This window comes from Dipodomys merriami, unplaced genomic scaffold (assembly GCF_024711535.1).
Source record: "Dipodomys merriami isolate MVZ:Mamm:240054 unplaced genomic scaffold, mDipMer1.0.p SCAF_220, whole genome shotgun sequence".
Lineage (NCBI taxonomy): Eukaryota > Metazoa > Chordata > Mammalia > Rodentia > Heteromyidae > Dipodomys > Dipodomys merriami.
In genome coordinates, this window is record NW_027203605.1 from 1,469,961 (window position 1) to 1,542,049 (window position 72,089).

General features: G+C 40.4%; 1 long non-coding RNA gene across 1 annotated transcript; it reads right to left on the reverse strand.

Annotated features, from left to right (window-relative positions):
• Positions 1 to 22,056: 22,056 nt before the first annotated feature.
• LOC138834989 (uncharacterized) lies at positions 22,057 to 54,557 on the reverse strand. The gene is made up of 3 exons (XR_011374323.1): positions 53,957 to 54,557; positions 47,276 to 47,395; positions 22,057 to 22,337 (listed from the first exon to the last, which is right to left on the reverse strand). It is a non-coding gene; the product is annotated as an uncharacterized lncRNA (long non-coding RNA).
• Between the last annotated feature and the right edge of the window lie 17,532 nt (positions 54,558 to 72,089).

Sequence of the window (72,089 nt, forward strand, 5' to 3'; positions counted from 1 at the left end):
AAGTATATTTTAGATATGAGACCCTTGTCCGTTGTATGGCTAGTAAAGATCTCCCAATCGGTGGGCTTTCTATTGATCTTGCCAGCTATGTCATTTGCCCTGCAGAAGCTCTGCAATCTTATGCCATCCCATTTGTCCAAACTTTCTTTGATTTGTTGTGCTTCTGGGTCTCTATTCAGAAAATTTCGACCTGAGCCAAGGAGACCTAGGGTTTCTCCTATTCCATCCTGTAATATTTTCAGAGTGTCTGCTTTGAGTTCAAGGTCTTTGATCCATTTGGAGTTGATTCTGGTGCAGGGTGATATATAAGGATCTAGCTTTAGTTTTCTACATGTAGTTAACCAATTTTGCCAGCACCATTTACTGAAGAGGCTGTCTTTCTTCCATTCTATTGTTTTAGCTTCCTTATCGAAGATTAGATGGCTATAGGTCTGTAGGTTCATTTCTGGGTTTTCAATTCTATTCCATTGGTCCTGAGGTCTGTTCTTATGCCAATACCAAGCTGTTTTGATTACTATGGCTTTATAGTACAGTTTGAAATTTGGTATTGATATTCCTCCAGCAGTGTTCTTTCCGTTGAGGAGCGTTTTTGCTATTCGGGGTCTTTTATTGTTCCATATGAATTTTTGGATTGCCTCCTCTATTTCCTTGAAGAATGAGGGTGGAATTTTGATAGGTATCGCGTTGAATTTGTAGATAGCCTTGGGAAGTATTGCCATTTTCACGATGTTAATCTTGCCAATCCAGGAACATGGGAGGTTTTGCCATTTTTTAAGTTCTGTGTTGATTTCCTTTTTCAAGATTTTAAAGTTTTCATCATAGAGGTCCTTCACTTCTTTGGTTAAATTAATTCCTAGGTATTTTTTTTTTGTGGGGCTATTACAAATGGAGTTGCTTTTCTAATTTCAGCCACACTTTTCTCATTGTTGGCATATAGAAAAGCCATTGATTTTTGGGGGTTAATTTTATAACCTGCTACTTTGCCAAAGTTTTGAATCAGCTTGAGTAATTTGGGAGTGGAGTCTATGGGATTCTTTAAATACAAGATCATGTCATCTGCAAAGAGGGAGAGTTTTATTTCTTCTTTCCCTATTTGGATCCCCTTTATGTCTGCATCTTGTCTTATTGCTGTAGCTAGGCATTCTAATACTAGATTGAAGAGAAGTGGAGAGAGTGGGCATCCTTGTCTTGTTCCTGAGTTAAGAGGAAATGGCTTTAGTTTTTCACCATTGAGTATAATGCTGGCTGTAGGTTTGTCATATACAGCCTTTATTGTATTGAGGAATGTTCCATGGATTCCTAATTTTTCCAGAACCTTCATCATAAAGGGGTGTTGTATCTTGTCGAATGCTTTTTCTGCTCCTGTTGATGTGATGAATAATATTAATTGATTTGCTGCCTGTCATCTGAATTTCAATTGTCCTATGATGACAAACCAACAATACTGAAGAGAATTGCCACTCTTCCATCCATTCTCCTCTGCTTCCTGCAGAAGAACTCCCGTTCCAGCATGATCACACACAATGGATCTATGGTTGCCTTTAGTTCCTCTTTCTTCCTGAGGAACAATGAGAGATGCTGGTAAGAGGAAAAAGCCCTTCCCTTTAGGTAGCTGGACAATAAGATCACAAATTCTATCTCAAATGAGAGTCAGGATTGGAGGAGGGTTGCTATCAGGATAGGTACCACTATTTACAGAACATAATGCCATGTGCAGGCCTAAAAATAACATTCACAGATTACAAAGAAGTTTTTTTTTTTTTTCCAGAAAAAGTGTTCAGAGCCCTTTCATAACAAAACAACAGTACCAGTTCTTCAATTCAATTTCACGCTGGGGAATTCCACTTTGAATCCTTATCTACAAACTTGGACACTTCATCTAACAATCATTCATCATTTTGGATGACATTGACAATATCCATTGTTCATATAGGCATTTTAGTACTTTAAATTTTGGAGAAAAAAGGTCTAGGATGGGTCAAAAATTAAGGTTTTCCTTTTTGGTCAAAATTTACCTTTTTAGACTACAACCCACATAGTATTTAAAGAAAGGATGGATATGGGAGGAAATCGTGCAGTTCTTAGTTGTTTTCAAGTATACTTATTGAATCTTTCAGCTACTGAACCTGCTTAATTTGTGAGGTATACACACACACAAAAACACACACACATACACACATATATATGCATAGTATGCATGTATTTCACAAATATATTACATATTAAATATATCATATAATATTTTATATGTAAAATATACACAATTTTGGAGATGGTATTTCATGGAATTCTCCGCCTTTGCTTTAAGACAATATTCTCCTCATCTCAGCTTCCTAAGAAGCTAGGATTATAGACCGGGGCTAGGTAAAAAGATTTCCTTTAAAATGCTGCAGAGAACCTGTCTTTAACTACCAAGAAACAGCAAGATACCAAGAAAATAGAATGACCAAGTGAAATAGAACACTTCATTCACTGGAAAACTTTCAAAATTTATTTTAGACAAAAATTAGAGTCAGTGTTAAGATCTATCCTTGAAAAACATTAATAAAAAATTAAAGACATATATAGATCCCAGTTGGAAGTGTGGAAGTAAGAGGAAGGCCCATCAGTTCAAGGCCTAGTACTGGTCCATAACCATACATTAAATGAAAATTAAATTTGTAAGCTAGAACTTGTTTTTTATCTTTTGTGTTCAGAGGAATGTCAGCATTATGTGTAAACAGAGTGCTATACAAGGAATCCTTCTGGGTCATACAGTAGTTATTACATGGCTCTGTGTAGACATTCAGCTTTCTAATGATTTTCTTACATAAATCAATCAATATTAATTAAGTGCCATGAAGAATGCTAAACCTCAATTTTGTACCCATCTCCATCCTTGTTCTCCCTATTGCCCAGCAGTTTCTGTCACAGTCAGCATAACTGTAGCTGGCACATGGAACAGACATGGACTCGATGGATCCTAACTGTGATATGATCCCAAATATAGCAAATACCAGAATCAATGAAATCCAAGCAGCTGTTCAAGGTGCCTAGTTGTATGAATGTCATCAGCTTCCAATGGTCTCACCTGTCTCTGCCAGAAGCCTGTTAATGGCCTGTTATCATCAAAGCTCACACTGAAGTTTAACTTCTCAATGTAGCAGTGTCACGAGGTGAAACCTTTAATAGAGGATTCTGTCATAAATGTATTAATGCCATCTCATTAACTCTCAAGGGACTAACATGATCACTGTTAGCAGTTGTAAAAAGCACTGTAAGCCCCTTACTCACTCTCATTCTAGAACATGCCATGATTCCGAGATCCTACATGATGTGATGCACCTAGGGGCCTTGTCCCATGCACTACCATGCTATTTAGAGTTTCCAGCCAACACTATTATGAATGATATAGACCTCTTATTCCTTATGAAGTAAGGAATAAGAAGTATTCCTTATGAATTAAGCTTCGGGTTTTTGTTAAATCATGACAAATGGGCTGAGATGCTATAGTTTAATGTCTTTTCCATAGAACTGAGTATAAAACTGAAGGCCTTTCACTTACTAGGCCGATATTTTACCACTTGAGCCCTCCAGGGTTCCAACCCTTTTTTCTTTTACCGTTTGCTTTCCATATAGGGTCTTGTGCTAACTTCACTCAAGCCAGCCGCAGAATCCAATCCTCCTATACCTCTGCCTCTCAGTAGCTGGGATTATGGGCCTGTAATAGCACACTTTGCCACTTAAGAAGGCACTATGCGTTAGAAACACATGCATGAAAGAAACGAAAACATTAAAATACATATTTAAGGGTTCATTTTCCTAACATCACCACTGAGTTGCATGTGTGTGTATGTATTCATGGAAATTGGTCATGGTGATTTATTTAGTACTGAGGGTGAATATTCCTGGATGATCTGTATTCTTAATTCCTTTCACACCAAAGAAATTGCTTCTCTGGATGCTAGTGAATCACAGCTGTCATCCTAGCTCAGAATGCTGAGATTTGAGGATCATATTTTGAAGCCAGGTGAACCAGGAAAAGTCCATGACACGCTTATCTTCATTTAAACACCAAAAAATCACAAGTGGAGCTGTGGTTTAAGTAATAGAGTACTAGCCTTGAGGAAGAAAAATAGAAATAACAACTGTGCTCTGATCAAGTTTCAGGACCAGCACCCACACAAAATCTCCAGATAGCACTTGGGCTATTACAATGAGCTTTTGTGCTATTGCAAGACACAATGAGATGTACAAGTCATTATGTTGAAAAATGAACTTCACAACTTAGGTGAGGGGAGGAGGGGGAGCAGAGGATTCGGTGGGGGGACAGGGGAAGGATGGGAAGGGATGGGAAGAGGAAACAAAGGAGGAGGCTACAATGCTTGATAAGAAATGTACTCAATATCTTGCCCATTTAATTGTAACCCCTATGTACAGTATTTTCACAATTGAAAAAAGAGAAAAAAGACACAATTATACATAATGAATTATCTCTACAGGACAGTTGCACTATAAAATTCTAGTATTACTTCATAACATATGTTCTTTCTGGATCATCTTTTTGCTCCATTGTTTCTCTGAGAATGATGTCTTGATTTGGAAATAGAGGTGAAAAATTCAGTGATGAATTTGGCCTCTGGATCCTACCCTCATCCATTATTGACATGTTCTCTCTTTTTATTTTTTGGCAGTCCTGGGGCATAAACTAAGGGTCTGGGGCATAAACTAAGAAGGCTGAGCTTCTTTTTTGCTCAAGGCTAGCACCATCCCACTTGAGCCACAACACCACTTCCAGCTTTTTCTCTTTATGTGGTACTGAGTAATTGAACACTGGGCTTCATGCACGCTAGGCAAGCACTCTACCACCAATCTACATTCCCAAATGTTCTCTTTAAAAAATGTCTTACCTGTTTACCTCTATCCCATCTCTGCAGCCAGTGCCAGTGCTCTTGAACCTATTTGTTTAACTCTTAACTGCCTTTCATTCACTGTAACAGGCAAATTATTTTCTATTCCATTGAAAGAATTATCTTTCACTTTCTTAAACTGCACACTTGATCAGCTAAAATCAAACAACAACTCAATATTACCAGTGTTTGAAATTGAAGACACATAGAATAATCAACAGCTAATAATAAATAGCTAATAATCTACCGAAGTCAATGCACAACAACCCAGATGCTTGCCAAGTCTTTTATTTTTCGCTAACCCTACAATATGCTCTGGTAGATAACAAATTTAAAGTCTACAGATATAATTAGTTCCCACAAGAGTTGGTTATGAGTTACTTCCAAGGAGTGAGTGCAAATTAAGGACTTTCTAGAAGTCAGTAACAGAGTGAATGAAACACTAAGGAGGATATATTTGTCAAGAAATCATGGGAGTATTTAGGAGCTGACAACAGTGGCTGTATGATAGGTGACCAGACAGCAGAAACCACAATCTTACAGCTAGAGGACCTAAATCCTCCCAGGCATCCTTTAAGTTTGGAATAGGTCCACACATTTCATAAGAGACTATAGCCTGGTGGCCCCCTGCTAAAAACTGAGCAACTGCTACAGAAAAACCACACGCAAAGTACTAGCACAAACTTGTAGCCTACAAAAGTTGGTATTCAGTGAGTAAACATTAGATTTCTGGTATCTTGCCACACAACATGACAAAAACATCTCTCAGAATGCTGGTGGCTGACATGTGTAATCCCAGCTACATAGGAATCTGAGATCTGAGGATCAAGATTCAAAGGGATCTCAAGCAGCAATGTCTATGATACTCATATTGACAATAAATAGAAAAAAATACTGGAAATGAGTATGGCACAATACCCTAAGTTGAAGCCCAAGTACCATCATACACACATACACACAAACACACATTGAAAAATGAAAACATTTGTTAAAAACAACCTGGTATTTTCTTTGCTGTGTGTAAAACTTTAACGTCTTAAACTTTTCCTTGTGCTTGAAGAAATTTATTAAAATTCTATAACTACACAAGTACACAAATGTGTTGACCATACACTTTTTATATACTATATTGCAATTTTTACTGCAGAGGACCTTTCCTACTAATTTAATCTAATTATTGGAGAAACAATCTCATATCTTGATATTTCTCACAATACCTTAGTTGGAATTAAACATAATGTTCTTAATTAATCAAAAGGAAAAACGTACACTACATCTAAAAGGACATTCAAGTGAAATCAATTGATTGCAGCACTTAAAAATATTTTATGCTGGGGCTGGGAAGGTGGCTCAGTGGTAGAGCACTTGCCTTGCATGCCTGAGGCCCTGGGTTCGATTCCTCAGCACCACATAAGCAAAAAGAAGAAAAAAGCCAGAAGTGGCGCTGTGGCTCAAGTGGTAGAGTGCTAGCCTTGAGCTGAAGAGCTGAGGGACAGTGCCCAGGCCCAGAAGTTCAGGCTCTACGACCGGACCCCCCAAAAAAATATTTTATGCCAAATGACTACAAGATTCTGATTAAAACTGAAAATTTTGAAGTGTTCTCAATTTCTGCTTCATTTAGACAAAGTACTTAAAGATGTCTTTGATTTTCCATAAAGATATCGTATCCAAAAATTTTCTATATTGTAGAAATTAGTTAACTATAGGCTACCTATAAATTCACATAGATGTTTCTCAATTCACTAGAGCAAAAGAACTATAAATTCTGACCTACATCTATAAATATCCCATGAAATTATCTAGAACATTCCACTTTTCTCAGAACAATGAAAGCTGCCAACAAAGTCGCTAATAGTGAGAGAAGAAAAAAGAGCATGTTTGTGATGGCTGAAATTTTACAAAAGACTTATTCGCATATGGGTACACACACAAAGCCATACAATGTTCAAGTTTACCTGGTAAGAAAAAGAACTCACCCCACAGAGAGAGAAAGACAATTGGCAGGAGGAAGATAGACTGAAGAATTACCTGAATGCATATCTTCTCACGTTTCCATCCATTTGCTTTGTGGAGTTTTCCTGGTGTCCCATTTCTCACTAAGTCAGACCTCAGTCATCCCAGCGGAATCAGTGGCACCCAGGTCTCAGGTAACACCATTACTCTGCTCTCCCTGTGCAAAAACCACCAACTAAATGAAAAAGAAAGCAAAGTGGATTTCAGGGTCACATAAAAAAGAACCACACACACACACACACACACACACACACACACACACACACACACACACACACACACACACACAGAACCACCTGCTTGGGGAGAAAGAAAACGTGTGTGTGTGTGTGTGTGGTTTGTGTGTTGGTAGTGGTACTTAAACCCAGGACTTGGGAACTATCCTTTAGGTACTACCCTTTAGCTTTTTTGCTCAAGGCCAGTGCTCTACCACTTGAACCACACTTCACTTTTAGCGTTTTAGTCATGAAGACAAGAGTATCGTAATGTTTCCTACCCAGGCTGGCTTTGAACCTTGATTCTTATATCTCAGCCTCCTAATAGCCAGAATTACATTAATGAATGGCATCTGTGACAGACCAATGTATTGACTTCAAACCCCAATACCAGCCCAAAAACCAAAAGCAAAACCAAACTTTATAGCATATAAATATACTGATATCATATTAAACAAATAGAATGAAATGTGGAGATCTTGGTAAATGATATCAGAGGATGATTATCATTATTAGTTTTTCTGGCTTAAAAAAACCTAAAATTACTTTTGTAAAAGTAAAATAACTACAGAAACCCCTGGTACCAAGGTATATGTTTCAAATAAAACACCTGTGGAGAACAAACTGAAAATGCAGAGGAAAACTAAGAATTTTAGAATTAAGTGATTGCTACACAGAAAGTATACATGATCATCTGTACCTTCAAACTCTTTCAAATAGGCTACATTACTGACACAAAAACTGTTCTTCTTCTCATTACTTCTCATTTAAAAAACAAGTCTACTTTATTCTCTTTAGGAATGCTTTGAATATTTGATTCACTTTTCCCAAAATGTCACTAAAGAAACTCAGTCTTTCAACAACTCCAAATTTTTTATCTTAGCATTTAAATAATTATGTCATGTATCTTCTTTGGGTTGGGAGTATCAGAACAACTTTTAACTTGTTCTTTTAACTTGTTTGGAAGGTGTATTTTCACAAAAGAGGACAGGGAAACACTTAGTAGATCACCTGATTTAAATGTAAGTGGCTAAAGCTACCAGGACAACTATGTTTATTGCAGCATTATTTACCATAGCTAAGATATGGAACCAACCCAGTTGCTCCTCAGTAGATGAATCTATCAAAACAATGTGATAGACATACATATATATATCTATATATAATGGAATTCTATGCCTCCATCAGAAATACTGATATTGTCCCATTTGTTAGAAAATAGAAAGACTTGGAAAAATTATATTAAGTGAAGTAAGCCAGGAGCTAAGTAACATAGGTCTCATGTTTTTCCTTATTTGCAATAGCTAGTATATATCTTGGACAAGCAGAAGTAGTCAAAAGCTATGTACATATGACCATATAAGATGATGTTAAGCAAAATTAACCCCAAGATAGGACACACGTGGTTTTTTTCTTTCTTGCTATAGTTTTAAAGGTATTTATAATATACTATGTGTACTATGTGATTTTTTATTTCTTTGGTATGTTCTTCCCCATGGTATAACCTCTGTTTTCACTCTGCTGATTCTGGTGCCCTGCATCTTATATATACATTTTTCTAATTTGGGGAGGGGAATGAAAAAAAACTTAAAATGCTTAAATATGGATACCGATTAACCCATTGTAACAATAAGATGTACAAGACACTAAATCGAAAACCAACTTTACAACTTTGCGCATGGGGGAGGGAATGGAAGAATTAGGAAGGTGGGTAGGGAAAGGATGGTAGGGGATAAACAATGCAGGGGATAAAAATGCTCCGTAGGAAATGTAGTCATTACCTTACTCATGTATCTGTAATCCCTCTGTACAGTATCTTTACAATAAAAATATATTTTACTAAAAGAAAAACAATAAATTTAAGTGCTAACTTACTCAAGCGGCTAAGATCTGAGGACAATGGTTTAAAACCAGCTCAGGCAGGAAAGATAGAGACTCTTATCTCTAACTGAAAACCAAAAAGCTGGAAGATGTGACTCAAGTGGGAAGGTGCTAACCTTGAATAAGCAAAAATCGGGGGTGGGGACAGAGGACACCACACAGGGCCTAACTTCAAACCCAGTGACCACCACACATATACACAAAATTCTAACTAACAGCAATTCATATATACATCATCTGAACTGCCTAATTGGAAATATGCATAAGAATCTAAAAATATTTCATTTTAAGAAATACATTTTAATACGTTTTTACTGTAAAAATACTGTATATAGGTGTTACAGTTACATGAGCAAGGAAATGAGTACATTTCCTATCAAGCGTTGTTGCTTCCTTCTTTGTTTTTCCCCTACCATCTCTTCCCTTCCACCTCCACAACTACACTCCTCCTCCCTCCCCCACCTAAATTGTAAAGTTCGTTTTTCTACATAGTGTCTTGTACATCTCATTGTTACAATGGATCAACCGGAATCACTATTTAAGCATTTTGTTTTTTTCCTCCCCTCCCAGGGCACTGGCATGAAATACAGTGAAAATAGGGGTAATACTGTAGGGAAGGAGCATACAAAGAAACAAAAAAATCACATGGTACATTATAAATATGTTAGAAAAAATCGCAAGGGAATAAAACAACCTTTGTCGCTATCTTGGGGTCTTAACACGTCTTATCTGGTCATAAGAAATACATTAAAAAAAAGAAATACATCAACACAAATTTTTATATTTGCAAAATCCACTATTATTTGGGAACATGACATAATGTTTGAAAACTAAGCAAATAAAGGTTGATCCAAATATACATATACCTCTTTCAATTGCACACTTGTAATTTTCCCTTGGATTTTAAGAACAAGATAGTGTTGTTTACATCCTAATGAAAACCAGATGACCCAACTAGTCACAAACACATCAAGATAACAAACAAGGAATGTGTAAGAACTATTTTTTTGGAATCCTTGCTGAATGGTCTAATTTTCGATTTCAGTGTAATTTCCCTTTCAGTACAATATGTAATTGGGAATTACAGAATTCCAACCTGTAAGTTTAATGTTCGGGATTTTGTGTTTCTCTCTCTCTCTCTCTCTCTCTCTCTCTCTCTCTCTCTCTCTCTCTCTCTCTCTCTCTCTCTCTCTCTCTCTCTCTCTCTCTCTCTCTCTCTCTCTCTCTCTCTCTCTCTCTCTCTCTCTATTTAGGATTGTGCCCATAAATACTAAAGCATTATTTCTATAGTTTTGTAGTGTCATATATATATTTTTCTGAATAGAAAAATTAATAAACTATGTTCAATAAGAGATCCAAATGAGTTTTGTTATATATTTGATCACCAAGGAATTCAATTATGCAAAAATATTTGGTACATTACATATATTTATACCCATGTAACTGCTGCTGTTTACAAGTATTCTGTAGTTTTTCCCAACATTTTCAATCATGGTTAGAAATTGTACATAGTTGCCAAGCACCAGTGGGTCACGCCTATAATCCTAGCTACTCATGAGGCTGAGAGAAAAGATTGCGGTTCAAAACCAGCCCATGCAGTAAAGTCCATGAGACTCTTATCTGCAATTAACCACCTGAAAACCAGAAGTGGCATTGTGGCTCAAGTTGTAGAGCACCAGCCTTAAGCTGAATCACTGAGGGACAGTGCCTTCATCCAGAGTTCAAGCCCCAAGACCATAAAAACAAAAACAAACACAAAATTTCTTTAATATGGTCAAAACAGAGATAATAATTCTGGGAATATATTGGCTGGCATAGTTAATTCTTCCTTAAGCAAAAGTACTTTGTGTTTGGATTTAGAAACCATATTATTAGATCATTTTTCCATAATATCATTTTGGTGCAAGTTAAAGTGTTTGGGCTAAAAAAAGGAAGCTTTGTGATTGTTATGAAAATTTGTCATAAAGCATCACTGCAACTGAAGAGTGATCTCTTTTTTGGTGAAGTTCTTCACATGACTCAATGATTAAGTCGTCTAAGATGACATACATTCACTCACAACCTTTCAACAAATCAAAGCAGTCAGACTGAGCATGGTGGTTATTACTAGTTTGGAATGTAGTATGCAAGATGGAATAGGAGGAACCTGAGGGGAGGCTTCAGACCACAGCAACTCACTTGGGTTGAACTCATGTCCCTGATGAATTGATGTTGAAGCCCTCACCACTAAATTTCCAAGGTTATGCTGTAGGAAAATCCCTTCCCTGCAACAGCTGTATAGTGAGGGAAAGCCTGTCTTATCAAGTTCTACCAATATATTTTTTTTCTAGACCATGACTATATATAGCTAGATTAATCAAAACCTAAAAATCTGAAACATTCCAGTATGCTGGAATAAACTTTTCTTTCCATCCTACATTCAGATGTAGGGAGAATTTAAAAAGACGTTCTGGGGCTGGGTTATACTTAAGTGAGAGTATTTGCCTAGCAAATTAAACATCCTAGGTTCAATCATCAATAACACAAAAGAAGAGACAATATCAGATAGGTGGCAAAGCCCAAAAAGTGGAAAGTAATTCAAGTAAAACTCCTGAAATACGGACAGATTCTCCTGGTATGTGTCAGGGAAGTTAGAAGAAAGGCCAACCCCTTCACCTGCCATAGCTACCAAGTGTGTTAGAACTGGACCAATAAAACCTCAGGCAATCAACACTGAAGAAACAAAACCATAAAGGTTGTGGTTTGCTGCAGGGTATTGAGGGAGGCAGGAGGGAGAATTGGGAGAAGGAAGACTGGTAATGCCAGCAGCAACATAGGTAAAATCGTCAGAGGCATGATCTTGTGTAGAACTTGGAGAGATGTATATGGGACACAGGAGCAATTCCATTGACATACAGCTGCTGTATGTTAAAATGAACCATTGTCAAACTCTACTATAAAGCCATAGTAATCAAAACAGCTTGGTATTGGCATAAGAACAGACCTCAGGACCAATGGAATAGAATTGAAAACCCAGAAATGAACCTGCAGACCTATAGCCATCTAATCTTCGATAAGGAAGCTAAAACAATAGAATGGAAGAAAGACAGCCTCTTCAGTAAATGGTGCTGGCAAAATTGGTTAACTACATGTAGAAAACTAAAGCTAGATCCTTATATATCACCCTGCACCAGAATCAACTCCAAATGGATCATAGAACTTGAACTCAAAGCAGACACTCTGGAAACATTACAGGATGGAATAGGAGAAACCCTAGGTCTCCTTGGCTCAGGTCGAAATTTTCTGAATAGAGACCCAGAAGCACAACAAATCAAAGAAAGGTTGGACAAATGGGATTGCATAAGGTTGCAGAGCTTCTGCAGGGCAAATGACATAGCTAGCAAGATCAATAGAAAGCCCACCGATTGGGAGAAGATCTTTACTAGCCATACAACGGACAAGCGTCTCATATCTAAAATATACTTGGAACTCAAAAAATTAAACCACCCAACAACAAATCCTCAAAGAAACATCTGCCCAATAAATAAGTGGGCGAAAGACTTAAAGAGAAGCTTCTCTGAAGAAGAAAGAAGGATGGCCAATAGACACATGAAGAAATGTTCAACATCCCTAGCCATAAAAGAAATGCAAATCAAAACAACATTGAGATATAACCTCACTCCAGTTAGAACAGCAGAAATCAAGAACTCTAACAACAACAGATGCTGGAGGGGATGTGGACAGAAAGGAACCTTACTTCATTGTTGGTGGGAATGTAAACTTGTTCAACCACTTTGGAAAGCAGTATGGAGGTTCCTCAAAAGTCTTCACATAGATCTCCCCTATGACCCAGCAATCCCACTTTTGGGCATTTACCCAAATGTATACAAACAAGACCACACTAAAGCTACCAGCACACCTATGTTTATTGCAGCATTATTTACCATAGCTAAGATATGGAACCAACCCAGATGCCCCTCAGTAGATGAATGGATCAAGAAAATGTGGTATATATACACAATGGAATTCTATGCCTCCATCAGAAAGAATGACATTTCCCCATTTGTTAGGAAATGGAAAGGTTTGGAAAAAATTATATTAAGTGAAGTAAGCCAGGCCCAAACAAGCATAGGTCTCATGGTTTCCCTTATTTGCAATATCTAGTATAGGTATGAGTCAAGCGGAAAAGGTCAGATAATGTGATGTTAGGAAAATGAACCCTTAAATATGTATTTTAATGTTTTCATTTCTTTAATGCATGTGTTTCTAACGCATTTATAAGGTTGCTTTGTATGTCCCTTCCCCACAGTGTAACCCCCGCTAACACTATATTTGATGTCAGTATAACATGTGGAGGAGATGGGGACAAACAAGTCATTTAAGGATTCAGGTGGACCTGTTGCAACAATGAGAAGTACAAAATGTCATGTCAAAACCAACTTTACAATGTCGGTGTGGGGGGTGGAGGGGGGTATAATTGGGTGGGGGGGAGGGGGGAGGCTGGGAAGGGAGGTGAAGGGTAAACAAAGGAGGAGGCTGCAATGCTTGGTAAGAAATGTATGCATTATCCTGCCCATGTAATTGTAGCCCCTCTGTACAGTATGTTCTCAAATAAAATAAAATTAATTAAAAAAATGAACCTTTGCAAGCTAACATCTCAATTGATAGACATATACCTTCAGTAAGAATATATGTATGGATATATCCAAAAATAGGAAGAAAGTAATACCACAGAGCATAAACAGTTCAACTTGAGCAAAGTATTGGTCCCAGCTAATACACCAGAATGCTGCTTCCTTACCTCCCTTCCATGTATTCTCTGGACATGGTTATAATGTGTATGGCTTGGAAGTGAACTAAAGATAACTGGTGCTGGGTATAAGAACCTTATTTTTTATTATGGAAGCTTGCCATTTTTATAACATGGTAATTGGATTTAACACAATCAAAGTACCATAGTAATTGATCTCCCCTTCCTAGATGAATGAGCAAATATTAATGGTTAAATATTAATAACAGCATCCTTGTACATATTGAAATGACACTGCCTGGCTGCTTTGGCATCTCCCTCTATGGAGCTCTCACCATTCAAACGTAACAGATTTGGTAAAATATTGTTAGGTTGAGATTTACTTGCCTTCATTCAGTCATCCAGTGATTGTGGGATATGTTTTTTTGTTTTGTTGTTTTGATTTTTTTCCCTTCCTGCTCCCGTGCCTCCATTTTCAAATGATTTTTAGCTGAAGATCAATAAGAGGATGAGTACTTAGAACTGTCCCACTGATGGAAGGAAATATTCATGTGAATGTACACACAAAAGCACAAAACCCTTAATCCTCCTTTTGGTTCCTTCAGAGAGAAGGCTGTTGGGAACATACTTGCCTTGAAAGGGGCCATCTGGCCATGGTACCTGGACTGACAGGGACCAAGAAGATGGAGGACTAGGAGGTGAAGAACAATAAGCCTTTGGGCAGGGAATTTTTGTAGCACCTAGAAGCTGTGTTCAAGCCCCAGCACTAGAAGAAGAAAGAGGTAAAGAAAAGGAAGAGGAAAAAACAAGGACCTAGTGTTTGAGTGCATTTACATATTACCTATGCCTCATGGGTAAAGGGGATATGAGTCTGTAACGCCAGATGTGGCCCATTCTAACTTCTTGTCTTCACAATAAACCTCTTCTCAGGTGCCAGAGAATTATGCCCCTTCCAGGTGAATAGTTAGAGTTCCTTTCTTCTAGTCTAAATTGTGGGGCATGGGAACTCTAACCTGCTAGGCTTAACCCCGACAGAGCACAGATGAGCATAGTACATGGAGAGAGACATACTTGACAGCCCTGTTTCCAGTTAAGTGTGCCCAACCCCTTTCCTTGATCCCCTCTGCTAGGCTCCTTGTCCCATACTTCCCCCTCATCAGCCCACCTCCCGCCCCCACCTGCTGGCCCATGGTCACCCCGTGTTTCCTAAGCCCACCACCATGCTATGTGCCCTACTACCACTTTTGGATTGGACTGCTTCTTGAGGCCAGATACCCCCTCATAGCTGCATCCATTCTCCTGACCCAATCATCTCACAGCCAAACTTTTACCTCCACCCCACCTTTCTGGCCCCACCCCTTCCGGCCCCACCCCTTCTGGCCCCACTGCTTTCTCTTCACTGCCTGGCCCAGTCCTTCCCGTGGAAACACTTGCATGGGATGGGAAATGTGTACTTGCCCAGCACTCACTACACAATGCTAGTTGCCAGAATATTCTGAACATGAGCTATAGCTGCCACAGAGAAGGAAGGCCCAGGTCAGAGTCAGTCCCTCCTACCTGCCTGGCTAAGGCCTGGACAGCCCCAGGGCTCTCTGTTTTACCTGAGTTCACTGGCAGTTGCAGGGATGGAGATGCAGACATTGCCTCAATCTCCTCAACCAGTGCTGCATCTTCCTGAGGGATCTTCAGCTTCACTATCTGGATCTCCATCCTTCTACTGAGTGTTGGCCCAGCCACAGATAATATCCCATGAGGACTGTGATTTGATGTTACAGAGCCCCCTCTCCTAACCCACTCTCTTTTTCATTTTCTTCTCTGCTCCCTTGTGGGAGCCTCCCATCTAAGCTCAGTTTCAACTGAAGTTTGCCCATACACTCATCCTGGGCCCCAATATCCCCTGCCAGGTTCCCCCTTCCACCACCACCAGGCCCACCCACATCCTATGCTCTTCATCACACTGCCCACCCATACCCCATTTTCTGGCCCTCCATTGTCCCACAAACTTTCGTTGGGTTAGGGATGTGTGGACCCAGTTGCCAAAGACAACCCTAGAAAACCCAGTTCCATGGTAATAGCGCCTCACTCCCACCAATCTCCTCTTCCCCACACCTGTTGTTCTGAACCTCACCCTAATCCCGGCCCTGCCCCTCTCAGTGTAAGAAGTTTCATGGGTGAGGGGATGTAGCTCCTCCATTGATGGAAGATAGGAGCTTAGAGTTCACCCCATCCCCTCATGGTCATGGTCTCAGTAGTCACCGTTTCTATGAAGCAACTGATGGAGGGATTGGAGCTGAGGAAGCTGCCACCTTTCCCACCTCTGCATCTGTTCAGGGACGTGGTCCTCCAGGGCCTCTTAGGCTTCACCAGCCAGCCAACTTCCAATTAAAAGGTCAGTGTGGAGTCAACTGCTGGAGCCATCACCAAAGACCCAGATTCAATGTAAGTGAGTGTTCTCCTCTCACCCCCCTCCATTGCCCTTTACTCCATTCTCTCCTGTGCCCCCCAGCAGGAGCCATCCCTGGGACAGGGTTCTTAAATGTTAAGTGGGCTGAACCCTTCTTCTTCTCTTCCTTTCTATTGCTAGGTTCCCAACCCATGTCCCTCTTCCTCACTACCCCCTACCACCCCCTTCCTCACCCCATGCTTCCCCTTCCCCCAACCAATTGTTTCCCCTGCCCACCCCAAACCATGCTTCCTCACCCTAGGGGCTCCCCTATCCTTTACTTTCCCCACACCATCCCCCATCCCTTGCTTCCCCTGCCACCCATTCCCACCTGCCCCCCATCCCTGCCCCTCCTGAGTGAAGGGATGTGTGTGGCATGCACATAGGTAGGCGATGCAATTGGACTGAACCAAGGTAAAACAGTCATTGGAGAAGGAAATCAGGGAATCAGAGTCTTCCCTGTCCACCATTCCACCTTGTAGCATGCTTAGTTCCTCAGTTCCACCACATCTGCTGGTACTGGAGTTAATGTTGCTGCCTTTTCAACAACACCATGGGGTACCACCAGTTTACTGATCAGTGTGGGCCCATCTGCAGGAGCCATCACTGGACAGCCCTGGATCAAGGTAAATGGGGCCTAATTCATCCCAGCTTTTCCCTTCTCCCTGCCCACCCTTATCCCCACTCACTTCAGACCCTGGTGTCCCGCCCACTCTTCCCCTCCCTGTCCACTTCCTGGCTCAACCCCTCCTGTGAGAACATGATTGGGTGAGGGGATATGTGTGTGTGTCAACTCACAACACACAGAAGTGGTACCAGACTGGTCTGAACCCAGTTGTGAAGGCCACAGACTCTGGATAAATTCATATTAATATTACTGAAACTTATATCACAATATAAGCAACATAGGTATTTTAAGGAATTGATCATTAAAGCCTTAGATACCTAATGGATGAAGAATGGAGTGTGCTCCACCTCCACTCCCAGCAATGGCTTGTAGAGCTCCAGGGTTCCTTGTTTTCTCCATTTCCACTGGCATTTATGGGACTGGAGATGCAGTCCTTGCCTCCCTCTCTCAACAGATTTTACGCCTGCCACAGCCACTTGGTAAGCCTCAGGGATCTTCAGCTATACTATATGAACTTCCTGCTCATTGTGCACCCAGCTGTGACAGCCATCCTCAGAGGACCCCACGAGGTAAGTGAGACCCCTGTCCTTGATTCTTTGTTTTTCCATTTTTACCTCTGACCCTTGTGGCAGCCATTCCAGGACAGCCCTGTTTTGAGATGATTTGGTCCCACCCCCTCTCCCAAACTCCCATACCATCTGCCAAGCCTCCCTTCCACCAGTTTGAGCTGGACATATGCTATAGCAGGTGCCAGAGAAAGAAGGCTGAGGATGGGATCTTCCCCACCTCCTCTCTTGGCTATGGCCTGTTTAGCTGAAGGTTATGGGGGTTATGTGTATTCACAATATGTTATTGGCTGCTTCATGCCAATTCACAATACCCTGAATACAGTATCCTCAAACTTGACATTCAAGTCAAACTCCATGAATTTATCCTACTATTCCAAATTACTAAAATTTACTGGACCTAGAAACCAAAAAAATAAAATCCACCTTGTTATTTTAGTAGCAATAGACATCATGAAAATAGATTTCCAGCTTTTGCTGGGTAGTTGGAGATAAGAATTTCAATCACTTTCCTACTCAGGCTAGCTTTCAGTTGTGATCCTCATATGTCAACTTTCTGATTAGCTAGTAATACACACATAAACCAATAACCAATGGCTCATTTGGAAACTATAATTTTCTCTTTCTCCCATCAATGATTTATTTATTTATTTATTTATTTATTGTGAAAATATCATACAGTGGGGTTACAATTACATGGGCAAGATAGTGAGTACATTTCTTATCAAGCATTTCTGCCTCCTCCTGTGTTTCTCCATACCATCCCTTCCCCTCTCCACCGCCACACTCCCAAACCTCCACACCCCCCTACCACCAGTCCTCGACCTCTCATCCCCCACCGCACCAAAGTCATAAAGTTCATTTTTCAAAATAACGTGTTGTACATCTCATTGTTGTAATAGGTTCACCTGTAACCCTATTCAAACAATTTGTTTTTTCCCTTCACAAATTATATCAACATCAAATACAGAGATATCAGGGCTTATAACATGGGGGAGGTACATACAAAGCAACACATAAATCATCTTATAAAAATGTTAGAAAAACTAGCAAGAAATAAAAATCATTTGGGTCCTTATCTTGGGGTTCATTTCACCTAACATCAACTTATCTGACCATTTCTGCTTGTCTCAGACATATACTAGTTATTGCAATTAAGGGAAACCATGGGACCTGTGTTTCTTTGGGCCTGGCTTACTTCACTTAATATAATTTATTCCAAGTCTTTCCATGTACTAACAAATGGGGCACTGCATTCTTTCTGATGGAGGCATAGAATTCCATTGTATAACGGGAAACAAAGGAGGAGGCAATAATGCTTGATAAGAAATGTACTCATTACCTTGCCCATGTACTTGTAACCCCTCTGTACGGTATTTTCACAATAAAAAAATAAAAAGAATAAAAAAAATAAATAAATAAAAAAAGACTTACAGAGAAACTTGTCTGAAGAGGAAAGTAGGATGGCCAATAGACACATTTAGAAATGCTCAACATCCCTAGCCATAAAAGAAATGAAAATCAAAACAACATTGACAATCCACCTAACCCCAATCACAATGGCTATAATCAAGAACTCAAAAACAATAGATGCTGGAGGGGATTTGGACCAAAGAAACCCTACTGCATTGTTGGTGGGAGTGTAAACTTGTTCAACCACTTTGGAAAGCAGTATGGAGGTTCCTCCAAAGACTTCACATAGAGCTACCCTATGACCCAGCAATCCCACTTTTGGGCATTTACCCAAATGATCACATCCAAGACCATACTAAAGCTACCAGCACAGCTATGTTTATTGCACCATTATTTACCATATCTAAGATATGGAACCAACCTAGATGCCCTTCAGTAGATGAATGGATAAATCACACTTTTGCATGTAATTTATCATCTTAAGGAGAGTCTGCTTCTACATCTTTCATCCTATATGACAAACCCTTATTTTTTGTTTCTCTGTTTGCTGAATAAACGTATTCCTGGAAATAGGATACTCACAGCAAATCTGGGTTTAAATTTCACTTTTTACATTTCAAATATAATAAAAACTTTGTTTTTACTAGTCGTTTTCTAAAACTGAGTGATGTTCGTGCACACTGATATTTCGGTGCCTTTAAGTAAATTGAGACTTGATGTAGTTTTCGTGTCTATCCATTAGATTATTCATTTATAAACATGTGCATTGCAGTTTTTATTCATTTATTTATTTATTTTGTTGGTCTTGGGGCTGGAACTATGGGCTTGGGTGCTATCCCTCACCTCTTCAGCTCAATGAGAACTCACTGCTGCTTGAGCCACAGCACGATTTCCGGCTTTCTAGTGGTTTATTGGAGATAAGCGTCTCACAGACTCTCCTACCCAGGATGGCTTTGATCTCAGCCTATTGAGTACCTAAGATTACAGGCGTGATCAACTTACACTCGGCTTTTTAAAATTTATTTGTATAAAATAGTCCCCAAGGATTTACTTCAAATTGATAATGGGAGAGTTTTTCTTCCTGTTCCAAACTTTATATTTATTTCAGGAAAAGCACAAGAAATACATGTTGTTTACTTGAGCAACATAAAAGATGGAAACATATTTCTAAAGAGAATGGATTTATTGATTAAAACATAGAAAAGAGTTAAATTATCAGGTTTCAAGCTTGGTACTACATAAGTTTCATGAGAATGTAGCTCATGATGAGAATCAGAGATAAATTCATATTAATATTACAGAGATTTACATCACAATATGAGCAATATAGGTATATTAAGGAATTGGTCATTCAAAGCCCTAGATACCTAATGGATGAAGAATGGAATTCAAACAAGTAGAGGTAAGCAATTTAACATGCAGCTATTATGACTGTATAATACAAATATGAAAGAAATGGAGCTTTTTCCTTTCTGAGGAAGAAAGTTTAGCAAGTAAGTTCAATGTAAGGCATCAGTTGAAATGAATCTAAAGTCTTTTACTCCAAGATATCCAGAGTACTCTACTCATCTTCTGAAAAGTAAATAAGTAATTTTATTAATTTCCTTTGCTTAATATTAATTTACTTGTAGCAAATAGGTTAAAATGTCTGTTCTCTTTCTTTCAATGTAGTAACGTACATTTCATATTCTTTCTCTCTTCATACAAGCCTGACATCACTATTTCAAAGTAACACAAACAGAAAAACAAAAATCACCTGGCACAATAATCACAAATCCTAAATTATGTGAAAAAACCTATAATATAAAAATTAAGGGGCTGGGAAGGTGGCTCAGTGGTAGAGTGCTTATCTTGCATTCCTGAGGCCCTGAGTTTGAATACTCAGCACCACATAAGCAAAAAGAAAAAAGCCAGAAGTGGCAATGTGGCTCAAGTTATAGAGCACTAGCCTTGAGCTGAAGAGCTGCTGGACAGTGCCCAGGCCTAGAGTTCAGGCCCCATGACTGGAACCCCCCCCAAAAAAAATGAAACCTGGTGGTTCCGCGAAGATGGATGAAAAGCTGGAGGCTAAACAAGCTCTCACATAGAAAGCAGTTTTAGTGTTCCCGTGAACAGTCCTAGGCCAAAGAATTACACTAAGTGTGCCACCATAGTACAGAGAGTTTGGCTAGAGAGGGAAAATGCAGGCAAGGAGACAGATCTGAGCACTTGCCAGCAGTCAGGGGTGAAGCAGCAGTGGTGGCAACCATACTCGTCATACCTACAATACAGAAAGTCCCGGACAAAGGTGCCAGATAGAGCGAGCAAGTGCATTCTACACAATATCAGCAAGAACTGACAAGGAGCAGATATCTTCATCCTGCAGATAGCAGACCAGAGATTACCCAGGAACCAAGACTCCGGGTGTGAGTAGAACCCTGACATCCTTACTCCTTCTCAGGGAGCAGAAGAGGGAAGGCCACTCCTCCAACGCCACAACTTAAGATTTCCATCATTTTGTGTGTGTGAGAATACCATACAGAGGAGTTACAATTACATGGGCAAGATAATGAGTACATTTCTTATCAAGCATTGTTGTCTCCTTTTGTTTCCCCTTACCATCCCTTCCCATACTCTCCCCCCCCCAATGTTCCCCTTAACACCTACCGAAGTTGTTAAGTTCGTTTTTTGACATAACAACTTGTACATCTCATTGTTGCAATGGGTCCACCTGCATGCATAGCTAAACAATTTGTTTTTACCCTTCCCCTCCACAAATTATACCAACATCAAATACAGTGAAAGCATAGGTTATAGTATGGGGGACTGACATACAAAACAACAAAGAAATCATCTTATAAATATGTTAGAAACATTTGCATGAAAGAAAAAAAACATTTGAATAGTTATCTTGGGGTTCATTTCTGTAACATCAACTTATCTGAACTTTTCTGCTTGACTCAGACATATACTAGATATTGCAAATAAGGGAAACCATGGGACCTATGTTTCTTTGGGCCTGGCTTACTTCACATAATATAATTTTTTCCATATCTTTCCATTTCCTAACAAATGGGGTAATATCATTCATTCTGATGGAGGCATAGAATTCCATTATGGATATATAACACATTTTCTAGATCCATTCATCTACTGAGGTGCATCTAGGTTGGTTTCATACCTTAGCTGTGGTAAATAATGCTGCAATAAACACAGTCATGCTGGTAGCTTTATTGTGGTCTTGTTTGTGATCATTTGGGTAAATGCCCAAAAGAGGGATTGCTGGATCATAGGGGAGCTCTATGTGGAGTCTTCTGAGGAACCTCAATACTACTTTCCAAAGTGGTTGACCAAGTTTACACTCCCACCCACAATGGAGTATGGTTCCCTTCTGTCCACATCCCCTTCAGCATCTGTTGTTATTAGAGTTCTTGATTATAGCCATTCTAACTGGGGTGAGGTGGTATCTCAATGTTGTTTTGATTTGCATTTCTTTTTTGGCTAGAGAGGTTGAATATTTCTTCATGTGTCTACTGGCCATCCTTCTTTCTTCTTCAGAGAAGTTTCTCTTTAAGTCTTTTCTGTATGCCAAAAATGAGAGAAATGTTGCTGAAATCAGGAAAACAATTACATTCAGAATAGCAACAAAAAATAAAATACCAAGGAATTAACTTAACCAAAGAAGTGAAGGACCTCTATGATGAAAACTTTAAAAACCTGAAAAAGGCATTCAAAACAGAACTTAGGAAGTGGCAAAAACTCCCATGCTTGTTCCTGGATTGGAAAAATCAACATTGTGAAAATGGCAATACTTCCCAAGGCTATCTACAAATTCAGTGCAATACCTGTCAATATTCCAACCTCATTCTTCAAGGAAATAGAAGAAGCGATCCAAAAATTCATATGTTACAATAAAAGACCCTGAATAGCAAAAACAATCCTTAACAGAAAGAACAGTGCTGGAGGAATATCAATACCAAATATCAAACTCGAACAATGGAATAGAATTGAAAACCTAAAAATGAACCTAAAGACCTATAGCTATCTAATCTTCAATAAGGGAGCTAAAAAAAAAATAGAATAGAAGAAAGACAGCCTCATCAGTAAATTGTGCTTGCAAAATTGGTTAACTACTTTTAGAAAACTAAAGCTAGATCCTTATATATCACCCTGCACCAGAATCAACTCCAAATGGATCAATGTCAAAGCAGATACTCTGAAAACATTACAGAATGGAATTGGAGAAACCCTAGGTCTCCTTGGCACAGGCTGAAATTTTCTTAATAGAGACCCAGAAACACAACAAATCAAAGAAAGGTTGGACAAATGGGATTGTTTCATATGTAAAACATACCTGGAACTTAAAAAACTAAACCCCCCAAAAACAAATCTTCAAAGAAACAAGATCTCCATCTTGATGGAAATCTAGCTAGCTGTCCGGCTGAGCAGCTAGCTTCAACTCAGGCCTTGGAAGAAAACAAAAGAGTCATTTAGCAAATCACAGGAACCTGACCTGACCTGCCATAATCAGCTCCACCTAGGGGAAAGTAACCAAGCCCAGGCAGTAGAAGCTCCTCCCCCTCAGGAGTCGCTTTCTTCACTGTGTAAACAGAGCCAGAGGCTGCCCCTCCCTACAGCATATTAGACAATTAAAGGAAATTCAGTAAACATAAACCCTGACAATGGCTCCAGGCTGGACTCTGTGAGTGTCTCAGAAGCTAGGCCCCCAAGGAAAACCTATAGATTGCTGAAAGGCCTCAACTCTACCCAGAACCAAGCCTAATCACAGCATCTCCCAACTAGAGGAGAGAGCCATCTTCCTGTTTTGTGATACTCAAAGCAGATCTCCCTCCCACTGAACTAGCCTGGGAGGAGGATTACAAAATCCTGGGTAAAGCAGAGCATTTTTCTGCCTGCTCAGACAAACTGACTTAAGAAACCAATCAAAGCACGTGAAAACCAAACACCATAGCAGACCAGAGACTCAACCAAGAGAGTTGATACAGACAAAAGTGAGAAACAGGATCTTCCCCTCCACCTCCCCCGATAAAAAAACAAATCAAAGAACTATTTTTTACCTATTTTTTATTTTTAATTTTTTAAAAATTGTTTTCTATTAATCTTTTATTTTTCCTCTTAAAATTTTTATTTAGGTGTATATGTATGTGTGCTGTTTTTGTCTCTACTGACCTTTCAGTTCTTTTTTTTCTTTCTCATTTTCTTCATTTTTCTTCTCTTTTGTCCTTTTGTGCGCGACTTAATTGCTGTTCTGCTCATCCTCAGATATATCCGTCCTCAATTATTACACCTTATCTACCATACTGTACACACTTAATACAGAAATTTATTACTCAATTCAAATACTCTCAGGCTTAAATTCCTTAGTAGCAGTATTATATCTTTATGCCTATATAATTTTTTAAGAATGAGATGTACAAGTCATTATGTGGAAAAAGGAACTTTAGAATTTTGGTGGGTGGAAGGTTTGGGTGGGGGGGGTGGGAGGAGGATGGGAAGGGATGGGAATGGGAAACAAAGGAGGAGGCTACAATGCTTGATAAGAAATGTACTCATTATCTTGCCCATGTAATTGTAACCCCTCTGTACAGTATTTTCACAATAAAAAAAATAAAAAAAAGAATTTTTATTTTTTAGTTTTTCAAGTGTCCTTTTAATCCCACTCCTCCTCTCATCCTATCCTCATTCTCTCAATTTCACCTTTAAAATTAGATAATCTTCAAGTTTCAATTTTTAAATTAATTTTTTGTTTTTCCATTTTTTCTCGTCTCTTTTTTTTCTCTCTCCTATCATTCGGTCCAGCATATTTCACTCTTTGAGATTTGGACTTGGTTAATTTCACTCTCTTTGGCATTTCCCGATCGATTTAATCCTAATTTTCACCATATTTCTCCCTAAACATAATAATTTCTGGTTTGCCAAATTTTCCTTGCTGCTCTTAGCCCATTAATCCATAGTTGTTTGATGTTGAACAGATTTTATCTGTTAAACTAGATTGTATCTGCAGCCTTTTCCCTGTGCAACTATAGGACTCTGGTTGATGCTTGCCTTAAAATAGTTTTCTAGCACAAAGTTGGTGTTACTTTCATACCAAATGGGCAGAAAAATCCGGAAAAATGGCAAATCCAGGTATCTCCACTCCCACTCATGGTAATCAGGTGACAGAACAAATAATGAATAATCCAGAGGAGAGTTCCCAAAAAGCTGTACAAACAATACTGGTAAAAATGGTGAATGTAAAGATCAAAAACCTTCAAAGACTGAGTGTGAGCCTAATAGGGAGAGAGAGGATGCAAACCAAAGATCAAAACAGCAATCTCTTAAGTGTGAGGAAGCTACTCAATGAGTGATTCAGGAATTGCATGAGCAGGTTGAGAACACTCAAAGAGAAATAAATGAATTGTGTAAGCAGGCTGAGAACAGTCAAAGTGATAGATAAGGATTGCGTGAGCAGGCTGAGAACAGTCAAAAAGAACTATAGGAATTGCTTGAACATGAGGAAGCTAATCAAAGAGTAATACAGGAATTGCGAGAGCGGGATGAGAATAGACAAAGATCGATAGAGGAATTCATGTAATACATAAGCAGACAACTGAAAAAATTCAGGGAGACCACAAAAAGAATGATTAATGGAACCACACAGAAGGAATAAAAGTCCAAGGAAACCATAAACAATCAACTAAGTGATTTGAGAATAAACACGGAACACCAAAGTAAAGAAGTAAAAAAATTATACAAGATCTAAAAAAAGCTCCAACAAAGAATTGGAAGCCATCAAAACTAAAGCCATTTCCTCTTAACTCTGGAACAAAACAAGGATGTCTACTCTCTCCACTTCTCTTCAATGAAGTATTAGAATGTCTAGCTACAACAATAAGACAAGATGCAAACATAAAGAGTATCCAAATAGAGAAAGAAGAAGTAAAACTCTCCCTCTTTGCAGATGACATGATCTTGTATTTAAAAAATCCCATAGACTCCACTCCCAAATTACTCAAGCTGATTCAAAATTTGGCAAAGTAGCAGAGTGTAAAATTGACCTCCAAAAATCAATGGCTTTTCTGTATGCCAACAATGAGAAAAGTGGGGCTGAAATTAGGAAAGCACCTCCATTTGTAATAGCCCCACAAAAAATAAAATACCTAGTAATTAACTTAACTAAAGAAGTGAAGGACCTCTATGATGAAAACTTTAAAAGCTTGAAAAAGGATATCAAACCTGAACTAAGAAAATGGCAAAAACTCCTATGCTCCTGGATTAGAAAGATCAACATAGTGAAAATGGAAATACTTCCCAAGGCTATCTACAAATTCAATGCGATACCTATCAAAATTCCAAACTCATTCTTCAAGGAAATAGTAGAGACAATCCAAAAATTCATATGGAACAGTAAAAGACCCCGAATAGCAAAAATGCTCCTCAACGGAAAGAACACTGCTGGAGGAATATCAATACCAAATTTCAAACTCTACTATAAAGCCATAGAAACCAAAATAGCTTGGTACTGGCACAAGAACAGACCTCGGGACCAATGGAATAGAATTGAAAACCCAGAAATGAACCTACAGACATATAGCCATCTAATCTTCGATAAGGGAGCTCAAAAAATAGAATGGAAGAAAGACAGCCTGTTCAGTAAATGGTTCTGGCAAAATTGGTTAATTACTTGTAGAAAACTAAAGCTAGATCCTTATATATCACCCTGCACCAAAATCAACTCCAAAATGGATCAAAGACCCCAGAGTCAAAGCAGACACTCTGAGAACATTACAGGATGGAATAGGAGAAACCCTAGGTCTTGTTGGCACAGGCTGAAATTTTCTTAATAAAGACACGGAAACACGACAAATCAAAGAAAGGTTGGACAAATGGGATTGCTTGAAGTTGCAGAGTTTCTGCATGGCAAATGACATAGCTAGAAGATCAATAGAAAGACCACGTAGAAAATCTTCACTAGCCATAAAACGGACTAGGGTCTCATATCTAAAATGTACTTGGAACTCATAATATTAAATTCCCCAACAGGAAATCCTCAAAGAAACAACTCCCCAATAAATAAGAGGTCTAAAGACTTAAAGAGTTCTTGTTTATAGCTATTCTAACTGGGGTGAGGTGGTATCTCAATGTTGTTTTGTTTTCCATTTCTTTTACAGCTAGGGAGGTTGAGCATTTCTTCATGTGTCTATTGGTCATCCTTCTTTCTTCTTCAGAGAAGTTTCTCTTCAAGTCTTTAGCCCACTTATTTACTGGGCAGTTGTTTCTTTGATGATTTGTTGTTGGGGGATTTAATTTTTTTAGTTGCATGTATATTTTATATATGAGACCCTTGTCCATTGTATGGCTAGTGAAGATCTTCTCCCTATCTGTGGGCTATCTATTGATCTTGCTAGCTATGTCCTTTGCTATGCAGAAGCTCTGCAACTTCATGCAATCCCATTTGTCCAACCTTTCTTTGATTTGTTGTTTCCGGGACTCAATTAAGAAAATTTCGGATGTGGTTCCGGGAAGATGGCGGAGGAGAAGCTGGAATCTGAACAAGCATTCGCATAGAAAGCAGTTTTAGAGTTCCAGTGAACAGTCCTAAGCCAGAGAATCACACCAAGTGTGCCATCACAGGACAGAGAGTTAGTCAAGAGAGGGGAAGCCAAGGAGACACATCTGAGCGCCTGCAGGGTCGCGGCGGTGACCACCACCGCAGGGTCATACCTGAGACACAGAGAGTCCGGGACGAAGGAGCCAGACGCAGCGGACGAGCAGATTCTACTCAACACCAACAAGACCAACAAGGAGCGGACATCTTCATCCTGCAGTTTGCAGACCAGAGACGACCCAGGATCCAAGACTCGGCGTGAGTACAAGCCGGACGTCCTCACTCCTTCTCAGGGAGCAGAGGAGGGAAGGCCACCCCTCTCCCCACAGCACCGGTGATCTCCATCTTGGATACCGACAAAGCTCGGAGGAGCTGCTAGCTCCATCTCAGGCCTTGGAACAAAACGAGTCATTTAGCAGGTCACAAGAACTTAAAGGTGAAGTGACCTGCCAGACTCGGCTCCATCCAGGGAAAAGTCACCCAGCTCAGGCGCCAGCCATTGGAGTGGCTTGCCTCACTGGGTAACCAGAGCCAGAGGCTGCCCCTCCCTCTAGCAGCCACCACACTCAATTGAAAAACAGAAACCCTGAGAATGGCTCCAGGCTGGGCGCTGTGAGCTTTATCACAAAATAGCCCCAGGGAAAAGCTATTGTTTATTGAAAGGCCTCACCTCTACCCAGAACCTAGCCTCATCACCGCATCCCCCTCTTTTGCGATTCTCAAAGCAGATCACCCTCCCAGAAAACTAACCTGGGAGGGGGATCTCAAAATCTTCGGTAAAGCAGAGCATTTTTCTGCCTCTTCCAACAAACCTACTTAAGAAACCAATCAAGCCACAGGACCTCAAGCTGACCAGAGACTCCAACAAGAGACTGGTTACAGACAAAAGGGAGATACAGGATTCTTCCCACCCCTCCTCCCCCCAAAAAATCAAAAGACTTTTTTTTCTTTTTTTTTCTTCTTCTTCTTTTCTTTTTTTGTTTTTTTTTTTGTTTTTTGTTACCTTATATATATATATATATATATATATACATAAATTTTTTTCTCTTCTAAAACATTTATTAATCTTTAATTTTTGCCTCTTCTGAAAAAATAATTGTTTTCCAGTAACGTTTTTTTTTCTCCTCTTATAATTTTTATTTTAGGAATATGTGAATGAGCGTTTTCCTTTCTTTTCTTGTCTTCTTTCTTTCTTAATTATCTTTTTGTTTTTTGTCTAGCTCTACTGAACTTCTGATCTTTTCTTCTCCCCTTCCTATCCTTAAATTTTTCACATCTCCTCTATGTCCCTCCCTTTCTCTAAACATATTCACATTCCTCTCTAAATAGACGGTCTTTTAATCTCTATAATAACATTAACTTTTATGTTTCTATTTTTTTTCTGGTCTCTTTTCATTCCTCTTTCCGTCTCTTCTTTTTCTCTCTCTCTCTACTTGCATCCTACCCAACCCATTTCCTGCATTATGATTAGGACATAGTTAACTCTCCCTGTGCCTCCCCACACCAATCTATTCCTATTTTTTACCCACATCTCTCCCTAATCCTAATAATTTCTGGCTTTCCAAATTTTTTACTGCGGTTCGAAGTCCTTTAACATATAGTTGTTTGATGTTGAATAGATCTATCTGTTCAACTAGATTGTATCTGTAGACTATTGACTGTACAAACGCAAACTTTGGTTGATGGTTGCATTCAGATAGTGTTCTAGCACAAAACTGGTGCTATCTTCATCTCAAATGGGCAGAGTAAGCCGGAAAACCACAAGAAAAATGGCAAATTCGGGCATCTAAATTCCCAATCTTGATAATCAGGGATTAGAACAGATAAAGAATAATCCAGAGGAGAGTTCCCAAATAGCTCTACAATCACTACTAGCAAACATGATAAATGAGAAGTTTGACAATGTACAAAGGACTCTGTATGAGCGTGATAGGGAGAGAGAGGAGGCATCCCAGAACTTTATACAGGAATATCATAAGCGTGAGGAAGCTACTCAAAAACTGTTACAGGATTTGCGTGAACAACTTGAGAATACTCAAAGAGAAAGGGAGGAATGGCGTGAGCAGGCTGAGAACACTCAAAGAGAACTGCAGGCATCCCACGAACGGGAAGAAAGAGAACTGCAGGAATCCCACAGACGGGAGGAAGCTAATCAAAGAGTAATTCAGGAATTGAGAGACCAGGTAGGGAATACACGAAGATGAAGTCAGGGAGACCACAAAAGGAATGCTGAATGGAACCCAACAGAAGGAATGGGAGTCCAAAGAAACCATAACCAATCAACTAAGTGATTTGAGAACAAACACTGAACACCAAATTAAGGAAGTAAAGAAATTCATACAAGACCTAAAACAAAGCTTCAACAAAGAACTTGAAGCCATCAAAGCTGACAAATTAGAAGGAAAAGAGATAAAAAACAAAGTAGAGAGTCTTGACAACAGGTTAGACCATGCAGAAGATCGAATCTCAGGGATTGAAGACAGCCTAGATATTATAGAGAAAGAACATACAACCATCCAAGACAAGTCCAAGAAATATGAGAGGTCTATCCAACACCTGGAAGACACCATCAGAAGGCCCAGTCGAAGGACAATGGGTGTAGAGGAGCACCTAGAAACAGAAGTTAATGGTCTAGGAAATTTGTTTAACAGGATTCTAGCAGAGAACTTCCCAAACATACAAAAAGATAGGCCTATTCAGATACAAGAAGCTTTTAGAACCCCAAACAGACCAGACCAGAATAGGATATCCCACCATCACATTATAATCCACACAGGATCAACCCAGACCAAGGAAAAGATCCTTAAAACTGTCAGGGAGAAAGGTTAATCACCTATAAAGGGAAACCAAGTAGAATTACCTCAGATTTCTCAGCAGAGACAATCAAAGCAAGAAGAGCCTGGAATGACGTATGCCATGCCCTAAAAACAACCAACTATCAACCAAGAATACTGTACCCAGCTAAACTCTCCTTCATAACTGAAGGCCAAATAAAAACCTTCCATAAAAGAAAAATTGAAACAATTCATCTCCACCAAACCAGCCCTGCAAAAGATTCTTAAAGATGTCCTACACATAGAAAACCAACAAGACTGCAACAAAGGCCAAGAAACTGCACCCAAACTGAGAATCCAAGAACCTTAGGAAGAACCCAGGTTTCGCAGCCCCCAAGAAGGTAGATAACATGGCAGGAACTCCCAAATACCTCTCAGTCCTATCTCTTAACGTTAACGGACTGAACTCTCCAATTAAGCGACATAGACTGTCTAGTTGGATTAAAAAACAAGACCCTTCTATCTGCTGCCTTCAGGAGTCACATCTTGCCAGTAAAAACAAACACATTTTCAATGTTAAAGGCTGGAACAAAATCTACCAAGCAAACGGCCCCCATAAACAGGCCGGAGTTGCAATCCTAATATCAGATAAAATAGACTTCAAATTAAAATTCGTGAGAAGAGATACAGAAGTTCGCTACATACTAATGAAAGGATCTCTCGTTCAGGAGGATATTACAATTCTAAATATCTATTCGCCAAACAAAGGAGCACCCAAATTTATCAAAGAAACACTACTTTCCCTCAAATCCCATATAGATCCAAAGGCATTAATTGTTGGGAATTTTAACACACCACTCTCCCCACTAGATAGATCAACTGGGCAAAAACTCAACAGAGAAAACGCAGATCTAAACAGCTTCATGGATCAACTAGACTTAACAGACATTTACCGAACATTTCACCCAGCAGCCTCAGAATACACGTTCTTCTCAGCAGCACATGGAAAGTTTTCTAAAATAGAAGATATTTTAGGCCACAAAGCAAACTTGTCTAAATTCAGAAACATTGAAGTTATACCTTGCATTCTCTCTGACCACAAGGGAATAAAATTAGGACTCAACACCAAAAGCCACCAAAGAAAGTCCGGTATCATATGGAGGCTGAACAACACAATGCTGAATCATGAGTGGGTCATGGAAGAGATTAGAAAGGAAATTCAAATGTTCATGGTATTCAACAAAAATGAACACACAAATTAACAGCTCCTCTGGGACACAGCAAAGGCAGTACTCAGAGGCAAGTTTAGAGCTCTGAGCTCCTACATCAACAAATTGGAGAGATCTGAAACTAGCAATTTATTGACACATCTAAACCTCCTTGAAAAAGAGCAGCAAGATAAACCCCAATCCAGTAGACGGAAAGAAATAATCAAAATTAAATCAGAATTAAATGAACTAGAATCCAAAAAAAACTATAGAAAGAATCAACAAAACAAAGAGTTGGTTCTTTGAAAAAATTAACAAAATTTACAGACCCTTAGCAAATCTTATCAGAAAAAGAAGAGAACACACCCAAATTAATAAACTCAGAGATGAGAATGGAAACATCACCACGGAAACAACCAAGATTCAGAACATTATAAGGGAATACTTCTCAAAACTTTATGCTAATAAGTTCGACAACTTCACAGAAATGGACCTCTTCCTAGCAATTATTGACATGCCAAAACTAAACCAAGATGAGTTAAACTATCTTACCAGGCTCATATCAAGCATTGAAATAGAAAAAGCAATAAGAGACCTCCCAGCTAAGAGAAGTCCAGGACCAGATGATTTTACAGTGGAATTTTACAAGGCCTTCAAAACAGAGCTCACACCAATTTTCCTCCAACTCTTCAATGAAATTGAAAGAGAAAGCTCACTACCGAACACATTCTATGAAGCCATCATAACCCTCATCCCAAAACCAGGCAGGGACTCATCAAAGAAAGAGAACTATAGACCCATTTCTCTGATGAACATTGATGGAAAAATTCTCAACAAAATTTTGGCCAATCGACTTCAACAATTCATCCAAAAAATCATAAACCACGATCAAACAGGATTCATTCCAGGAATGCAAAGCTGGTTCAATATACGCAAATCAATTAATATTATTCATCACATCAACAGGAGCAGAAAAAGCATTGGACAAGGTCCAAGACCCCTTTATGATGAAGGTTTTGGAAAAATTAGGATTCCATGGAACATTCCTCAATACAAGAAAGGCTGCATATGAGAAACCTACAGCCAGCATTATACTCAATGGTGAAAAACTAAAGCCATTTCCTCTTAACTCAGGAACAAGACAAGGATGCCCACTCTCTCCACTTCTCTTCAATCTAGTATTAGAATGCCTAGCTACAGCAATAAGACAAGATGCAGACATAAAGGGGATCCAAATAAGGAAAGAAGAAATAAAACTCTCCATCTTTGCAGATGACATGATCTTGTATTTAAAGAATCCCATAGACTCCACTCCCAAATTACTCAAGCTGATTCAAAACTTTGGCAAAGTAGCAGGTTATAAAATTAACCCCCCAAAATCAATGGCTTTTCTGTATGCCCACAATGAGAAAAATGTGGCTGAAATTAGGAAAGCAACTCCATTTGTAATAGCCCCACAAAAAATTAAATACCTTGGAATTAACTTAACTAAAGAAGTGAAGGACCTCTACGATGAAAACTTTAAAATCTTGAAAAAGGAAATCAACACAGAACTTAAAAAATGACAAAACCTCCCATGCTCCTTGATTGACAAGATTAACTTCGTGAAAATGGCAATACTTCCCAAGGGTATCTACAAATTCAACACGATACCTATCAATATTCCACCCTCATTCTTCAAGGAAATAGAAGAGGCAATCCAAAAATTCATATGGAACAATAAAAGACCCCGAATAGCAAAAACGCTCCTCAACGGAAAGAACACTGCTGGAGGAATATCAATACCAAATTTCAAACTCTACTATAAAGCCATAGTAATCAAAACAGCTTGGTATTGGCATAAGAACAGACCTCAGGACCAATGGAATAGAATTGAAAACCCAGAAATGAACCTACAGACCTATAGCCATCTAATCTTCAATAAGGAAGCTAAAACAATAGAATGGAAGAAAGACAGCCTCTTCAGTAAATGGTGCTGGCAAAATTGGTTAACTACATGTAGAAAACTAAAGCTAGATCCTTATATATCACCCTGCACCAGAATCAACTCCAAATGGATCAAAGACCTTGAACTCAAAGCAGACACTCTGAAAACATTACAGAATGGAATAGGAGAAACCCTAAGTCTCCTTGGCTCAGGTCGAAATTTTCTGAATAGAGACCCGGAAGCACAACCAATCAAAGAAAGGTTGGACAAATGGGATTGCATAAGGTTGCAGAGCTTCTGCAGGGCAAATGACATAGCTAGCAAGATCAAGAGAAAGCCCACCGATTGGGAGAAGATCTTTACTAGCCATACAACGGACAAGGGTCTCATATCTAAAATATACTTGGAACTCAAAAAATTAAACCACCCAACAACAAATCCTCAAAGAAACAACTGCCCAATAAATAAGTGGGCGAAAGACTTAAAGAGAAGCTTCTCTGAAGAAGAAAGAAGGATGGCCAATAGACACATGATGAAATGTTCAACATCCCTAGCCATAAAAGAAATGCAAATCAAAACAACATTGAGATTTCACCTCACTCCAGTTAGAACAGCAAAAATCAAGAACTCTAACAACAACAGATGCTGGAGGGGATGTGGACAGAAGGGAACCTTACTTCATTGTTGGTGGGAATGTAAACTTGTTCAACCACTTTGGAAAGCAGTATGGAGGTTCCTCAAAAGACTTCACATAGATATCCCCTATGATCCAGCAATCCCACTTTTGGGCATTTACCCAAATGTATACAAACAAGACTACACTAAAGCTACCAGCACACCTATGTTTATTGCAGCATTATTTACCATAGCTAAGATATGGAACCAACCCAGATGCCCCTCAGTAGATGAGTGGATCAAGAAAATGTGGTATATATACACAATGGAATTCTATGCCTCCATGAGAAAGAATGACATTTCCCCATTTGTTAGGAAATGGAAAGGTTTGGAAAAAATTATATTAAGTGAAGTAAGCCAGGCCCAAAAAACCTAGGTCCCATGGTTTCCCTTATTTGCAATATCTAGTATAGGTATGAGTCAGCGGAAAATGTCAGATAATGTGATGTTAGGAAAATGAACCCTTAAATACGTATTTTAATGTTTTCGTTTCTTTCATGCATGTGTTTCTAACGCATTTATAAGATTATTTCTTTGTTGCTTTGTATGTCCCTCCCCCACAGTGTAACCCCCGCTTTCACTATATTTGATGTCAGTATAACATGTGGAGGAGATGGGGACAAATAAGTCGTTTAAGGATTCAGGTGGACCTGTTGCAACAATGAGTACAAAATGTCATGTCAAAACCAGGTTTACAATGTCAGTGTGGGGGGGGAGGGGGTATAATTGGGTGGGGGGAGGGGGGAGGCTGGGAAGGGAGGTGAAGGGTAAACAAAGGAGGAGGCTGCAATGCTTGGTAAGAAATGTATGCATTATCCTGCCCATGTAATTGTAACCCCTGTGTACAGTATGTTCACAAATAAAATAAAATAAATTTTTAAAAAAAAAGAGAAAATTTCGGCCTGAGCCAAGGAGACCTATGGTTTCTCCTTTTCCATCCTGTAATGTTTTCAGAGTGTCTGCTTTGACTCCGAGGTCTTTGATCCATTTGGAGTTGATTCTAGTACAGGGTGATATATAAGGATCTAGCTTTAGTTTTCTACATGTAGTTTACCAATTTTGCCAACACCATTTACTGAACAGGCTGTCTTTCTTCCATTCTATTATTTTAGCTCCCTTATCGAAGTCTACTTGGTTATAGGTCTGTAGGTTCATTTCTTTCTTTCTTTAATTTAATTTTATTTGTGAATATACTGTACAGAGGGGTTACAATTACATGGTCAAAGTAATGCGTACATTTCTTACCAAGCATTGCAGCCTCCTCCTTTGTTTACCCTTCACCTCCCTTCCCAGCCTCCTCCCTCCCTCCAATCCTTCCCTCCCCCCCCCGCTCCCCCCCACCATCATTGTAAAGCTCCTTTTTGACATGACAATTTGTACTCTTCATTGTTGCAACAGGTCCACCTGAATCCTTAAATGACTGTTTTTCCCCATCTCCTCCATAAGTTATACTGACATCAAATATATTGAAAGCAGGGGTTATACTGTGGTGGAGGGACATACAAAGCAACAAAGAAATAAACTTATAAATGCGTTAGAAACACATGCATGAAAGAAAAAAAACATTAAAATACCTAAGGATTCATTTTCCTAACATCACATTATCTGACTTTCCGCTTGACTCATACATATACTAGATATTGCAAATAAGGGAAACCATGGGACCTGTGTTTCTTTGTGCCTGGCTTACTTCACTTAATGTAATTTTTTCCAAGTTTTTCCATTTCCTAACAAATGGGGCAATGTCATTCTTTCTGATGGAGGCATAGAATTCCATTGTGTATATATACCACATTTTCTTGATCCATTCATCTACTGAGGGGCATCTGGGTTGGTTCCAGATCTTAGCTATGGTAAATAATGCTGCAATAAACATAGTTGTGCTGGTAGCTTTAGTGTGGTCTTGTTTGTAAACATTTGCGTAAATGCCCAAAAGTGGGATTGCTGGGTCTTGTAATTTTCTAAATAAAAAATAATATGAGATTTGGGAGCCAGTGGCTGCTGCCTCTAATCCTCGCTACTTAGGAGGCTGATTTCTGAGGATTGCAGTTGGAAGCTAGACTGGACAAAGAAGTATGTGAGACTCTTGAGATTCTTATTTCCAATTAACCGTTAAAAAACCAGAGGTGGAGTTGCAGTTCAAGGGGTAGAACTCTAGCTTTGAGTAAAAAGCTCAGGGACAAAGCACAATCGCTGAGTTCTAGGCTCAGGATGGAACAAAAAAAGATAATATTATCTGCAAAAAAGATAATTACACTCCTTCCTATCAACACAGATATTGACATTTCTATTGTCAAATTGATTTTCCTTGCAAATCTAGTTCCTACAACTTACAAGTGGTGACAGTAGATATGGTACCCTTGTTGCTGATTTTAGGAGAAAAGTATATGTGGTTTCACCATTAAGTAGGACACACACACACACACACACATACACACACACACACACACACACACACACACACACACACACACACACACACACACACACACTAGCCTAAATGTGAAAAAAAACAAGAATGATAAATGATTGGTGAGTTGAGAGATAACAAGGAATGTAAATTTGGAGGCAAATGAAATTGATATCTGTGATGGTTAATCTTGAGGATGAGCTTCAATGGGATTGATTTGATTTGGTTTAGATGCGCCCAGCTAATAATTAAAGCATAACTCTGGGTGTGTTTGGTGGGTTTCCATAACAGATTAACCAAAGCAGATATCCCTCCTGCACATGGGTGGCACCATCCGGTATGCTGGCTTTCCATACTGAGTTAATGAAGAGAAAAGAGAATCTTCCCAACGAAGCACTCCCTTTCCCTCTCTTACCCCTCCCCATGCTCCATGTCCTCCATGTTCTTCTCTGCCATTAATCCCTGAAATCTATGACACTGAGCAAAATAACTTCCTAGGATATTTCTGTCAAATATTTTGTCATAGCAAGAAAAAAATACATGGCTAACACACAACCGAATCTTCCACTTGTACTCCTTGTTTTATTGATTGACTGATTGATTTAGCCATACCTGGAACTGGAACTCATTGGTTGAGCACTGTCCCTGAGCCAAATTGTGCTCAATCAAGGGTAGTGTTCTACCCCTTGAGCAACAATGCCATTTCCAGCTTTTTTTGAGTACTTTATTAGACTTGAGTGTCTCAGAGACTTCTCTGCCCAGGCTGGGTTGAACCACCATCCACAGATCTTAGCCTTCTAAGTAGCTAGGATTACAGGCTTGAGCTGCTGGTGCCTGGCCACATTCTACCGTTTCTTCTTCCTTCTTCTTGATTCTTCCTCCTGTCCCCTCCCAAACTTCCTCCTCCACACCATGCTAAATAAGTATAGGCTTTACTATTGAGCTGGACACCCAGCCATAGGCTGCCATCTTTACTCAATGAAATAAACAGCTGACATCAATGGGTTGCTGAGTATATGCTAGGCACCAACCCACCTTTTTCTTTGTGAACTTGGTAATAAACCTATGAGATAGGTAATCATTATCTTAGTCTTACAGACCAGGCTACTGGAACAAAACCAATGATTTGCCAGGGCCAAAAACACAAACCTTTAATCCCGGCCCAACAAACCTCTCAATCCAACTTCAGTAGTGAAGATGAGACTCAAACCCAGGCACTCTCTTCATTAGACAGAGCCTGTACTTAATCACACCTGTGGGTGTTTTTGATTCCTTGCTACAATAATGTGAGGGTAGGGGATAACAAAGGCAACACATTAATGGAGTATTATTTGAGGGTGAGATTTGCCATTGGAAAGACCAGGATAAAAGACCCAGCTCCAGCATTTACTAACGTTTGACATCATAGACAAGTCATTTTAATTTGTTTGCCTCTGTTTCTATATCTGGAAAATGGAGATAATCAGAATGCCTTCCTTCATAAAGGAGCAGGTTCCCAGCAAGGTGTAATTGACTCACACCTGAAATCCTAACTACTAAAGAGATTGAGATCAGAGGATCAGGGTTCATGGCCAGTCTGAGCAGTGAAGTCTGTGATACTTTATTTCCAATTAATCACCAGAAAACCAAAAGTAGTGTAGTAATGAAAACTGGTAGAATGCTAGCCTTAAATAGAAGAACTCAGGTACAGAGCCTGGGACCCAAGTGCAAGCCTGACAACCAAAACCAACAACAACAAAAGAGCAAGTTCCAATCATTTCTTTAAGATAGTATAATAAGCTTTAAATCTGATTATTGAAGTTCAAATCCAGCCCAGGCAGCTAAATCTGAGAGTTTTATCTCCAATTAACTTAAAAAGAGCCAGAAGTACAGATGTGGCTCAAATGATAGAGGGCCAATTACAGGTAGCCACCCACTGCCTTTGCTCCAACCTGTCATAAGCCCAGCACAAGTGGCTCAACAGCAGATATTTGTTGGTGGGAAACTGAAGGAGTGAACACTATAAGGGCCCTCGCCTCCTGCTATCTTTTCTTGTCCAGGCCCTCCCTGGCTGTATTGTTATCTATTCTCTCATCCTGGGAAAATAACCATAGCATAAAATGTGTCATCTCAACCAGTTACAATTGTACACTTCAGTGGCTTTAAGTACATTCAAATTTTTATGCACCCTCTCTGATACCAACTTCTAGAACTTTCTCAGAATCCAACCTGAAATGAAGCACTTATTAAAGAGCACCTTCCATCCATCCCTTTCCACAGTCTCAGGAAACCCACCATTCTACTTCCTGTCTCACAATTTGACTGTGGCAGATCTCCTGTGACAAGAGTCATGATATTCTAGTGATAGTGGTAGTAATGGTGTGTATGTGCATGTGCTTATATGTGTGCATGTGTGTGTGTGTTTGTGTGTTCATGCTCATGCACACACAGTTTTATTGCTTGTACTAGGTCCTGGGCACCATCCGTGGGGTTTTTTTGCTTAAGGCTAGCACTCTGCCACTGGTACCATAATTCCACATCAGTTTTTTGAGATAGTTAATTGGAGATGAGTCTCATAAAGCTTCAGTCCTCAGCTCTAAGCTTCCTGAATAGCTAGAATTACAGCCATGAGCGAACAACTCACGGCTAGAGATGGTGAATTTTAACACATTAATTCTGCTAGCATGTAGTGCCTCATGTTTTAGTCAAACATCAATGTAAATGTTGCTGTGAAAAGACTTTTGGAAGCAGGGGTTATACTGTGGGGAAGGGACATACAAAGCAACAAAGTAATCATCTTATAAAGCTGTTAGAAATAATCGCAAGGAAGAAAAAACATTTGAATCTTTATCTTGGGGTTCATTTCGCCTAACATCAATTTATCTGACCGTTTCTGCTTATGTCAGACATATACTATTTGTTGCATATAAGGGAACCCTTGGGACCTATGTTTCTTTGGGTCTGGCTTACTTCACTTAATATAATTTTTTCCAAGTCTTTCCATTTCCTAACAAATAAAAAACAAATTGTTTAAATAGGGATACAGGTGGACCCATTGCAACAATGAGATATAAAAGTCGTTATGGAGAAAAACAAACTTTACATCTTTGGAGGGAGGGGGGATTAAGGGTGGGTGGGTGGGAGATGGGAAGGGATGGTAAGGGGAAACAATGGAAGAGGCAACAATGTTTGATAAGAAATGTATTCATTACCTAGCCCAAGTAATTGTAACCCCTCTGTACAGTATTTTCGCAATAAAAAAGGAAAGAAATTAAAAAATTTTTGGATGTGATTACCATTTTAATCACATGGGTAAATTTCAATAGATAAATTTAAATAATTTTAAACTTGGAGTAAAGAAGATTTATTATGGCCTGGGAATGTGGCTTAGTGTTAGAGTGCTAGCCTAGCATGCATGAATCTCTGGGTTTGATTCCTCAATACCGCATGAACAAAACCTAGAAGTTACTCTGTGGCTCAAGTGGTAGAGCACTGTCCTTGAGCAAAAGCAGCTCACTGACAGTTCGCAGGACCTGAGGTCAAGCCCCAGAACTGGCAAAAAACAAAATCATAACAAAACAAAGCAAAAAAAGATGATTACCCTTCCTAAATAGAATGGGCTTTGTCCAATGATTTGATGAATTTCAAAATTTGAGTATCCTCACTTAACTGCAGTATAGAAATTCTGAGTCTCCATCTACAGGCTGAATGATGGAAAAATTTTCTCTTGCTTGAGATATCAGTCCTGATATCCCCCAATCAACACATACACATATGTGTATACATACATGCATGTGTACATATGTGTGGACACATTTTATATATGTGTATATAGATATACACACATATACATATACACACAAGTTTATAGTGGGGAGGCTTGAACTCAGGGTTTAGACACTTTCCCTTAGCTTATTCTGCTTGAGACTAGTACTTACCTCTTGAGCCACACACACCTTCAGGTCCAGGTTTTTGTTGGTGTGTGGGAGATAGTCTTGGGTGAAGGTTATGAGCCTTTTTTTTTGTTTTTAGTTTTTGGTGCCAGTACCAGAGCTTGAACTCAAGATCTGGGCACTGTCCCTTAGATATTTCACTCAAAACTAACACTCTATAACTTGGGCTACAGCTCCATTGCAGGCATTTTAGTGGTTAATCAGAGATCATGGCTGTAAACCATGATCCTCAGACCTCAGCCTCCTGAGTAACTAAGATTACAAGCATGAGATACCAGCACCTGCCTCAGAAAGTATTCTTATGTTTACTATTTGCATTTTGAGCTGTGTGGCTCTAGTCAGTGGCTTAATTTCTCTGAATACCATTTTCTGATATGTGAATGAAGTTTAAGAAAGAACATCAATAATAATAAATACTCCATGGGGTGGGTATGGACATTTGATGGGGTAAAAATAAAATAAATGAAACCTTCATGTCTCAATACAGGAGTTGTTAGTAATCAATATTTATTATTTGTCATTATTATTTGGCCTGACCTTGATTTGAGAAGCCTTATAAGGTGCAGGGCAGAGAAGAGAAGTCCCACTGCAGCCTCTTCCCTGCCCCATCTCACTGGCTTTCTTTGAGGTCACTAGAGGCCCCCAGCCTTGATAAATGTCCTAGCCCTATATGTTATGACTTGCTGGCAGATTTGAATTTGACTTTAATCACTCGTGTTCTGGCTGTGATTTTGAGGAAAATGGCTAAATACTGTTGGTGCCAATGGGGAGATAGCAGCCCATTCTATACTCTGGTCATTGAAGACTCCCCAAAACAATAGAGGGAGGGAGGGAGAGAGAAGGAGAGGGCTGGCAGAATCTGTGCTGGACCAGGACTGTCAAATGGGATAGAGAGACCCACCCTAAAGCCATTGAGGGGGCTCCCTTTCTTTTCCTGGAGTGCTGGTGATGTAGGTATTTTTTAGATGATAGAATAGAAGGATCAGAGTAGGCATGTCACTGAAAGGATCTGATTTCAAGGAATGGATACCCATGTCTTACTCTTCTTGCCATGAGAGGTCCTTGATGTCCTCGGGTTCCTAGTCTTTACAAATGAAGCAAAGGCTAGATCTTCAGTCCCAAGGCCCAGGGAGGATTCAATAGGCCTGAACTCAAGCACAGCATGGACTCTGTAGGGGGAATCTGACTGTCAGCACCAGCCAAGGATTTGTGGTTAAAAAACTATGCCTCCTGGTTGTCTGTAGGTTCCCGGATACCCAGAAGTTTCTATTTCACTCAACTCTTGGACTAGATCATTCCTTCCTTCCCTTTCTCCTTCTATCCCCTCCCTCTCTTTTTTGTCTTCTTTGGACTTGATCACAGGGCCCGTGTCTGAGCTTTTTCGCTCAAAGCTAACTCTCTACCACTTTGCGACACAGTTCCACTACTGGTTTGCTTTTACATATCTGACCAACTAATGCCATAATTCTTCTCTCCCTCTTTCCTTCTCCTCCTGCCCCTACTCCCTTTCTTTCTTTCTCTTTCTTTCATTTTGTGTTTGTCCTATGGTCTGAAAAGAGGGCTTGGGCACTGTTTCTGAGCTCTTCATTCAACGCTAAAATTCTACCACTTGGGCCACAGCCCCACTTCCAGATTCTTACAGTCTTTCCTGCCCAGGCTGGCTTTGAATAGCAATCCTCAGATCTCAGCCTCTTCACCAGCTAGAATTAAAGATGTGAGTCACCATCACCTGGCTTACTTTTTCTTTTCAAAAACTTTCATCACAGGCAGAGTAGTTAGTGCTGTAATGAAGCAACAGCCAGACTCTGTAATAAGGACATACAAGTCTCAACTGGCCTAGGGTCAAACATTATTAAAACCAATTCACACTGAGGAAACCAGGTAAGACAGATTTACCCAGAAGGGTGAAGAATCTATGCCTGATGCCAATAGTTACATCTAGACTCCTAGTTACTGAGGAGGCTGAGATCTGAGAACCATGCATGATTCAAAGTCAGCCTGGGCAGAAAAGTCTGTGAGAGTCATCTCCAATGAAGAACTAAAGACCAAGAAGTGGAGCTTTGGCTCAAGTGGTACAGTGTGCCAACCTTGAGAATAAAAGCTAAGGGACAGAACCCAGACTCGAAGTTCAAACCCTAGGATTGGTGCACACACACACACACACACACACACACACACACACACACACACACACACACACACACACACACACACACACACCACAGAATGCCTGTAACCTGTTTGTCTCTTGGTCCACAGGTTTATTCCCAAAAAAGTACTGGGACAGGGGCATGGATTTGAGGTCTGAGTCCACTGACACACCAGGAATTTTCCTCCTCTGTAATATGGAAATAAGCATACCTGACTTATATGGTTGTTGGGAGCATTAGATGAGCTAACAAAAAGGAGCGTATGTGTGTTTGAGTGTGTGTGTATGTGTGTGTATTTGTTTGTTTGTGTGTGTGTGTGTGTGTGTGTGTGTGTGTGTGTGTGTGCCATTCCTAGGGCTGTCCCTGAGCTTTTTTGCTCAAGGCTAGCACTCTACCACTTGGGACACTGGTCCACTTCAAGTTTTTTTGATGTTTAATTGGAGATAAAAGTGTCATGGACTTTTCTACCCAGTGCTGGCATTGAACCACAACCATATATTGCTAGCCTCCTGAGTAGTTAGGATTACACATGTGAACCACTGGCTTCAACTATAATGAGGTTTTAATGAAGGGGAGCTGGTGATATTCTTCAGTTCCTATTTGATGGTGACCTCCCCTGAGATCCCTAACATGGAATCAAAAGATGGGGCTCTGCCTTCAAGGAACCAGGATGAGTCAAAAACAGCCAAGCAATGTTGCATTGACATACAGCCCGGTCTTATTTCTACTCACAACATGAGATTAAGGTGAGTCATTAGGAGCTTCTTTTCTTCCTGTGAGGGACACTGCTCAGACACACTTACAAGAGCACTGACAAAGAAAATGAACGTAGACTTCAAACTGATTGCAGCTTCTACATATATTGCAATCATGTGATTGTACCTAGCCTTGAAATGAACAGAAATGTATAAGTCTATCATGTTGCATGTGCCGATGTTGTAGGTTGGCAGACATGTATGTCAGCAACTGCTCACAAGTGTTTTAGACCCATGGATGATGACTTGCTTTATCATTAAAAAAAGTTTTAAACTGGTAGTGCAGAGTAGGACGTGAATTCAGGGGCTGGGCCCTGTCCCTTTGCTATTTTTACTCAAGGCTAGTGCTTTACCACTTGAGCCACAGCTCCATTTACCTGCTCAGGCTGGCTTTGAACCGCAATCCCCACCTCTTAGCCTCCTGAGTAGCTAGTATTACAAGTGTCAGCCAACAGTGCCCAGCTGACACATAAATGTCTTTTGTTTAGTGACCTAGGAAGATGGCTCAGTGATAGAGTATTTGCTTCTCATGCATGAAGCCCTGGATTTGATTCCTCAACACCACATGAACAGACAAAGATAGAAATGGTGCTGTGGCACAAGTGGTGGAGCATTGCCTTGAGCTTAAAGAGCTGAAGGACAGTGCCAGAGTTCAATCCCCATCACTAACAAAAAATATTTTGTTTACATATGGTGGAGTTCCTTTCAATGTATATACTATTTTAGATAAATATGAAGAAGCACTTAAGCACCTTACATTGTATAAAGATAAGCGTTATGTATTTCTGGGAAGAAAGTCATTAACTTACATTATGTAATGGTGTGTGTGAGGCACCAAACGGTCTCTACATCTTTGTCATTCTCCTGAAATTTGCCTTGGGTGCAGTGCAATGTTCAATGCTCAGACCATCTCAATAGACACATTTGGCATTTGTCAAAAATGACAAATCCCAGAGTGGTACTGGTGGCTCACAGTTATAATCCAATCATGAGGTTTGCAATGCGAGGATTGCGTTTAAAAGCCAGCCTGGGCAGGCAAATCTGAGTCTCTTACGATTAATTAACAATGAAAAACTTGAAAAACAAAAAATGGAAGAAGCCAAATCACCAGTGGCTCACGCCTGTAATCCTAACTACTCAAGTGGGAGATCTAAGACCACAGTTCAAAGCCAGACCAGGCAGGAAAGTCCATGAGACTCTTTTGTTATTGTTGTTGGGTCTGGTCCTGGGGCCTGAACTCTGGTTCTGAGCACTGTTCCTTATCTCTTCAGCTCAAGGCTATCTCTCTACCACTTGAGCCACATTGCCACTTCTGCCTTTTTTCTTTTTGCTTATGTGGTACTGAGGAATAGAATCCAGGGCCTCTTGCATGCAAGGCAAGCCCTCTACCACTGAGCCACTTTCCAAGCCCTCCATGAGACTCTTATCTCCAATAAATCACTAGAAAACCAGAAATGGCACTGTGGCTCAAGCAGTAAAGTGCTGTCTTTGAACTGAAGACCTCAGGGACAGCGCCGAAGCTCAGAGTTCAAGTCCCATGACCGACCAAAAACAAACAAACAAATAAAGGATCCCTTGTAGGAAAGTCTGTAAGACTCTTATCTCCAATGAATCACCAAAATGCCAGAAGTAGAGATGTGGATCAGGTGGTAGAGCACTGGTCATGAGTGATAAAAACTAAGAGACAGAACCCAGGCCCTGAGTTTAAGACTGAAGATCTGAAAACACACACACACACACACACACACACACACACACACACACACACACACACACACATACACACAGGAAGAAAAATTGCTATTTTAGTCCAAATGCACGTACAGATGTGCAGGTACATAAGTTTCAAAGAGGCAGAATCAAATATAATCACAGTTTGGAATACCAAAAAATACCATGTCCCATCAGTTCCTGGCAGAGAAGGAAGGCATGTGGCATTCCACCCTCAGGTAACTGCTCTTGGGGACATTCTGGGAAATCCCTCCACAGGAACACGTCTGGACTACTGGAGAGTCAAAGGTGGCAAATTCCTCAAGAACCAGAAATTCACATTTCACTCCCTCCAAGGGGCCTACAGCTCCAAGAGGGTCTTTGCACTCACTCCCCAATCAACAATACCTAAAATACAGATAGGATGGGGAAGAGTGAATAGGGAGAATTAGTGGGGAGGCCTAGCGTCCCTGTGCAAGTGGTTAAATGGGAAAAGGACTGACCTGAGTAGAGACACAGGATATGCAGGTGGAAGTTAGGGAGGGGAGCAAAGATGATGAGGGCATCAGTCCTACAGGATACAGACATGTGCAGACAGGGTACACTCCAGAAAGAGAATGCTGGAGGAGGTCAGGGGACAGGAGAGGGCAATAGAAAGAACTGATTGTAAAGTATGGTAAGTAGAAATAAGACTTCCATACTGGGGCACCAAGGGCCCTGGGTTCTATTTCTGACTCTACTGAGTGGACAAATCCCTATCCTCGCAGCCTCAGTTTACCCCACCTGGGAGAAAAGTAGGAAGAAGCACAGACTGTTCTGGTGCTGCCACTGAGGTCACAGAGGAGGAGAAAGGAGAAGCTGCAGGTTTGAAGTAAACCCAGACAGGGGTGGGAGACTGGGGAGCAGCATTCTCTCAGCACCATACTGAGGCACTCAGTTATCTGCCTCCAAACCCCTCGGGGTGCCATCAGGCTGCCGATTATGGTGCAGAGCCCCAGCCCCACGTTGAGCAGGAAGCATAGGGCTGCCAGTAATAGAGTCACTGCCTGCAGAAGTGACACCTTCTGCTTCTGCACAGCCAGTCAGCCCCACCTGCCCTGTAACCTTGCTCCAAGCCTAGGCATGTCCACATGGTGGCAACAGTAACAACTCAGCAAAAGAGTGTGGCCCAGGCACCAGGCCACTCCACAGCCCACCTTCACTTCTTCTGTTTACAGGCTAGCAACCCAGATGCTACCACTTAGTCACCACCTCAGGGGGGAGTCGCAGCCACCAACCCACAAGTTGGGGACTATGGAGTCCTCACAGTCAAGATCCCCACTTCCACACTTGTTAGACAACGAATATATCTGTTACCTTGGCCTTCTGGAGAGTTCCAGTCTATCTAGGTGTGATGTGTGGGTCTGATATCAGATATATCCCTCCTCAACTGAAATGGTGCATCTTGCTCCTCCATGGCTCCCCCCCTTGCCAAGTGAGGTGAGAAAGAGCCAGAATTGGATTGTTTGGCTATAAGCCGTACGTGCTTGGTGCTAGTGAGCAGGGTGCGTTTTGGTGGTTCAAGTGTACCCCAGGGATCTATCCCTCTTCACAGCCTCCTCTGCGTCTGTGAGCTATCCTTGAGGAGTCGGGCTTCTCAGGCTTTGCAGATACTGCTGGAGCCCTGCCATTGCCCTGCCTCCAAGGTCTCAGACTCCCCACTGCTGTTGGCCAAGGCCTGAGGACACCAAGACCCCAGGATTTCAGTGTCCGCAGCCATGAAATGGGGTCCATGCTGTGATCAGTGTGTACTGTTCCACTAATGGGCCACAGATGTTGGGTGTGCATGCACATATATAAACCAGAGAGCATTGCCTGCTGCCTGTGACATCTGTCTGCCATTTCTACCAAAGTGTTAGGGAGGCAACATGAGACTGTCCTCTGGCCTCTTCCTCATGAAGGTACAGTCCCATGCATGTCCTCTGGACACTAAGTGCACGCCGATCCCTTCCAGAAACCTCCAGTTTAGTGTTTGTCTCTATCCAACCCCATTAGGCAACCATCAGCCAGCACCAATGTGGGCTAGACCCTGTGCCAGGCTCCAGGAGGATGTGCAGGAAGCCCCAAGCCCTAAGAGTTCAAATGACTGAGGGCTGAAACACTAAACAAACATGGAGTGACCCAAGACAGGCTAATGTGGTGAGGGCTCTGAAGAAAGACTTTCTGCACCACAGAGAATCTGGTCCTCCTGATCCACTGCTCATCCCGAAACTGCTTATTCCCTGATGCCTTCCTGTCTGCCATGTTCCACATGTGCCCTCTTGATTCTCTTCTTTCCAGCCTGCCACTAATCCTGGTGATTTACAAGCCACAAACATAGATAACTCTCACCTCCCGTTTCTTTTGGTTCCAGGCTGAACAGTAAGGTCAGTATTTCTGACATCATAGCTTGAGTCAATATCTGTAACAAAACTTTGAAGGCTTGGGTCACCTTGGCTTGAATCCACATTCCTGGGGATGAAACACAAGAATTAATCAAAATAGGCAGTTTTGGCTCAAACTTGTAATCCTAGCTACTCAGTGTGATATCTGATTTGCTATTCACTGGAAGAAAGTTTATTCTAGCCTCAATCCTTCCTGCGGTAGCTAATTTTCTCTCCTGAGCCCCTTTCCCTTGGTAAAGAAGGATATACGTGGGAACAAAAATGTAAATTCAGAAACATCTTTGCTAAAAGTAAACTTCTCTCTCTCCCTCAAGCTTCCCAGACTGGCAGCTTTGCAGTTTATCACAAATTTTGCTGAATGCCACTAACAATTATAATGCTTATCACCAGCTGTACTGAGTTCTTTATTACTCAGGAAGTTGTAATAAACATCAGAGGCATTGACTCGTGTGTCCCCATCTGAGCTTCTGTGTGGTGTGAGGGTGCATGCTGACATGCATTCTCTCTGGGAAAAGGATTCCCCTTCTTCAACATCAGGGCAAAGGTCCAATGTCCCAAGGCATGTTTGACTCAAGGCTATGATTTGCTTCTTTAACCTTGCTTGCTTGCTTTGGTAAACATCACCTATGTGAAAGCACTTCCTATAAAAATCCCCCCTGAACAACAAACAGGGCTGTTCTCTAGCTCTGTGAGCTGAGGACAGATGGAATATGGCTAAATAAAGAACTTCCAGCCAAATTGCCTGAGTGCTGTCATATCTTTCTGGGAAATTGGAATACTACAATTTAAATTGGAATACAACACAAGTGGCTAAAATCTGAAGACTAATCTCCATTTGAAGCCAGCCTTACAAGAAGGCCCATGACATGACACTTTTATCTCCAATAAACTACTCAGAAAAACAAGAAGTTCTGTGACTCAAATGATAGAGCACTAGCCCAAAGCATAAAGAGGCTCAGGAACAGCACCCAGGCCCTGAGTGCAGGTGCCAGTACTGGGAAAAACAAATACAACAACAACAACAACAACAAAAAACGGGTAATCAACTCTCCTGTCTTCCTTGTCCTTACTTCTCAGCCTAGTACTGTCTTTGTGTGTTCTGTCTCAGTGCTGTTGACCAAGAAGTCCTTTGCACACAGAAAGCCTGCTCTTTCTTACCTGCACTGGCCACATCATTCATTCTCTATTCTCCATTCGATGTTAAACTTTTTTTTTGGGGGGGAAGGTCCGGTCGTGGGGCCTGAACTCTGGGCCTGGGAGCTGTCCCTCAGCTCTTCAGTTCAAGGCTAGCACTCTACCACTTGAGCCATAGCGCCACTTCCGGCTTTTTTCTTTTCTTTTTTTTTTTTAATATTTTATTTTATTTGAGAACATACTTACAGAGGGGTTACAATTACATGGGCAGGATAATGCATACATTTCTTACCAAGCATTGCAGCCTCCTCCTTTGTTTACCCTTCAACGGCTTTTTTCTTTTTGCTTATGTGGTGCTGAGCAATCGAACCCAGGGCCTCAGGCATGCAAGGCAACTCTCTACCACTGAGCCACTTTCCCAGCCCCTCTATGTTAAACTTACTTGTTCAAGGCTGATGTTCTATGTTGGGTCTTCGTCCGTCCCACGAAAGATGGATGGGGTCTGAGGAAAGGTAAGTGTGGCGCTCGCCCGTTCCCCAGCCCAGGAGACAATCAGACGCAGCGGGGAGCCAAATCCAGCAGGTAGAAAACTCATTTATTAACAGAGAGCAGCCCTTATTAAATACAAAAAGGGCGGGTGGCATGGCAAGGGAGGAAGAGGAACCAATCACTGTCAAGGTCACACCCTATCATGCACCTGAGCCTTCATGGGCTGGTTAGGCACTGATCGGAAGATCAATTGGGCTCTGCCCACTCTACTCTCTCCCAGCGCCATCTTGGCTGCCCATGTGCTCTATAGTAAATTGGGCTCTGCCCACTCAACCCCCTCCCAACGCCATCTTTGCTGCCCATGTGCTCCACAGTTCTATTGTTGAGTCTCACCTCTACTGTATCTCACTTTTTGGAGATAAGAGTTTCAGCAACATTTCTTTCTAGTCTGGCTTCAAGCCTCCATCCTCAGTTCTCAGCCCTATAAGTAGCTAGTTTTATAAGTGTGGGCCACTGGTAGCCAGCAAATTTGACTATGTTTTGGTACCTTATATATGTAGAATCATAAATATAGTTTTTATTTTTAATATGGTTTATTTCACAGTATTTTAAAGATTCATTCTTGTTGTAGCATGGTCAGAATGTCATTCCTTTTTAAGATTGAATAATATTCCCTTGGCTGGTTATACCACATTTTGTTTACCCATCAAGAGACATTTGGTTTTCTACCTTTCTTCTACTGTGTATAATGTCATGAATAACATTAGTATCTTTTACATTGTGCACACTGTTGTAAAAACACGCCAGAGACATCCTTTTATAATAAACTGAGGTGAATCCCCCTGTGGCTTTCCTTCATATTAACTATCAAAGAGAAAACTTAAAGCCAGTGAGGCTCATATGGAGTGACCAACTTAAATATTTTTCATCCTATTTACAAGGATATTGCTGTATTCCTATATAAATAAATATCCAGCCAGGTACTGGTGGCTCATGCCTGTAATCCTAGCTACTCAGGAGGCTGAGATCTGAGGATTGCCAGGTTGGGCAGGAAAGACTGTGAAACTCTTATCTCAAATTATCCACCAGAAAATCCAAAGTGGTTCTGTGGCTCTAGTGGTAGAGTGCTAGACTTGAGCTGAAGAGCTGAAAGAAAGTGCCCCGGCCCAGTGTTCAAGCCCCATGTTCAAAAATAAATCAATAAACAATATCCAACAAGTTGACAAATCAGGCAAGGCCTTTGCAAATTTGTTCTTCTCTTCTCTGGAAACTTCTTCTACACCTTTGTGTGGACCTGAATGCTTAATAGTTCCTGTCTTTGATCCTAGCTTATCAGGAGGCTGAGATCTAAGGATCCATGTTCAAACCCAGTCTGGAAAGCCAATTCTGACAGACTCCTATCTCCAATACACTAGCAAAAAACTTCAAAGTAGAAGTTTAGCTAAAGTGGTAGAGCATCTGCCTTGCAGGATAAAGCTAAGCAAGTGTATGGGACCCTGAGTTCAAGCCCCAGTACTTGTACACACACACAAAAGGAAAATAAACTTTGTTTAATTCGTTCATCTTTTCAGCAGCTAGATCAGAAGTTCTGCCACAGAAAGGCCTTCCCTGGCCATATGACCTAAAATATTAACTTCCTCTCAGTTCCTTGATTTTTCCTCAGAGCAGGTCTCAGTTTGGGCCTCCCTCTGAAGGGTGTGAGCTCCAAACTCACTCTATTTTATAGCATCCTTTTTTCTAGCAGCACCTAGTCCCCATTATTGAAAACCAGAAAATTGGACCTCCTTCTGAGCAGAGCAGTTTGCAAAAAGGGTCGCCCTCTTCTCTGGGTCAAGTAGCCCAAATAGAGCTGACAGCTGAGGATTTTAGCTCATACAACTCTCAACCACGGGAAGGTAAACTGAGGACCTTCCCAGGATAAGAAGTAATTCCTGCTTGAGCAAAATGTATCAATCAATGTCACAACAGGAAGGAAACTATTCAGAATATATCTTCCCTTCCCCTCTCCTCTTCTAGCTCTCAAGAGGATTTTGAAAAAAATTGGATTTAAGTGTGGTTATTTTTCATATCTTCCCAGAGTCACTTGTTCAAAGCTGCACACCAGCCCAGGTTGCCCACAATAGGAACTCCACCTTAGGAGCCCAGCTTTAATCTTGGACCTCTTTCATCACTCTTACAATATAGGATGCACCCAACAAGGGAAGGGGCTTCAGGGGCTTTATCCTCCTCCCACAGACAAGTTAGTTCCAGAGGGGAAAACTGACCTGGCCATCGACTGAAAGTGAACCAGAATAGGATGAGCTCAGAGTGAGCCCTCCTAATGGGAAAGTCACAACCATTAAGTTAGATAATATATAATAAAGTGTTGCCTGTCTGTGGTGGCTGACACATGTAATCCTAGCTATTCAGAAAGCTGAAGTATGAGGACTGGGGCTTGAACTCAGAGCCTGAGCCCAAGGCTAGTGCTCTACCACTTGAACCGCAGTACCACTTCCAGCTTTTTCAGAGTTGGTTATTGAGATAAGATTCTCATGGACTTTCCTGGTCAGGCTACCTTTGAACCACAATCCTGAATCCTCAGCCTCCTGAGTAGCTTAGATTACAGGTGTGAACCACCAGTGCCCACCTGGCCCCCATTTTTCAGATGTACCTCACCTCATTCTCTTTCTCACTCAGAACCAGCCACACACCACTTCCTCCTGATATGGGGTTTATTCCAGCCCTGAGACTTTCACCCTAGCTATTGCCTCTGTCACATGCCCCCAAAGCTGGCTCCCTCTCAATCTACAGGTCTTGGCTTCAGTGCTACCTCTTCACAGAAACCTTTTCTCTATGTATGTGGATTCTGGGGTTTGAACGGGTTTGAAATCAGGACCTGGTCACTGTTGCTTATCTTTTTAAAATCTTAAATATAGTATTCTACCATTTGAGCCACAGTTCCCAATTATGCTTTATTGCTAGTTCATGGGAGATAAGAATTTCAGAGACATTTTTTTGTTGAAACTGACTTTGAAACATGATCGTCAGATCTTAGCTTCCTGAGTAGTTAAGATTACAGGTGTTAGCCACCAGCACTTGACTCACAAGGACTCTTTCTGGCACTCTCACCTGCACTATTTATCTTTCTATAGTTGTTTCATATATTGGTTTATTGACTTTTTACTTGGTTTCCACAAATAAATGATCAGTTGTGTCTTGGGTAGGTTCCCTGTCTGCTCCTAGCCTACATTTTGGATCATTCACACCTGACATGCATCTGATGAATGGTGAATCTCTCCACCCACTGTCCCCTTTTACTTTCCTTTTTTTATTATTTGTTGTATGGTCTTTGGCCTTGATATCAGGGTCTGGGCATTGTTCCTGAGTGTAATCCTAGGTTGTTAATGTTAGCTTCTTGGGAGGCTGAGATCTGAAGACCGTATGTCAAAGCCAGTCCAGATAGAAAAGTCCCTGAAACTCATCCCCATTTAACCACCAGAAAACTGGAAGTGGCATTGTTGTTCAAGTGGTAGAACACTATCTCCTACTTGTAATTGCTTGCAAACATTAGTTCCTCTGGCTTCAGTAGCCAGCCTTTGGATTGAGACATGATCTCTCTATGCAGCCTTGGCTGTATAGGGATTATCCCTCCTATAATTCGTTTTTGAGTATAATTCTTGCAATCTTTCACATCCCAATAACAGGTCCCTGTGCTCTCAACTGCTATTATCTTTGATGTCTTATAATACTCTCCACCCCTTTCTCGAGAATTGCTCTGCTCCTGGGCCTGAATACTGCAGCATATTCTGAGAAGAGTGGTAGCTATTCGCTAGCCACTCCAATCCTGCCCAAACTCCGCCTAAAATTATACTTTGGTCTAATTATGAGGCTACCCAGAAGGAAGGGAATATTCTGCTAACCGCCCTCCTCCAGCCCTGCTTCTTAGTAGACAGTTTATGATCTCAAATTGTGGCTCCCCAGAGAGGAATCTTTCACTGCTGCTTAAAAAGAAAGACCAGGCAAGGGAAACAACACAGAATCCTGGCCTGGAACTGTGCTAGGACTGGGGTTCTTCTGCAAGAAACAGAAGGGAATGGCAGGCAGAGTGGTACCTAAGCCTCTCTTCAAAGGTGACTGCTTGACATTATAAAGCAATTGAAACTCAGATGACAAGATGTAATGGTTAAGCCAGGTAAGTACACTGGCTCTCCTTCTATAGGGAGAGGTAAGTTGGAAAGATCTGCAAGAGTTGGGCACGGTGGCACTGTTGAAGGTTCTCTTTTTACTTGGACAGCCTAAGTTTTCTTTAATTAAAAGGTACATGCCCATGGCATAATTGAATGATCTGTCCTGTATAGATCCCTGGATCTCATATAGGTAGTACCTCATGTCACACATTAAGAATGATGGGTTCCAGCTTGTTGAGTCTTGGCTCATCAGAACACAGGGAATATTGTGCAACTTGTTTAAGCTATGGGTGCTCCATTATTTGTTGAATATTTGTCTCTCCCTCAGGTCCTCAATTACCAGTTGGCAGATTACATTTTGTCCTCAAACAGACAGTTTATATGGACCAACATATTTGGCCCTCAGAACTAGTGACTCTACCTGGATAACATCCTCCCCTCAAAGGGAAATCTTCCTGTTACAACAAAATATAAAAAGACACCTAAGCTCCAGATTTCCACCTTGTAGGCATATTTTCTTTTTCCAATTGTGGGGCTTGAACAGTGTCCTTGAGCAATTCAACTCAAGGCTAGAACTCTACCAATTGAGCCACTGTGCCACTCCCAGTTTTCTAGTGGATAATTGGAGATGAATATCACAGACTTTTCTGACCGGGCTGGCAATGAACCATGATCCTCAGATCTTAGCCTCCTGAGTAGGTAGGATTACAGGTGTGAAGCCAGTTCCAGCCATCATTTCTTTCTTGCAGGAACATTTCAGGGGTATGGAATAGCACAACACCACATAAATTTGTCAGCAGCTGCCCCGGGGAGAACCAGATTAGACCAAAATAACTAACCTTGATATTGCCTTTGCTGTCCAAAAGGATATTGTTGGGCTTAAGGTCTCAATGTGCGATTGTGTTCTGCTGTAATTAGTACAATTTGTTTGAAGAATCTCCTGGCTTCAACTTTATATAAGTGGTGGGATTTTCAGATAGACTTCAGAAGGTAGCCCCTAGTGGCCAATTCCATGAAGAGATATACATACTCTTTTTTCTCCATCACCAGGTACAACTTGATGATGTGTCTGGGCCATCCAGCCTTAAAAATGTCCATCTTATTCTCTATTCAATGCCTGGAGGACTCTCCCATATGACGTATTTTAAATTGCCATCTCGGTGTCTGTGAAGTGGTGATGGGACAGTTTCACTCAGGTAACTTGGTCAAGGAGTTCTTTTGTCTGGTATTGTTTGATGATCTCCTCCTTCAAGCAGCTCGGGGATGATTCTTTGTATTATGCGATCCTCCTGCTATGAAGGCAGGTAGCAAGTCTCCGAAAAATTAACTCAATAAAATAATGGGAAACCCGGCAAAAAGTAAAAAAGAAATACCAAAATCCAACCAACAAAAACTGCAACCAAACAGATCATCAATCTAGCTTTGAGTTAATCCAGCAGCTTACCAAGCGAGAGCTCCCAGCACTGTTAACTGACAAATGTTGGGGCACAGTGGCTTCCTATATACCCTACATGACCTATCACAATGGAGCAATCACAACTGTGCATAGTGACATCATGGGGGAAATGGACAAATCAGATTCAGACCAAGTGAGGTCAGAGAAAAAGTGGACCAATTACAGCCTGCCACCATTGACACTGTAGCTCTTAGGCCTCCAAGAATGTTGCTAGAGATTCCAGGAGGACTTGAGGTTGCTATGGTTATTTTTGTGGAATTTTTGAAACCACTAATACAGTGGTCAATGTCCTCTGACCTATGAGAGCACTCCTGCATTTTACAAATTGCTTCTGTGGAGACACTAGCCAATAGCCTCCATTCTTGATGGCCACCTTATCCTATGACTTGTTCCAGGAATGACACAGCACAAAGTCCTCCATCCTTCTTAAGGACACCTGTCTCCCACAATTTACTCCTGAAGGGACAAGGTCCAGGCTGGTTCTGAGCCACAATCCTCACAATTCAGCTTCCAGAGTAGTTAGGATTATAGGCCTGAGCCTTCAGTATTTAGCATCTCTCACTTTTAGAAGAAATATATTTTTTGTTTTGTTTTGTTTTAGAAAGGGTAGTTGTAAGGTTGGGGATTTTGCTCAATGGAAGAGTGCCTGCCTGGTGAGTACAAGGCCCTGAATTCGGCCCCTACCTCTGGGGTGGGGGGAATGTTATAAAAGAAAGGTTGGTGTTAGATATGTCCTTTTCTTTTAGCACTTTGAATTTGTTGCCCTTGCTGCCTAATACTCTTTTTTCTAATGAAAAATTGGTCATAATATCATTGAAGATCACTTGTGTGTGAGGAGTTGTGTCTCTGTGCTTTGGGAGGATTGCTGTCTTTGAGTATTTAATTAGAATGTGTTTTAGTGTGGATCTATGGGATTATGCTAATTGACTTTTGTTGAGCTGCTAGATTCCTGCATATAAGGGTTCATGCTTTTAATGAAAATTGGGAAGATTTTGGTAATTATTCCTCCAAATACTATGCAGTTTTTCTCTCCTGTACATTATATATATAGATATATACACATAAATATACATTATACATTATACATACATACATAATATACATATTCACATTGTATATGTGAATACGCTAATATAAATATATATTCCTACATATTTGTATTATATATATATTTACATACATATATTTATTTTTCACATAGCTTCTACTTTTGTGATTGTTTATGGAAGTCTAGATTCGTACAAGTTGCTTTGTCAGAGATAGAGTTAGAAGTTTCCTCTTTATATCTTGGTGAAAATAAACATTTCTTGGCAAGGATATTGAAGCAGGTACAATCTAGCCTGATTTACTGTCTCTGTCAGGTTTCTGAGCACAGGACCATTGCTTGTCAGGTTCTTCTATTGTGCACTGTGATCTTTTGCAGTGTCATGCTCTGCTTCAATGGACACCAGGCCTGCAATTAGAAGAGGAGCTGCTCCAAAATCAACCTGCTTGGTGCAAAAGTTCTTCTGGAGTGACCTTAGTAGATGCCCCTGTTCCAGGACTACCGACTGCTGACTGTGGACTGCACAAGCACAGGAACTTTTTTGACCCAAGTCAGAGGTCTGCAGTGGAGCCCGGGAGTGCTGCCCTGATTCTGGTTGTGCTAGGAGCCAGGCTGGGGGCAGAGAGACCTCACTGTGGCCTGACCTCTGGGGCGCAACAGGTTCAAGGGCTCTTTCCAGGAGACATGTGTAGTTGTAGGGAGCAGAAGCCGAGCTCCGAAGGCCCCTAAGCACATGCTGGAAAATGGAGCTGGGAGGGCCAGGCTATCCAGGTTGTCAGGGGGCAGGCGATGAGCCTATATTAGTAGTCTTCAGGGTTCCAAATGAAGATCTAGACTTGCTTGCTATCTGGAAATGTCCCATGCTGTTGAGGGTAAAACTGCCAAGGCCCACAGTTAAAGGACAGGCTGGTGGCTGGCAATGGAATGTTGAAACTGGAGTGCAAAGACATCACAGTGGGCTCTGTGGGTTCCCTAACATTGCAGAGTAGGGATGCTGGAACCCAAGGAGATACCAGGCTCTGCTGGCTGGGCACTAGATAGACTTCTGGATGAAGCCTTGCTGGATGGACTAGCAGAATCCATGGTTCCACTCACCCACAGGCACATGAAGCTGCCTAGCATCTCCCCAGCAGATATCTTGGGGACAGCAGCTCTCCCAACTTGGACAAGGAGGTTCTGCTTGCTAGAGGATGTGGCCTATGCTGGTCATAGACAGGAAATAAGCCTGCTGCTGGAGGAAGCTTTTGCCCCTTCCAAGGCTCCTGGATCAAGAGGAGCCCTCAGGAATACGCTCATAGAAAGGCTAGTCCCCACACACAATGAGAACATCTCTAGTTGGTTTGAATCTTTGGGGGGGTCACGTCTTGGAATGCAGTGGTATTGTAAGAGGAGTGTTATTGACTCTTGTTCAACCTGAATTGAACCTTGATTCTTACAACAAAGCCTCCTTAGTAGCTAAGATTATACATGTGATCTACTGGTGCCTAACTCCATCAAAGTTTTTAAGCCCATGGCTCTTCAGGGAAATCATAGCCCTGGGTTCCTAGGAATCAAGATGCATGCTAGGTACGAAAGACCTTTGAGCCTGGCATAAGTGGAGGAGTAGAGAGGGCCCCCATGTCACTGGGTGTTGAATCAGTACAATTGTTGGCATGAACATCTGGCTTTTCTGAGACCAGAAGAAAGCTCAAACTTGCTAGATAGGCAAAGATCCAGAAGAAGGAAGGATCAGAATGCAGGGTTTTAAGCACAATTTCTGTGAAATGAAGATTCAAAAGGGAGAAGTGACTTCTGAAAGTCCCATTTATGGCAGTGGAATGAAGGAGAAACCTTAGTGCCCTGCACCCCAGGTCATGACATGCCTGCAGTCAGATCGTAAGGAAGCTAGGAGGCCTCCAAGAAGGCAGTGGCATTAAATGAGTCCTGGGATCATTCGCCCAGTGACAGATGTAAGAAGCCGCAGGCTTGGACACCACGCTGTTTATCCCAGGCTTATTGCCTTATGGTTAGTCTAGATGTCATAACAGCCTTGCTATAGATTCCTGGAACCAGAGACTGAATGACGCAGGACACTAAGCTCAATTGAAATCTGAAACGAGGACACCACCAATAATATCAAGGGAGTGAAGAGCAGGGGCCTGAAGCTAGGGACCAAGTGTAGAACCAGGCAGTGGTGGCTCACACTAGCTACTCAGGAGGCTAAGATTTTAGAATCCAGGTAAAATACCACCCAGGTATTAAATTTCATGAGATTTTTCTCGCTAATTAACCAGGGAAAAAAGCCAGGAGTGGAAGTGTGGCTCAAGTGGTAGAGCACTAGTCTTGAACCAAATGGTCAGACACAAACTCTATCTGACCCTGAGTAGTAAGGACTACATAGGAGGCTAAAGATTTGAGGATTAAGGTTTGCAGCCATCCTGTGCGAAAAATCCATGACACATCTCTAATAAAAAGCCAGAAATGGAACTGTGGCTCAACCGGTAGAGCACTAGTCTTGAAAACAAACTCTAAACTCGATTCTCACTCTGAGTGGTAAAGATTACTTAGGAAGATGAGATGTGAGGATTAATTTTTTGTTTGGGTTTTTATTAACTGTATTTTTTTTTGTCTTTTCTTTTTTGGTTCTGGGGATCAAACTCAGGACGTTGCACTTGCTAGGCTAGCGCTTTGCCACTGAGCTACATCCCAGCCCCGTGAGGATTAATTTTTGCACCCAGCCAGGGCAAAAGAATCCATGACACTTATCCCTAGTAAAAACCAGATGTGGTACTACTTCTGTTATTGAAAATCTTGCAATTTCTCAGTGACTTTTATCTAGAACTTCTCTGTTATTTTCAAAGTTGAATGCTTCTTTTTCCTAATTATGCATTCTGATGAATGTAAAATACACAAGATTTCAATGTCAGGTTTGAAATAACTCTCACATACTTGACTAACATGAAGTGCCAATGAAATCATTTGAGCTTCATCTTCAATGGGGAAGCAACAGCCTCTGAATCATTTTTATTGATAGACAATTGAAACAGAAAAGGTTGGCTTCTTAAAATATGGTTTTTATTGTAAAAATTCTGTACAGAGGGGTTACAGTTACATGAGCAAGGTAATGAGTATATTTCCTATCAAGCATTGTTGCCTCCTCCTTTGTTTTTACCCTACCATCCCTCCCCTCCCACCTCCACAACTACAATTCCCCACACCCCCCATAAATGGTAAAGTTCAGTTTTCAACATAGTGTCTTGTACATCTCATTGTTACAATGGATCAACCTATATGCCTATTTAAGCATTTTCCCTTCCCAAATTATAGAACTATATATACAAGATGCAGAGTATCGACAAGAAAAACAGTGAATACATGGGTTATACCATGGAGGAGGAACAGACAAAGAAAAAAATCACATGGTACAGAAAGGTTTGGAAAAATTTATAGTAAGGGAAGTAAACAAGCCACAAAGAAACATAGGGTCCACTGTTTCCCTTATTTGCAATGACTAGTATATATCTGGGACAAGCAAAAAAGGTCAAAAGCTATGTACATACAACCAGATAAGATGATGTTAAGCAAAATAAACCCCAAGATAGGGACACAAGTATTTTTTTTTACTTTCTTGTTATTGTTTCTAACGTATTTATAAGAGTTTAACATTTTAATGAACAGTGATATTCTGCAACTTTATCAATCAACTTCATTTCTTTCACATGTGCCCAAATTGGAGGGCTTTTTCAAGAAGATAAAAACAGAAAGAATAGGAAAATTATCGGTAGACTTCTATCTGGAGAATGGACTCATTTTATAATCAAGGAACAAAAGAATATTTCAGTGAGGAGGATATTTTTCAAAAAATCAGGGAAAGCATGAATAAAGGAAAAATGTAACAGAAGACATGTATTCTTTGCATTCTAATGCTATGTTTATTCAATAGAATATCTTTATTGTACCCAGCAAAGCATAAACACAACCTTACTTAAAATGCTACAAAGTTACAAAACACAAAATTTATAATAGTATATGTACACTGCTATGTATATAGTATATATATAGCATATATATAGTATATATATATATATAGCATGTACTATATACAAGTATATACTATATCTATAATATACAGATATAGTATATACATAGTAGTGTAAATAAAATAAAGGCAAAAGAGAAATGGAGAGATGCAGAGTGAGCGAGCAAGAGAGAGAGAGAGAGAGAGAGAGAGAGAGAGAGAGAGAGAGAGAGAGAGAGAGAGAGAGAGAGAGAGAGGGCAATATACATATTGCCAAGGCAAACCTGCAATACCATGAATGGCAGGGAAAATGGGGTGGGGGCAAGCTTTGATAGGGGCAGCTTTGGCTCAACTTCTCTCCAATTTCAGAGTAAACACAAGGTAAAGGACCTGGTTAACAGACCCATTCATAGCAACAAACACGGTGTGGGATTCTCTCAGGGTAGAAGGGGGTCAAGCAGGGACAAGGGCCAGGCATAACAGGAAGAGCAGCTTTGTCCTTTTTCCCTGAAAGCCTCTGCCTTGAACCACCAGCAAGGGCATCCCTAGATTGCCAGTCTATACCCAGTAATCAGTGGCAAGTTGGGAATCACCAAACACTTTATGAATGGAGAAGGAATGAACTTTCTAGCCAGAAAATTACAGGCCACCTTTTTCAACAGACCCCCAAATCCACAAAAATTTGGGAGCCAGAACTGGGCTGCAGATGAACTGTCTCATCTGCTGCCTTCCCCAATATGGGATCTTTTCTTACAGCCCCTCCTGGGCTAGTGAAGTGACAAATCTGACCTGAGTTATAGGGGGAGCATCAGGTCCCTTCTTATCCGGTGGAGTTGGAGCTGAAGCTGGGGCGGTAGCCCAGGGAATAGGGGCTTTGTCTGGGGAATACTGGGCTTCAAGGGTATGATCTCCTGCATGTTGTATTTGTAGCGGTGCATGGTCTGCTCTGGTGCCTTAGCAAAGAAGGACTGGGGAGCTGGGGCACTGCTGGAAGCAGACATGCAGCTGCTGGGCTACACTGGAGCTTCATGAGAAATAGCTGGAGTAGCTGCAGAAGACAGAGCTGAAGGCTGCGCCAGACCAAGACCCAGGGTCATGGCTCCCGCTAGAATCACTCCTTCACTCAGCCCTGCTGAGGTACTTCCTGCTTGGCTAATTGTGGACATTTAATCTGTAGAGGGATCCTCTGACTTCTTTTCAGAGCAGCCTTGCCTGTATTAGAAGAAGGAGTCATCTCCCTGCCATCCCCACCTCCTCCCACTCTCCTCAGCCTATGGGGCTGAGACAGTGCTCAATGGAAGAGAATTTTGACCCCATTCCAAAACAGTCCCTCAGAGCACTATTACACAGTAGGAGCATAGATCTGCTGGAAGTGGACAAGCTCCTCATCCAGGAAGAGAACTTGTATTCAAAGAAAATAAGAAGATATTTGAAGTCACAATTGCCATCAGTCACGAATTTCCCTTAGGTAGTGAATTATTGAATGTTACAGAAGTGAAAGCTCCCTTCAAGCCCTTTATCGAGCTTAGAGAATGTGTTCAAATGAAGATTTCTCCAGGCTTTCCTGTAAACTTAGATAGACCTCTGCTTCCCAGGATCACAGCCACTGTGACTTTCAACAGTTTTGAGATGATGTAGTTGATGGCTCTATCTTTACCATATCAGATAACTACAAAGACCCCCCAACCATTGTCCTGACCTTTAACATAAAAAAGATGCTATTCACCAAGAACAAGGAACGTAGAGACTCCTAGAATTAAATTCAAAAAGAAGGGACAAATGCTTTCAATAAATGGATTCACATATTGAAGTGACACATCAGTAATAGAATTGGAAGAAATGGGCCTCTAATATGAATTTCATCAAGTATTCTGATGAGTCATTTTCAGTCTTTAAAAAAAGAATTCTTTATGTGTAATTGTTTGATCTGCAGCTACCAGTGGCGTGATTTATTTTTAAAGATTTTTATTGTACTTGTTGAAATATACATGCATATGTGTGTATGTATGTATGTGTGTGTGTATGTATGTAATCTACTTATCCATTTATCTTAAATACTCCCAGACCATTCATGTAAGTCAAATGTCTTAAGATATATGAAACCCTTTAAAACTCATCATCTCACATTCATTGGCCACCAATATTGTTTCACTTCATTTTCATAAAATGTAAACTTTGAAACATTGTGTATAGTTTAGTAATTTGAATGTTTGTTCAATATAAAGAACTAGACCGAATGAGATTTCCTGTAGATGAATAAACCAAATGGTAATCATTAATAATAGTATTTATCTGTCGCTATACATTTCAGAATGCTTGTTCACAATCCAGGGAATTAGGTACCTTTTTTAGCCCCTAAGAGCACTCAATTGGGGTGCTATTTGTGTTTACCTGAATTATTTTTTCAATGGTAAATATTACTAATCTTCCTTTCAGAGAACCACTATTTTTTTGCTTTCTACATTAAGTGTTCCTGTTCATAATAAGGTATATTGAGAATGTAGAAAATCCTCCAAGTCTCAGTTCTTCAAATAATTTCCAAGTTTTAAATTTGCTTCTTCAAAGGTGCATATAAGTTTGATTAGTATGTTATTCAAAGAATATGGGTTCATTGGTATCAATTATATTTTAAAACACATATATTAGATAGCATGTAATATAGGTTTTCAATTTTTAAACAAATCTAATTTGCTAAAATTATATTTTACAAGTTATAAAGTTCAGAAGTGCATACAAGATTAAGAGTTCCCATTTTATTCTAGTCCTGTTTGTTTTTGCCAGTCCAAGGGCTTGACCTTAGATCATGGGCACTGCTCCTGCGCTTCTTTTGCTCAAGGCTAGTGCTCTACCATTTGAGGCACAGCACCATTTCTGGCTTTTTTGTGGTACTGAGGAATCAAATTCAAGGCTTCATGCATACTAAGCAAGCACTCTATCACTAAGCCACATTCCCAACCCAAGGTTCTATTTTCTTAAGTCACAGGTCAAAATCATGCACTCGCTTTTACACATACAAATGTTCATATTTATTAGAAGTTGGTTTGAAGATCCAAGAATGAGATAAATTGGGAGTATTATATGTAAGAGTTATACAATGTTGCGTCATATTATGGAGATTAGCTCAATGTTTTCTTTTGTAGTAATGAGTGTGTCAAGAATTATTTTCTTAGTGATTAGTAGTTAACATTGGTCTGGTCAGAACATGCTAGAAAATCTTTCCAAAGATAGGTGGAGGTATATAATGGATACTCCTATTATTTAGTTTCTAGCTGTGCACTGGTGTCTCATGCCTGTGAACCTAGGTACTCAGGAGTTGAAATCTATGGATTGCAGTTCAAGGCCAACACAGGCAGATTCTTATGTCTAGTTATTCCCAGAAAAAGCCAGCAGTGGCACTTTGGCTCAAGTGGTAGAGTGCTAGCCTTAAGCAAAATGTAGGTCAGGGACAGTGCCCTGGTGAGAATTAGAGACGCAGGACTATAAAAATAAAATAAAATAAAATAGTTTCTTTGAATCTTTAGCTGGATTACTACAATAGAAGACCCGTGGTTAGAGAAAGCTGAGCTCAATATCTACCTTAAAGTTGATGGTGAGAGAAACATCCTCTGTCTATGCCTCATAGCCTATCAGCTGTTGTCACCTCAGGCCATGCACAAGGGTAACAAGACTCAAGACTGTTGATAAGGCTCATGTCTCTCACTTTCCAATACCCAGATAACACTCAAATGTACTATATATGTATAAGTTTACATCTGCACACACATGCACACACAAACACAGATATCCCACTCATCCATCACAGAGCACGATAGACTACAGTTTGTAACAACATGGAAAGACTGGGAAAACATTACATTAAGGGAAGTAATCCAGACCCAGAGAACACTGGCTGCATATTTTCCCTTGTTTGTGGCAGCTAGAATGCTCCAATAAATCCAGAAGCAAATATACTCGATTGTGTGCTAAAGGTTACAGATGAATTACCTGAAGCATAGTGGACTCTATGAAGATAAGATAGTGTGATTTTTATTTTCTCTAAAGAAAGTTTTAATGGTCTGCCAAGAAAACAAAAACAAAATCTCCAAATTTTGTCAGGCAATCCATTCACTTGTTAATAACAGTAAAGAAGGATGCTCTCACTGGAGTGGACCAGACTGAACACAATCACACACATTTTAGTGACTAAAAATCCAAAGCCTACTGAAATCACAAATAAATGAATTTTGTTTAAAGTTTTAGTCTATTTCTATTTCCTAACTTTCCAAAAACCAAGAATTATTGTCTTACAAGGGAATATGAAAAGGAAAACATCCATTTGTGGAAATGCACATGAGGTTAGTTGTTTTTTTCTTAGAACTTTGTCTCAAAGAAAACGAAGAACTAAACTTAAATGCTGAGGAAAATAAATGTTATTACTTCATCATACTATTAAAATAATGTAAACTCTGAGCAAGGTAAACATGACAAGCAAAAATATGGCAAATAACAGAAGTTTCAGTGAAGTAAATTTCTTCATTCACATTTCCATCTTAAACCCTCCACCTCCGTGTTCCTCTAGTACACAGCTGAGAATCTGGCAGGCCTCTTAAGGAGCAGAGCAAATTGACAGTCTCCACAGAAGCCAGATGAGCAAAGTGAGTTAACAGTACCCAAGGTAGGTGTTTCAGTATGGGAAGTTGTTGGAATTATGTTCCTTTCCTTATATCCAAAGAGAGACATGTTTATACCAAGGTCAAGAAACATAGATGGAGGCTAGGAAGTAGCCTCAGTGGTAGAGTGCTTGCCTCTCATTAATGAGGCCCTGGGTTCGATTCCTCAGCACCACATAAGCAGAAAAGAAGCCGGAAGTGGTGCTGTGGCTCAAGTGGTAGAGTGCTAGCCTTGAGCTGAAAACTGAGGGACAACGCTCAGGCCCAGAGTTCAGACCCCATGACCAGACCCCCCCCTCCCCTCCATAAAAAAAGAAATGTAGATGCAAGACTATCAAAGTCAAAGGTGGAAAATCAATAATTATCATGAAAGATAATGTTTCAAAGAGGAATGTGGTAGTGCATGATAGTGATACCACAACTTAGGAAACTGAGGCAGGAGATTCTTCCCTTTCAGTGCAGATAGGCAATAAAGCCAGGTCTTGCCTTAGGAAGCTGAGGTTTCCTATCATCACTTGCCAAAGACTAACTACTTGCACAAGAAGCACCATCTGTGATTTCCATGACACACTCTCCATCTTCACATTCATTGTCTTTACTAGCTTCTTCTCTGTCACTGCCCATTTCCCAATCAACTGTAATTCATCTCTTTTGTCCCCCTCTTTTGCACACAAAGTATTTCTGCCTATTCCAGTGTCATTCCCATTCTTTCTTGGTATCTTAGACAGTGTCATTTCTTCATTTTAAAGATCATTTTCACTGGAACTCCATGCTATCCTTGTGAGCTCAATGTACTAGATGTGGTTGTTTCTTTGGTGGTGGAGCTAATTCAATATACTGTTCGGTAATAGCTGCCTTTAGGCAACTAATGGCAAGGTTTTAGAGGTGTTCTGAAATCCTCTCCAGATGTGAGCCATACTTTAGAGAGGGAGGCAGCCTCTGTGCCCACTCTCCTAAGATTTGCATTTCTGACCTGCGGTGGACTCTTCTGGTAAGGAGGGATTTTCTAGGTCCCATATCCTTTACCTCTTGGTTCTTCTCACCAGAGACATGGCACCAGTCTGTGATAGCATAATTCTTTGGAAATAGTAAGACAAAACCCAATAAAGGAAGCAGAAGGAAAATATATTGGGTTCTGTGGGAAAATAAAAAATTTATAGTGATGCAAAACTTATGGGGATAAAGCTTCCATTATCAGAGGCCATGAAGGTCAATCCATCATAGTAGTTCTTCATGTTTCTGTGTAACATTTATCTTTATGTCATTCTAATGGACATGTGGTCCTACTGACTACCAGGAGTCACTGGAAGTCCAGAGGACATTTGGTGCATGGGTGGAGGGGTGATCATGGAGGCCCTTATTGGCACTGACAGGCGAGGAATGAGGGCAAGTGGCCAAAAAGGAGGCAGCAGTAGGTGCAGGGGAAGCTTCAGTAGTGGCTACAGTTGCAGAATGAAATCCGATGGGCTGTAGCATGGTCACTGCAATCATTGGAACTCATGCTCTCATGGGGAGCTCCATGAGAATGCACAGAGCAGGGAAAAGTGGGGCCTCCTGAGGCCAACCTCCAGACAGCTGTGGCCCTGCAAACTGAGGGCTGAGGGTGGTAAGTGCAGAGCCCAGTTGATTCTTTTCCCCATCTGGGCTGCCTTCCTACCATCACCCACACACCTCACTTCCTCTATAGCAAGATCACAGGTAAGAAGAACCCCACTCAGTTTAGACGAGATTTTGCAGTGGGCCCTTATTTACCTCTCCCTCTTCAAGAGGCTATAGCTGGAGCAGTCCTTGGAAAGTCACATGCAAAACCAATAGGCACACGAAAGGACGCAAGTGCTGCTAGAGAGAAGCATGAGAGTCTGATACCATCAGAATGTGGTGATGGAGGTGTGGTCCTGTTGGTAGACAGATAGCCAATGAACCAAAGTGTCAGGTCCTGAGTTCGAGTCCCCGTCTAGCAAGAAGAAAGAGAAAGAAAGATACCTTTATGGCATTTTTTACATTTGATATTCCTTCTGTATTCTCACTAAATAAATTTCTATATACCAGTGTGTAATAAATTTATTCTTTTTTGTTTGGATTAGGCTACATTTTTACATTACTGGATTTAGTAACCCAGGACCTCATCAGTTCTATTCCCACCCATTTTTCTGTTGTTTTTTTCTTCGTTCGTTTTTGTTTTTGTCTATTCTGAGAGCTTAAAGTCCAGACTAGAGTTCTGTCCATGGTCTCTTTTGCCCACATCTTTACTTTTTGCATTTGTGGCTTTATTGTAGTCTTAGAACCTCATGCACTTTCCTGCCAGGACTGACCTCAAAAGGTGGTCCTCAGATCTCACCCTACAGACTTGCTTGAATTATAGCGATGAGCCAGCAGCATTTGAATTCTACTAAAATTTATGTTGGTGATCTTCATATTATTTCCCCAAAACTTGGCTGCTCCTGCTGCTTTGTAAGCAATGTCCTTCTGTTCTCACCTTAAAAACAGGGATTTTAGGTTCCAGCCACCAGCCTGCTGCTTAAGATATGTTTCATTTTCTTTTCCTTTTTCCTTGTTTGTTGTTGATTGGTTAGAAATTAAACTTATTCTTTGCTTAGTTTTAAAGTACCTTAATTGACCCTTATTATTATATGATATAATGCTATAAATTATATGTAAATTTTAATATGTTGATGAATTCCCATAGATTCACAGGCATCTAAAACCAGATACAAAGTATTTCCTTCACCCTTAAAAAAGAAGGCAGCCTCTGTTTCCTTAGAAGTTGTGCAGAGACTCTTTCTGGAGAATATCCTGTACTTGTATCCAATATCATGCGACAGAACAGACAAGAGCAATGTCTTGTTACTCTGTTATTCTCAGAGAATAAAATGCTATTCAAAAAGCTTTGAAAATTTGTTTCCTCATGTTATTTATAATGTGTGGGAGCTTTCCTGTAGACAATTATATGCTATAGCTTGTTTTATTTTTGTTGTGGGGGGTCCTTGTACTAGGGTTTCAACTCAGGACCTGGTAATGTCCCTTATGTTTATTGCTCAGGGCTAGGACTCTTCCACTTGTGCTACCTCTCTTGTTTCTAGCTGTTTAGTGGTTAACTGGAAATAAGACTGGGTAGGTGATGGAGGAGGATATGACTATGATACATTGTATCCATGTGTGGATATATAATAATTAATATTTTTATAATTTATATAATTAATATTTGCTAATAAAAAGAAAGATAATTGGAGGTCTAATTACTCAAAGGAATCCTCTTGCATTTGACTTCCTAGAAAAAAAATATCATTTTCCTTGCTTTGCCTTTCTCTTTGTTTTTGTTGCTAACATTGGGGGATTGAACAAAGGGCTTCGGTGCTGACCCTTATCTCTTTGCTTTATGGACAGTGCTCTACCACTTCAGCCACAGCTCTAGTCCGAGACTTCTGCTAGCTAATTGGAAGAAAAGGGTCTCTCAGATTTTTCTGCCTAGTCTTGCTCTGAACCCCAATACTCAGATCACAGCATCCTGAGTGGCTAGGTTTACAGGTGAGAACTCCTACTCGGAAGTCTTGGTGTAACATTTCATTTTTATTTTTGAGAATGTGAAGGTCTCTGACTTACTAGTTTGTTATTCAAAAACTTGTTTTGTGCAAGATATTATGGTGCATGCTTGTAATCACAACATGCATAAAATGAAGCCAGGGAGATTTAGTTTGAAGCCAGCCTAAGGGAAAGTGTGAGAGACACTTTTTTCCAAAAATAAAATAAAAAACAAATAATTTTGCAATTAGGCAAATTTTCTCCATTTAAGGATCACAAATTCTAAGTTTCATTTCATGCCTAAAATACTAGATACTCAGGAAGTTGAGATCTGTTGATCCCTCAATATTCAAAGCCATCTGGGGCAGAAAAGCCAAGCAGATTCTTTCTCCAAATAACAACTAAAAGCCTCAAGTGGTAGAATGCCAGTGTTGTGGGGATAGGCAATGAGAGCTTGAAGTCAAGTGGCTAAGCACTACTAATAAACACAGAAAAATTAAATAAATGAGAGAAATTCACAAGAATTCTCTCCAGCTCCTCAGAGAAAAACAGAATGAAATTTGTAAAAACAAGAGACGTCTCTAGAGAAGAAATCAGAATGGCCAATAGACAGTTGAAGAAATGTTCAACATTGCTGGTCATAAAAGAAATGCAAATCAACAGAATAAGCTTTCTGATGGTGTCTTCTAAATGTTGAATAAATCTATCACATTTCTTGGATTTGTCTTGAAAAGTTGTCTGTTCTTTCTCTATAATATCTAGGCTGTCTTCAATCCCAGGGTTCTATCTTCTGTATGCTCTAACCTATTGTCAAGACTTTCTACTTTGTTTACTTTTTTATTTCTTATCCTTCTAATTGGTCGGCTTTGGTGGCTTCAAATTCTTTGTTGGAGTTTTGTTTTAGATCTTGTACAAACTTCTTTACTTCCTTAATTTGGCTTTCAGAGTTCATTCTCAAATCCCTTACTTGATTAACTATGATTTCATTGGACTCCCTTTCCTTCTGTTGAGTTTCATGCAGCATTTCCTTTGTGGCCTCCCTAGATTCCTTTTCCTGTCTGTTTATGGATTCTATGAATTTCAATTGATCTTTGTCTATTCCCATCCCACTCATGCAATTCCTGCATTAATGTTTTATTAGTTTCCTCATGCTCATGAAATTCCTGTATTAATCTTTGTTTATTCTCAGTGTGCACTGGCAATTCCTGTCAGAAATGACACCATCCCTTTGTTAGGAAATGGAAAGACATGGAAAAAATTAATTAAGTGAAGTAAGACAAAGAAACATAGGTCCCATGGTTTTCTTAATTTGTAATAACTAGTATAAGTCTAGGGCAAGTAGAAAAGTTCAAAAGCTATGTACATATGACAATAAAAGATGATATTAAACGAAATGAAGCCAAAGACAGGGACACAAGTGGTTTATTTTTTCTTGCTATGGTTTTAACGTATTTATAATGTACTATGTGATTTTTTTTTCTTTGATGACTTCCTTCCCCACTGTTTAACCCCTGTTTTTATTGTGTTTTATTTCAGTGCCCTGTGTCTTGTATATACATTTTTGTAATTTGAGGAAGGGAAGGGAAAAAATAAAATGTTTAAATAGGGATACCAATTGACCCATTGTAAAAATGAGATGGTGATAACGAACTTTACAACTTTGGCAAGGGGGAGGAGGGGAGTAGTATGGGAAGTGAGGAAGGAAGGGATGGTAGGACAAAAACAAAGGAGGCAACAATGCTCAATAGGAAATGTGCTCATGACCTTAATCATGTAACTGTTACTCCCTGTACAATATTTTTACAATAAAAAGCGTATTTTTTAAAAAAGAAATGCAAATCAAAATCAAAACCACCTTTAGATTCCACCTCATCTCAGTTAGAATGACCATTATCCAGAGAATAATAATAATAACAGATGCTGACAGAGTTGTGGCTAGATGGGAACACTACTATAATGTTGGTGGGAATGTAAGCTGTTTCAACCATTCTGGAAGACTGTATGGAGGTTCCTAAAAAGACTAAATATAGAACTCCCCTAAGATGCAATAATCCCACTCCTCAGTATTTATCCCAATGATCTCAAACTAGGCCACACTAATGCTACGAGCAAAACTATGTTCGTAGCAGAATTGTTTACCAAAGCTAAGATAGGGAACCAACTCACATGCCCCTCAACAGATGAATGAGAGCTGGAAAGGTGGCTCAGTGGTAGGGCGTTTGCCTTGCATGCATGAGGCCCTGGGTGTGATTCCTCAGCACCACATAAGCAAAAAGAAAAAAGCTTGAAGTGGCTCTGTGGCTCAAGTGGTAGAGTGCTAGCCTTGAGCTGAAGAGCTGAGGGACAGCACCCAGGCCCAGAGTTCAGGCCCCATGACCGGACCCCCCCCAAAAAAAATAGATGAATGATAGAGAAAATATGGTCTATTTACACAATGGAATTTTATGCTTCTATCAGAAAGAATGGCATTGTCCCTTTTGTAAGGAAATGGAAAGTCTTGGAAAAAAATCATATTAAGTGAAGTAAGCCAGGCCCAAAGAAACCTAGGCTCTGTGATTTCTCTCATTTGCAATTAGTGTTAGCCTAAGTTAGTCCTAACAGAGGATCATAATAGCCCAAGAAGTATGAACATATGACCACATAAAATGATGCTAAATTAAATGAATGCCAACACTTTGAAACAGTAGTTCTTTATTTGTCAATCTTGATGTAGCCAATGTACTACAGCTAGTTCTTTCTTCTTTTATTATTTCCTTTTTCTTTTTCCATTGGCTGTATCCCTGCAATTTCTGTCTTTGAATCTGGTACTCTCCATCTTGTACATGTATTTGTCTGATTTGGGGAACAGAAGGGAAATAACAAAATGCTGAAAGAAGTACAAAAGATGTCATATTACAGCAATGATACTCACAAGACACTATATTGGAAATGAACTTAATAAGTTTGTGGCGGCGGGCAAGGATGGGGGCTGGAGTGGGAGGAGGGAAGGCATAGAGGGAGAAAATCAATGAATTACTGTCATCTTATATGGTCATATGTACATAGCTTTTGAATTTTTCTGCTTGTCTTAAACATACACTAGTTATTTAGCTAGAGTTTTCATATATTTTTTAATTTTTTTATTTTTTAAAATTGTTTTATTGTAAAGATGCTGTACAGAGGGGTTAATATACAAGAACACGTATTTTTTGTTGCTTGCTACAGTTTTTTAAAATGTATTTATAATGTATTATGTGATTTTTTTTTCCTTTGGTATGTTCCTCCCCCACGGTATAATACATGTTTTCACTGGGTTTGATTCTCGTGCCCTGCATCTTGTATATACATTTTTCTATTTGGGGGAGGGGAAAGGAAAAAAAAAGTTTGAATAGGGATATGAGGTTGACCCATTGTAACAATGAGATGTACAAGACACTATGTTGAAAAGGAACTTTACAACTTGTGGAGGGAAAGGAGAGAGTATTTGGGGAGATGGAGAGGGAAAGGATGGTAGGGGAAAAACAAAGGATGAGGTAACAGTTCCTGAGAGTATATGTACACATTACCTCACTCATGTAACTGAAACACCTCTCTACAGATTTTTTCAAATGAAAATGTATTAAAAAAAACTCAAGCTTGGACTTCATTTCACCTAATATCAACTTATCTGACCGTTTCTGCTTGTCTCAGACATATACTAGTTATTGCAAATAAGGGAAACCCTAGGACCTATGTTTCTTTGGGCCTGTCTTACTTCACTTAATATCATTTTTCCAAGATGATTTCTTTGTTGCTTTGTATGTCCCTCCCCCATGGTACAACCCCTGTTTTCACTGTGTTTGATGTTGGTATAATTTTTGGAGGGGAAAGAAAAAACACATTGTTTAAATAGGGATACAGGACCCATTGCAACAATGAGATGTAAAAGACATTATGTTGAAAAATGAACTTTACAATTTTGGCCGGGGGGGGGGGGTCGAGGTGGTGATGGGAAGGGATGGAAAGGGGAAACAAAGGAGGAAGAAACATTGCTTGATAAGAAATGTACTCATGCCGGGTGCCAGTAGCACAAATCTGTAATCCTAGTTACTCAGGAGGCTGTGAACTGAGGAAGTCCGTGAGACTCTTATCTCCAAAAAGTCACCAGGAAACCGGAAGTGGTGTTGTGGCTCAAGCAGTAGAGAGCTTGCCTTGAGCTGAAGATCTGAGGGATAGGGTCAAAGCCCAGAGTTCAAGGCCCACGATTGAAAAAAAAAAGAAAAAAAAAGAAATGTACTGATTACCATGCCCATATAATTGTAACCCATCTGTATGGTATTTTCACAAT